The sequence below is a fragment of the Canis aureus genome, chromosome 14 (assembly GCF_053574225.1).
Source record: "Canis aureus isolate CA01 chromosome 14, VMU_Caureus_v.1.0, whole genome shotgun sequence".
NCBI classification, from domain to species: Eukaryota; Metazoa; Chordata; class Mammalia; order Carnivora; family Canidae; genus Canis; species Canis aureus.
Window position 1 is genome coordinate 23,695,389 of NC_135624.1, and position 72,089 is coordinate 23,767,477.

At 37.2% G+C, this 72,089-nt stretch overlaps 1 non-coding gene and 1 pseudogene across 1 annotated transcript; both read right to left on the bottom strand.

The window, feature by feature from the left end:
* Positions 1 to 263: 263 nt before the first annotated feature.
* LOC144283833 (metalloendopeptidase OMA1, mitochondrial-like) lies at positions 264 to 46,677 on the bottom strand (annotated as a pseudogene).
* A 14,012-nt stretch (positions 46,678 to 60,689) lies between these two features.
* On the bottom strand, positions 60,690 to 60,796 carry LOC144283887 (U6 spliceosomal RNA). Its single transcript, XR_013352392.1, has one exon. It is a non-coding gene; the product is annotated as a U6 spliceosomal RNA (small nuclear RNA).
* Between the last annotated feature and the right edge of the window lie 11,293 nt (positions 60,797 to 72,089).

The following is a 72,089-nucleotide window of genomic DNA, read 5'->3' on the forward strand; positions in this document are numbered from 1 at the left end:
GGCCCTGCATGGTTTTTTAAAAAATGTGTAATATAAACTTACTCAGTGATATTTTCCTCATTGAAGATATTTTAAAATAAATGAAAATAACCAGTGTTTCAAGAAAGATAAGTATCTAGTAGAGGAATTTAGATAATGGCAATATACATGATTTGATTCCCAAATATGCATTTTTGTTTTCATTTCAAACATCTTTTTTTAAGAAAGTAATATAAAAATGATAGATTGCTGCATTACATTTCCTGCATCTCAAAAATTTTAATTCAACTTCTAGGCATTTTCTTAACTATATACATTAACAGTATTTGCTCCTAATTTTGAATAGGAAGGGTATCTGTTTTCTGTTTCTTAACAGTGATATTTAGACCTTCTTTCTTTGATTCTTCAAGAAAATGGTTGACATTGAGTTTGAATAGTAATTGAGTCTGGTTCAGAAGGTATTGTGCAGTTATAGATCTCTCTAATTTTGAGAGCCTGAGATATTCAAGTATCCAAGTATTCAGCTTCATTTCCATGAGAAGGTGTGTGGATAACCATTCTGGCAACTTGAGATGACCCTGGAAGCTATTTGCAAATCCTGTCCACCACATAAGTGCTGAACTGGCTTTGGTGCCCACACAGGCTTTTGCAGCAAACTGGAGTTCAATATTATCAGCTTCAGCCTCCAGTGTTCTACTGCAATTTAGACTTGTCAAAGTGCCCCCAAAGTGCCAAAGTGCCAAACCATTTCCAGAACAAATGGCCCAAATCATTGTGAGAAAAATCAGACCTAGGATGTCCAGTAAAATCAACCAAGCTAGCCTTGATGCTGTGTGCCCAAATACTGCCTGCAGTTTCATGACCCAGAAGAAAAGCAAGTTGGTGAACATCAGTCCCACTATTTAAAAGCCCAGTGAAGATAAACCCTTATCCATTTGGAATCACAAAGGCAGTGCTCACTTGTGCAGCACATACACTAAAATTGGAATTACTGAGGCATTTGTGTCAGCCACTTGAGTAATCCAGTGGATTCAGACACCCCTGGGGCATCTTTATTGTGTTTAATGAGATGATAATCCACTTTTTTAACCATCAACTATGGGGCGTCTTTCTCAGCATATCACTTAAAAATTCTTCCATCCATGCTTCATATTCCAGTTCTGATAAATGTCTGAAATGTTCTTTTCTCAAGAAGAGTTAAGATAGCTCCTTCCTGGGAGTAGAATAAAACTCTACAAAAGCAATCCAAAACTATTCAACCCAGGGGCGCCTGGATGGCTCAGTGGGTTGAGCATCTGCCTTGGGCTCAGTTCCTAATCCCAGGGTCTTGGGATTGACCTCCAAGTTGGGCTCCCTGCTCAGTGGAGAGTGTGTTTCTCCCTCTCCTGTACCCCCTGCTTGCATTCTCTCTCTCTCTCTGTCAAATAAATAAAATCTTTACAAAACCAAGCAAACAAAAATACTCAACCCAAAGAATAACTTTTATTATTTTTTTTCTTCCCTACACTCTCATTAAATAGTCCCTTCCACTTAGGGGGAAGGGCTTGCCACCATTCCCTTAGGCCGCTGCACACTGACGTTGATCCGCCAGTAATTTCTGCACTGGTCTAAGAATTTCCATCAGGAGAGGAGCTACAGCTGTTGAAATGGCTAAGGACAGAAACTCTGCCCCCCACTGATCAAGCAGGAATGACCGAAACTTCTTTTATCAGTAGCTGCCTTGAGAAAGAGTCATTTCATGTGGTGCATTTTTTGGGTAAGGATCCAGATTTCCTTACTTTTGGTACTCCACAGGCATCCTGTTCTTCTGTAATTGAAAGCCCTATAAAAATGAAAGTATCCAGGCAGAAAAGCCAACCTATCACACTGATTCACTTCCAGGCCCTGACACTGATTACTCTGTGGTTAAATTTGTACTTGAGGGCAGTCCCTGAGGTTACAGGCAATGTGTTACATTTTCTCCAGTTGGTCTACAGAAAACAAACAAAAACAAAAACAAAAACACCACAGCTTAGTAGCAGACTGCAGGCCATAGATGAAGGTCGTCTTTGTTTGATTATCCTAGTAGTGGTAAAAGTCAAGATGATTCCTTCCAATCAGTGAATGTGTTTGTTGGCTTGCTTTTCTGAATTAGTAAGTATTGTAATTGCCTCTTTCTCTTCCCTGCTATAAACTCAATGAGGGAAAGGATCATGACCTGTCACTATTATAGCACCAAAACTAGGTACAATACCTGCGAAAAATAGATGCTCTGTAAGTATGCTGAAGGAAAGAATGCATGAGCCAGCAAAACTGTCTCTTAAATGCTCATTAGAGCACTGTGGTGAAATCAATTAGCCTTGACCTAGAAATCAAACATGTTCAAGGCATGATGCTCCCCGCATTTTCATTACCTATCCTTTCCTAAATCTTGAAAGTTCTAAGCCTCAATCTCCCTAGCTGAGGAATAAACAGAAATCAGTGTGCTCAGCCCTTGTAAGACTTTGGAGCTTCTCCTAAGATAATGCAGATGAAAGCACTATGAGTTATAAGCTACTTTATAAATGTACACTCAGACATGGCATGTCACCCTGACACTGATCAGGGAAATAATTTAGGAAAGGAGAGGGGAGTAGAAGGAGGTGGAGAAGGTTTAATTTGCCAGAATTCTTGGGGGGGGGGGCGGGGGCGGGGGTATGGTATGGTATACAGATGGAAGAAACATTTGATAAACTACTTGAGGTGTTGAGTGAGAGCCTTTACCACTCCTACACCAAGAGGCATGCTCCAATTTCAAATAATGCTGAATGAAGCTTCCTTCTAAGAAAGAGTTCTCCACTTCCTTGCACACTTTTGAATATAGAGTGGGACATAAGTATGGAGGCAGAGGTGCATTGCCTGTGGCACAGAGGATAATCCTCCCACGCTCCAGCAACTTTTCCTGAAGATTAAAGAGCAAAAATTTATTCCTTTAAATTAAGACTTTGAGAAATGCCTGGGTGGCTCAGTCAGTTGGGCATCTGTCTTTGGCTCAGGTCATGATCTCAGGATCCTGGGATCAAGCCCCGCATCAGGCTCCCTGATCAGCAGGCAGCCTGCTTCTCCCTGCCCTGCCCCCTCTGTCAAATAAATAAATGCATAAATCTCAAAAAAATAAATTAAGAGATGATGTCTGCCTATCAAAGATAACAAAGTAAAAACCTGCCTGGGATGAACACATATTGTATACCCAACTTCGTATATAATCATGTCGAGTCCTATTGGACTACACTGGACCTGAAGAAACTCCAGCCTGTGTATCAGAAAGTCAGAATATATTATATTCATGTAGGAGGGACCAAGCTCGATCTTATTAGCCAAAAAGTGAAGCTCACATAGCAATGTTTGGACAGACCTGGAGCCAGAAACTTCTGGGCTACCGAATGTTTGAAAGGTGATTATATTTTAGATATTGATTCAAACTCATTGAACACATTGCTTATTTGTACCACATTTTGCCATTCACTGTCTCCAAATGGATAGACCCCATCCAAACTAGGCAAATGAAAACCGGTAACGGCTTGCTAATGGATGTCAGAATCTTAGCTCATTTTATTTCAGTGTTCTTTCATTTATTCCTTAATTCATCAAACATGTATTAGATGCCTGAATGGTCCAAGCATCTGGAGCTGAATAGGGAATTATAGTAAATACAAACAAACATTGTGTGTATGTGTGATCTGAAATGTTTACTAGTTGTGGTATGAGAGAAGAAACATACCATTAAAATAAAACATTTGGCTCTTGGGCTAATTTCCAAGATGTTTGAAAAAAAATTGTCCATTTTGTGCATTCCCTCTTCATTACTGGGTTGAATCAGGAATACAAAACCACCAGAGATTTGACTGCAGTATTTCATTTCTCTTATACAAGTTAAATAGAATACTGTCATTCAAATTATGCCTAATCTCCCCTTGATATTTTTGCAAGATTACCTGAAAACTTCAAAACAGTGTGAAATAGACTCACCTATTCATGAGTTAATTCAGCAAACATTTATAATACTTATCATGTGCCAGGCACAGTGCACAAGTACTGGGGAGGAAAGACCCAAATAAAGAGTTCTAAAAGAACTCATCTTTTGAAAATAATTAGCAGTTGAATAAATAACTTATAATTCACTATGGTGGTACAGTTCTATCAATTCATGCAAGATATAGAGGAAGCATAGAGGCACACGGAGGAAGGTGAGGTTCATTGGACCCGGGTGTTCAGAGGCTTCCCAGAGACTGTTAAGCTTAAGTTATATTTGAAAGGAAGAATAGGGGGTGAAGGTAGAGATGGGCATGTCGATATGAAGGATCAACATTCATCAACAGACACCTGCAACAAAATGTGTGTCCTGGATCCTGGGAAATATAACCAATTCATGCCTGCCGGAGTAAACTATGGTAAACAGCACTTTTGTCAAAGTTGTTTTTTTTTGTGTGTGTGATATTACTAACTTGAGTATGGTGAATCCTTGTGATTCATTAGTTGAGATTTGCGCGGAGTCTTCTACATTCTCTGAGTCTTCCACATTCTCTGTCTCTCCTTCAGACTGTGTTGCCTTTGTGATCGTAGAGTTATGATATGGTTAAAACCAACAATGTCCTTGTAAAAATGGTCAAATGATTGTAGAATTGACCACATGATGGCAAAGATAACATTGGGAGATTTAAATGCCTGTCTATGGTCACAGAAAGATTTGTCTAAGATCTATATTCCTGTTTGCCATCTCCTCGGTAGCAGCTTTTATTTTCTATAGGCTTTTTCATCCCTCCCTTCCCCTTCCTCCTCTTCCTCTTCTTCCCCCTCCTCCTCCTCCTCCTTCTACTTGCCCTGCTCCCTGTCTTCCTACTCCTCCCCTTCTTCCTCCTCCTCCATTCTCTATGACCCTCTATGTCTATGACTACATACTAAACCTGGACTTTCATCTATAAAGTATGTGTCTTTTTTTTAAGATTTTACTTATTTATTTGAGAGACACAGGGAGAGAGAATATGAGCAAGGGGAGGGGCAGAGGGAGAGGGAGAAGCAGACTCCCCACAGAGCACAGAGCCCAGCCCGATGTGGGGCTTGAACCCCTCCCTGTAAAGTATTTATTATTTATTTATTATTTTTATTTATTTATTTATTTTTAAGATTTTGATTTATTTATGAGAGACACACACACACACACAGAGGCAGAGACACAGGCAGAGGCAGAAGCAGGCTCCTCGAAGGGAGCCTGATGTGGGACTTGATCCCGGGACAGGGATCATGCCCTGGACCGAAGGCAGACGCTTAACCACTGAGCCACGCAGGCTCTGTAAAGTGTAAAGTGGTTTTAAATCTGTTCCTAGAATTCTTTAGAACTTCCTGTGAAGAATCCTTGGGGATGACTGAGTCAACGGCATTGCAGGCTTACTTTCTTCACAGATCTTTGACAGATTCATATAGATCTGCTATTTAAATTGGGGCTTTGGGCAAGATTTTATTTGTAAAAAGAGGATAAACTGAAGCAATCAGAGGGGCAGTGACAGTATCAATACTATATAGCTACCTAGGCAGAACTACTTTCAAACATGGGTCTTTTATTCTCAGATGCTCATCCCATTCAGTTATTCCAGGCGAGCAGTCTCCACCACATTTCCCCTTGTAGCAAAAGAAATCCCTGTCTGTGAACTGTAATAACAAAGAGGGTCATCATGTGATCCCTGTTTCCCCTCAACTGTAGACTTAACTGTCTCCTAACCTCCTTATAGGTTTTTGTTTAGAGATTTTATTTATTTATTTATTCATTCATTCATTCATTCATTCATGAGAGACACACACACAGAGAGGCAGAGACATAGGCAGAGGGAGAAGTAGGCTCCATGAGGGGAGCCCGATGCGGAACTAGATCCAAGGACCCTGGGATCAAGACCTGAGCCAAAGGCAGACAATCACTGAGCCACCCAGGTGCCCCTCCTTCTACCTTTAATCAGAAAACCTCTGTCCATAACTTTCCAGATTTAATTCAGTTTGAAGATGCTAACCATGAATTTATTCCATTTATTATGCTCAGCCTTGGAAACACAAGGTTAAAAGTATATGTGTGGTCTTTGAAATGGAGTTTCTCATCACCTCCTCTGGGTATGGGGGACATCTACGTGCATACACCTGACTTCTTCAGTGAAACCAGTCTGCATTGGAGGCATGTTTTTATGGGTTGAATTTGTCCCTAAAATGATATATTGAAGTCCCAACCCCCAGTACCTCAGAAAAGTGACTTTTATTTGGAAATGAGGTAGTTCCTGATGTGACCTGTTAACCCAGGGTGATACTGGAGTAGGGTGGTGGTCCTAATTCCACATGACATGCCCTTATAAGAGGATGGCCACGTGAAGATACTGAGACACAGGGAGAGAGCGCGTCAGTGTGAAGATGGAGGAGAGACTAGAGTGATGCATTCTCAGCCCAAGGAACACTGAGAGTTGCGAGCCATTATTAGAACTTAGGAAAAATATACGGAACAGAGTCTCCCTCAGAATTCTACCTAGGAAAGAACTAAACCTGATTTCAACTCCCTGATTTTGGACTTCTGGCTTCCAGAACTATGAAACAATCAACTATTGTTTTAAGCCACCCAGTTGGTGGCACTTTGTTATAGCAGCCACAGGAAACAGATACAGAAACATAAAGTTCACAGGTAAAAAAGCCATTTTTAGCACTGCTGTGTGTCTGGCACACCACTGGGAGCAGGTGACATTTCAACTGGGGACTCAGAGTAAGTTGGGGTTGTCCAGAGGGAAAGGGGAGGATGGGCTTCCATAGGAGAAGAGAAAGCAGCAGCAAAGGACAGGGTTTGGAAAGATCTTTTGACGTTTGAGCAATGAATACTGGGTAGCCCTGTACAGCTCCCGCGTGGAACATGGGGTGCTTTGGGTAAAGGCTGTTGCAATGCCCTTTTGCAACAAGACAGTTTACTTAAATAATAATAATAAAAAAAAACCTTCAAGTTTTGAAATCACTGTGTGTGTGTGTGTGTGTGTGTACGCGCGCGTGCATGTGTTTAAATATGTATCTATCCCCAGATGGTTTTTCTTTCTTTCTTTTAATTTCTTTTTAATTATGGCAGCTATTCTCCAAACATGTTTTTGTTTATCTCAAACTAAGTATACAGTTTCAACATATGGAGCATATTTTGTTTTACTTCAGTTTATCTTAAGAAATCAGCTTTCCTAACTCTTGTTGGCAGTGGACCCAAATGATTTCTTACTTTTTTTCCTCCTCTTTACTTTCTCCTCTTCCTTCTTTTCTTTCAGTTACAATTGGTCTCTCTCTCTCTCCCCTTCTTTCTCCTTCCCTCTCTTCCTCCCTCCCTCCCTCCCTTCTTCCCTTCCTCCCTTCCATCCTTCTTTTCTTTTTCCTTCTGGAATGTTATAAAAGATTTCCCATGTTAATGAACTGGCTCATTTAGTGACAGGGAGCAATCATTCCTTGGCTTGTGACATTTAGTCAGCCTAGAAAATATACAAAGTGGAAATAAGGTGAATAAACGAGTCAGGAGTCATATTTGCTCTTCCAGTGATAACACCATGAACCTGGTATTCAAGTCTGTTCATCATCTGGACCCAAACTTTTTTTTATTAGCCTTGTGTTGCATGATGCTTTCCCAAACCTCAGTGTCATTGGCTCCCTTACTCTTCTTTCGTTAGAAAATGCATTTTCATCTTCTCAGCCGCCTGCACGCCACTTCCCCTTCAAGATCCAGTGCAGATGTCCCTCCCTTTAACACATTTTATGATGCTTCCTGGAAGAATTAATCATATTCTCCCCTGGATTCTCCTAGAGCTCTGTATATCCCTCCATCCTTGCTTTATTTTGGTTGGTATTTATTTTCCTATCTGTCTCTTCCACTAAACTGGGATCAGAAATGGTTTCTCATTGTTCCAAAATCTCCAGTCCAACAGAGCAGGGTCATAGAGTAAGCAGTCCATAAATTCTCACTGGAGTGAAAAGAGATGGCAATCCTTCTACAAGGATAAAAAGGTTGTCTTTAATATCCATGCAACTCCTCTTAAAATTATTTGCACACTTCCCAATTTGAAGAGTGCTTAGAAATGTCAGAAACTGGGCATCGGAGGCAGAGAGCCACCTGGAATGCTGAGTATAAGATTGTAGGGAAACTTATCCTCATAGCAGAAACTGGGCATCAAGCAGACTTTAAATGTAGCGTGGAAGTGCAGTGATACATTCGTGAATATTTCTGCAGTGACACTAGGAAAAGTGTTTACCACTTAAGCCAACTCTGAAAACTGGAATCAGTCGCATTATTTCTGAAATGGCTTCTGAGGGTAAGTGTGCTGTAAATGACTCATGAGGTCTGCCAGAAGCATGAAAGAAGGAGTAGTGTGGCACGTGTGATGCACTTAGCATGTCTGTACTCCCCTAAAACAATGCCAGTGTCTTTCGTTTTAAGACCCCCAGCACATTACTTGACACATTGAATACAATCGACATATGAATGAATGAATGAATGAATGAATGAAGATTGCCTAACCCGATAAAAAGCAACAATACAAAACTGCCAGCTTCAGAGGTACAGCTCTATAATTCTTGCACCCCTCTATGATTATTTAGCCTTTTCAATGACCATGTGATATCAGACACTTTAAATATTATATTTCATGATCCCTAATTCCAGCAACTGAATTCCAGTATCAATGACCTTATTGTGGCTTTGTTTGTCCTTTAAACTCTGCTCAGTGGACATCCGTGCAGTGAGGAGGGTTAGTGGCCCATGAACTAAGCATACGTTCAGGCCATGTTACTTACAATGACTGGGGTCCCCTCTCTCTTCTCTGACCACTTTTTTTTTTTTTTTTAAGAGAGAAAGACAGAGAGGGATGCCTCAGTGGCTCAGCGGTTGAGCGTCTGCCTTTGGCTCAGGGCCTGATACTGGGGTCCTGTGATCAAGTTCCGCATTGGGCTCCCTGCGAGGAACCTGCTTCTCCCTCTGCCTATGTTTGTGCCTCTCTCTCTCATGAATAAATAAATAAAATCTTTAAAAGAGAGAGAGAGAGAGAGAGAAAGTACATGCAATGGGGAGGGGCAGAGGGAGAGAGGGAATCTTAAGCAGACTCTTCCTGCAGCACAGAGCCAACAAAGCTCAATTCCATGACCCTGAGATCATGACTGAGCCCAAATCAAGAGGTGGGCCCTTAACTGATGATCCACCCATGCACCCCTGACCACTTCTTTTTTTAACAAGGGGCTTGGAAGTAGCAGTAATATAAGGTGGTAAGGAGAAAAATGCAGAGAGGATAAAATGGATGAGGGGGATGCAGGTAGGCATGGGTGCTGATGGGTGTGGTCAAGGAGGAGGAGCAGAGGAGGTGCAGTGCAGGGACCCAGTGGCACCAGGGTTCGGCCTCATCACACTGAGCCCTGGACTTAACTGTGTTCCTCCTTGATCTCTCCTTCACTTCTTATGGGCAAACCAAACAGCTTCCTGTCCTGTTGTACTCAGACTTCTACATCTGTCTGGCACTTTCCACGGCAGAGCTGTGTACTGAACACTGATTAGGGTATGTTTGTGCCACATCAGGACTATGGGACTTTGTAACCTGGGAGAAATCTTACTGGGTTGTGTCCATCTTCGTTGGAAAGGTGGTGTGTGAAGGAACTGAGATTGCAGAGGGGAATTACCGAATGTCAAATGCTACAGACATGGCTTTATCCTGTCCTTGTGGTAGGATATTACTTCTCAATTGAGGAAGCTCCATCTCAGGCCCAAACCTAGAGATTGATCTTTCAATCAATCTCTACACGGTGTATCAGTGGCAGAGTTCTAGAACCTAGCCTTGTGGCTTTCACTGCAGTCTATATTTGTTTTTGCTTCCCCGACCCTCCTCTTCAGAAGCCAGGTTGTCTCTGCTAGGAAGTGGTTGGGTTTTTGTTTGGTTTCTTCGTTTGTTTCATTACAAAAGTGTAACCTCACTTATTAAATTATTATAACTATTATCATTTAAACTTACAGTTAAACAATTAAATAAGGAGTTTATGTTTATTCTTGGGAGGGAATTTTCTAGTTAAACATCTCACAGATCTGGTCCCTGAAGTCCTGAGTGTTTGACAAATGGCCTACCTGATGACAAATGAACTATAGCGGCAGAGCGGGGGTGACAGCCCCTCGCTGATACAAGTCTCCTGGCCCACTGCTGCCTTTCTTTGAGAGCTGAGTAATCAAGAGATAATAATCTTTCTAAGCAACATTAAACATTTCAAATGGTAATATGACAGTGGACTCCTAAACCACCTGTGCCATTGAGTCGGGAGTCTTAAGAGCTTTTCCACACCGATGTGGCATCTGTATTTAGCAGGCAGTTGTTCTTGGTTCTGAGTGAAAGAAAATGGTTATGATCAGGAACGATCCTCATCCGCATCTCCATCCCCATCCTCATCCCCATCCCCATCCCCATGCCCATCTCCTGCTATGGAGAGAGGGTGTGGTCCAGTCCTCCTTAGGAAGCAAACCTGGAAGGAAGGTAGGCAGGACTCCTACATGGGAATTTGTTATATTTTGCCACAGGACCACCCAGCTACCTATCAGTCACCAGCTGACAGATTTCCCTCCCCTTCTTCCTTGGCTTTGCATTGGGGAAAAATCCCTCACTGTCCTCTGTCCTGGGAGACAGCTCTTCCTCTCTTCAGCCAAGAAGCACACACTTATGATTAATCAAACTATGAATACATATTGTGAGTCTGAGGGTGGCTTCTTTAGAAACAGCCCCGGGCTGTGCAGTTAATGCTCTGAAGCACATTTTCACCCCAGGAGTTAAGCTAACTTTGTTGAGAATTGTCTCCAGCTCTGTCAAAGATGAAACAGAAGCTTCTCTGTAAACCTCAATTTCATGCCATGAAAAGATTGCCCTCTATGCTAAAGACTTTAAGAATGGTTTGGGGAGAAATGTTATAGACTTTTCAAACAGGAAACCAGCTAAACTCCCACAAATCTTCACATTAACATAGTGATTTCTAATTTACAAAGCACTTTCGGCTGGCTGGCCTTGTCTGTCTTTGACTTCAAACCACAGAACAGCCGCACTGGTTAGGAGGAGTCTGTCACGGAAATCTACCCCCCTACATGCCATCCAGCCCCACTGACAACACTCGGGCCCTTGAAAAAGCCATGCTCCTTTTCTCTCCAGCATCTGTTGCCACTGTTTCCTTTTTCAGGACTTCCCAAAGGAGTCCTGCCCATTCTCTCCCTGCCTGTTTAATTAACTTCCTCTTATCCTTCAGTTATGAGCTCAATGCAAATTTTTTCAGGGAAGTCTTCTTTGATCATCCTAACATTCCTTTGTCATCCTATTACGCTACACATCATTCCTATGTTCAACTTACTATTATTAGCTTACAGTAAGTAGTGGGGAAGGAAGTGAATGATCACCCCCCACCTGACTTTTCAGCTGAGAAATTGGAGGCTAAAAGCAACATACCTAAGATCATGTTACTAATAAGAGTTTGAGGAGTCAGACTTGAGATTTCACATTTCAACATTTCACATTTCAACATTGCCATGTACTCACTTGGGCGATTTTTCTTTAAATCTCTGGTTCTCTTTTCCTTTATTTGTTAAATTCAGATAATAGAAACTAAGAGGATACTTGTTAAGTTCTAAAAGAGATAAAGTATATATATATATATATATGTATATATATATATACATATATATAGATATATAGTGCTTCTCTAGTCAATAAACTCATTCATGTGTTTTAAGTCTGTTAGCTGAACTACTGATTCTAGTCTATGAAATGATTTTTGTCTTGCTCAAAGACATCAGTATCTCTTCCTATACATGGAAAATGTAAAGCAAAAAGAAAGTCAGTGCTAAATGCAATTATTTTCCTCTTTTCTCCTTTAGCTCATAATATAGTAGCAGAAGAGATTGTGAATGAGACCTTTTGAGGCAATAGAAACAAGCAAAACTAATACTTATTTAGCTTATTTGTCATCCTCCCAAGTGCCTGGTATAGTGTTTATTGCCTTCTCATCTATTCCAATAGACAAAGACCCTTTAAAAGACAGGCTCAAGATGGAGATGCAAATGTTCTGGAGAGAATGAAAGGAAAGATTTCTCATGGGGAAATCAGATTGAACTCACTGTGCTTGTGCTGGTGGATTTGCTAAGAGATGGAGCTATGGAAACAGACAAGATGGTAGTTAAAGAAGTTGTCTAAGAGGGAAAAAAAAGAAATAAAAAGAAAAAGGAAAAAGAAAAAAAAAAAAGAAATGAAATAGAAGAGAGGATAATCACCAACCATCAAGAGGTATTTCATTCCAGATTCTTGACACTTGCTCTGTGTTTGATCCACCAGGCCACCTGGGGTGCTCTATAATATTATTAAGTCCGAAGTATAATTGATGTCCTCTGAATCATATTCCTAAGCTAGTAAAAGTAGAACACAGACAAAGGATATTTATAGAAATTATAGTACTTCAATAGCAAGGGAATATAAAAGTACTATTCTTTAAAGATTCTATTTTAAGCTAAAGATGAGAGATAGATAATTGGAAAACTCACATGTATATGACTTAATATAAATTATCTAATTCATTTAACCTCAAAACTAAAATAAGCCACATAAAAATAGCTACATTAGAGGCAGTAATTACACATATTTAAAACTAGTTAGAGAGAGCTGGTTGAGATCATTGATCTGTATAGCAAGATGTTTTTATGTACGAGAACAGGCAAGGGAATTGTAGTAAAACAGACCTGGGTTCAAATTCTAGCCATGCCATTCATTGTATTATCTCTGTGACATTAAGGCTAGCAAATTAAATGTAGGGGTCATAATGCCTACATTATAGGATGCATATGATTAATAGTATTGAAAATAGTATGAGTAATGTCCATATACTAACACCTATAATATAGTCTATTTCACAAATTCTGTTTTCCCCCTTAAGGCATTTGTTCTTTCTGACTCTGATTTTCTCAGTACATTCTTATTTTTTTAAACAGGAGAGAAAGGATAAAATATCTCTGAATACTAAATGGTATACAGTTGCCATGCTGCTGGAAACCAGAAAGTAAATGTGTTTTGTTTACCGGGATGATGCTACTCTCATCCACTGTCCGCCTGATTCCTTCCTCCTCCTCTACCTTTTCAACTCAATTTCTTTAATAAATACAGTGCTATTCAAGTTATCTACATCTTCTTTTATGAATGTTGGTATTTATTGACTTTCAAATAATTTTTCCATGTCATCTATTCACCAGTAGGTGAATTTATTGGTATGAGTTGTATATAATATTCCATCAATATTTTTATATACATAACATCTATATTGATGTCTCATCTGTCATTGTAATATTGGTAATATGTGTTTTCTTCATTATATGTACTTTAACTAGAGATTTATCACATTTATTGATATCCTTAAAGAACCCATTTTTTAATTTTTGATCTGGTTTTGGGTTTTTTTTCTGTCATTTTTTCCTACTGTTGTTTTTCTTTTCTTTTTTTTTTTTTTTTCTTTTTTTATTTATTTATGATAGTCACACAGAGAGAGAGGCAGAGACACAGGCAGAGGGAGAAGCAGGCTCCATGCACCGGGAGCCCAATGTGGGATTCGATCCCGGGTCTCCAGGATCACGCCCTGGGCCAAAGGCAGGCGCTGAACCACTGCGCCACCCAGGGATCCCTACTGTTGTTTTTCTGTTTTTTTATTCCACTTATAGCCACTGTAGCCTTTATTATTTCCTTTATTGCTAACTTTAAATTTTATTTCTCCTCATTTTAATTTCTTAAGATGGAAGCTGAGGTTATTTATTTGAGATTTTTTTCTTAATATTTATATTTTATTTACAAATCATATTACAAATAATAGATATTTATTTCATTACAAATTAACCTCTAATTCTGCTTTAGCAGTGTCCTGCACATTTTGAGATTTGGTGTTTTAATTTCATTGAGTTCCAAGTACTGAATTTTAAAAATTTCTTTTTTGATCTTTTTTTGGCCCAAAGTTATTTGGGAACGTATTATTTAATTTCTCATGTTTGAGGATTTTTCAGATATCTTTGTTACTGATTTCTAATTTTATTTCATTGTGATGAAATAACGTATTTTTTACTGGAATTACCTTACATTTTGGGGGAGAAGGGCCCAGAATATATTCTACCTTGGCAAATATTCTGTGTGCACATCAAAAGAAATATCATAATGTTATTGAGTATTGTGGTCTGTAAATGCCAATTAAGTTGGCTGATAGTGTTGTTTTAGTCTTACCTATCTTACTGATTTCTGTGTACATTTTCTGTCAATTAATGAGGAAGTAATCTTGAAATCTCTGATTTTAATAGTGGATTTGTCTATGTCATCTTGAAGTTTTACTAATTTTTCTTTCAGTATTTGGAATTTCTGTTGCTTGAGGCATAAACATTTAGGATTATTATGAATTTTTCCATTCTTTATTATGAAATACCTTTTCCTTATCATAGTAGGATTATTTGTTTTGAAATCTATTTTATTCAAAATTAATTAAGCTACTCTGCTTCCTTTGATTAGTGTTAATATATTGTTTTATTTTATTTTAATCTATTTTTATTTTAATCTTTTTGTCGTCTTTATATGTAAAGTTGTTTTATTACAGAGTATATAATTGAGTCTTGTATTTAATGCAAATGTGGCTTTACTGTCTTCTCCTTCACAATGTTTCAGTGAAAATCTGCTGTCCTCATTTTGTTCCTTTGTATATAATGTCTTTTTTTTTTCTTTAGCTATTTTAGGACTTCTTTTTATCACTGATTTTAAGCAATTTGATTGTAATGGGCCATATTATTTTCTTCGTGTTTTTGGCATTTGTGTTCATTAAGCTTCTTATGTATACAACTTATTATTTTCAACAAATTTGGAATATTTTCAGCCATTATTTCTTCAAAAATTATTTTTCTCTCCTCTCTTCTCTCATTTGAGAACTCTAATTACTCATATATTAGGCCTCTTGAAGTTCCACAGCTGATCGATCCTAACAATTTTTTTCAACCATTTCTTCTCTATGAGCTTCATTTTATAGTTTTTACTGTGGTGTCTTCAAATTCACTAATCTCTTCTTCTGCAGTGTCTACTATGACATCCATCCCATTCAGTGTATCCTTCATTTCAGACGTTGTCGTTTTAATCTATAAAAGTTCAATTTAGGTATTTTTAAAAATATCTTTTATGTCTCTCTCTATATTTTAAATATCCCTTCTGGATAGATGAACATACAGAACACTGTTATAATGTCTGATTTAATGTGTTTTCTACTAATTTTATTCTGTGTTCGTGTTGTATCCGTTTCAACTGATTGGCTTTTTCCCCTCAGTATTGATTGCATTTTCCTGCTGTTTTTATGAACTTTTAATCTTTTTTGGATGCCACAATTGTGAAGGTTTTTTGGGGGGAGTACTTTCCAAAAATATTCTGAAGCTTTGTACTGAGATGTGATTAGGTTATATGAAAATGTTTTGTTTCTTTGAGTCTTCCTTTTAAGGCCTGTTCGATCAGAATAGGCAGTTTTTAATACAGGTTGAATTTTCCCCACTATTGAAGCATAATTATTCTGAGTGTACTACCTAATGCCCAGTTCATGATGAGACTTTCTGCTCTGAGTAGTTGGAACAGACACTATTAGTGACATTATGTGACCTCTGGATGTTGTTCCTTTTCATTCTTTTAGTATATTTTTTTCCCCTCAGCTTTGGGTACTTTTCTTATGTGCTTATGCTTATCAGTATCCAGTGAGTATCTTGGATAGTATCTTAGATAATCTTCACCAAACTCTAAGATTTTCTCTCTGTTAAGCTTTCTCTTCTCTGGTATTTTGCCCTGTGGACTCTTGCTGTCTTGTCTTTCCTGGGCTTCCTGCTTCATTTCCTCAACTCTGGGAGACAGCCTGGATTCCCTCTTCTTGCACTACAGTCTGGAAACTCTCTCCAGGCAATAATCTGAGACAAGCATGAGATTCATCACATTTGTTTCCCATATCTTGATTGTCACTGTCCTTTAATATGTGATGTCCAATATACTGAGAACTGCAGTTTCACATATTTTGACAAGTTTTCTGTTTTTTTCCCCTGGTGTTAAGATAAATTATATCCCTTTAATTTCATTTCTCAAGAAGTAGAAGTCATAAATCAGATCTAGCTTTTGGTTCTAGGTCTATACTTTACTTACTTTGAAAAGTCAGTAACCACAGTAGATACTTTATTGGTCCACATGGAGATTAAATATCTACTTTATTTCCAAAACTTTTTTTTTTCTTTTTTCAAATCAGATATAACATTTATGTGAATGACTAGAACCAATTGGCAGGGAAATAATAATATTGTACTCTGTAATGATACAATATATTTATTCTTTCTTCCCTCCTTTAGAAAGTTCAACCACCTAGGAAAAATCATTTGAAAACTGAAAAAAAATTGCACTATGCAAATGATTTAATTTGAAATTAAATTTTAAATCTATACATATTTTGTTTTTTTGTCTTTATTTTCCTGGAGGGAACTCAGAACAGCCTACAGTGACAAGTAAGGACAATAGCAAACTCTTTTTGCCAAGTGATAAGTTTTATTTTCCATAGTTATTGCCCTTCATGTGAGAATTTTTAATTACCAAGCATAAAAAGTGATTATAAAAATCTAACTGAGCACCTGGCTGTCTCAGCTGGAGGAACATGCAACTTGATCTCAGGGCCATGAGTTCAAGCCCCACATTGGGTGTAGAGATTACTTAGATAAAAAAAATATTTTTAAAAAATCAAACTGAAAGATTTTGAAATTTTGCAAAAAAATATATTATGGCTCTTCATGCTTAAATCACACTAATACTTCCTGATGAACTTCAAATTCAAATTCCGTATGACTCATGTAATGCAGCCCTATTATCTTAAAATTTGAAGTCTGCATGGCCCACAGATCCTTCATGAAATTATCTTTCTTCCCTGGGCATTTGGACCTTCTGTTTGTTGTACCTACAAAGTTATCTCCTACAGTAAATCCTTCAGACACATTATTTCTGCTGCTCTAGTATTTTTTTCCATGATTATTATGTGGCTGGATTCCTTTCAACATTTAAGTTTCAACTCAAATATTACTTCCCTAAGAAGTCTTTTTTGGCTATGCTAGTTAATGTTGTGGGCTTATCTACTATGGTAGTGGTCAGAATTTTAAGATGACCGACAAGTACCTACAACTTTGTATAATCTACTGTCTCTGAATACGCAGGAGTCCTGTGAATATGTTGGGAGATCCCTGTCATCATTGTGCTATGTTATTTGGCACAAGGAAGTATACAGATGTAATTGTGTCCCAAATAACTTGACTATAAATTAATCCAAAGGGCAATTATCCTGGGTGGCCCTGAGCTAATCAGGCAAGCCTTTTGAAAGAGATATTCTTCTGTTTATGTGGAGGAAGCAATCATTTTGTGAGGGTCTATGGAGGGAGACGCATGGCATGGACCTAAGGGCAGCCTCAAGATGCTGATATTACCTCCGACCAACAGCCAACAAAGAAATAAGGACTTTAGTCCTACAATTAATTGCAAGGAACTGAATTCCGCCATCAACATGAATGAGCTTGGAAGAATAACCTGAGCTCCACATGAGAATGTAACTCCAGTCAACATTCTGATAGGGGCCTGATGAGACCTTCAGCAGATGGCTCAATTAACTGATGCCCAGACTCCTGACCTAGGAAAACTGTGAGTTGATAAATTGTGCTGCTTTAAATTGCTAAATTTCTGGAAATCTGTTATGCAGAAATAGAAAATGAATATGCTCCAAACCACTCTCTATCATGCTGCTTTGCTTTATTTTTCTTCGTAGCTGAAAACTCTTTGAAATTATCTTATATGTGTTTCTTGTTTATTTCCATTATCTACCCCTAGAATTTACATTCTACTAGAAAAGCAGTTTTGGTTGTCATTCAGCCAGGTTGATTCTGACTATTTTGGCTATTTGGGAGGTAGATTGGAGAGAACTATAAATCTGTTTCTGTTTTGCTGTTTTAAAAAAAGAGAAGCTAATATATACTGTATAATATTGACATTTTCTCAGTGGGACAAAATAATCTTTCTTTGGTATTCTTCAATTTACTAAATAATTAAATATGAAAGAAAGACTAAAAATTCTTGAAAATGAGAGAAGCACCAAGCCAAAATTTCACATAAATCAGCGGCATGCAGCTCTGTTATTTTTCAAATAATACAATTGTTTATGGAAGCCATGCAACATTTCAGCACAGAATTTTATTTTGCATAATGAATTTTTTTTTTTTTTTTTTGGATTTCACCCTCTGTAGTTATTGTGACCACATGTGGTACTGGTGCCAGAACATTCTTCCCTGGTGTGTTTCATGCCCAACATGATCCTCATATTCAGGGCTTCCAGCAGATTCTGTCTGTTTTGTGAATTATTGCTATTGTTATCCTGAAAAGGTAATCAGCAACTGCCTGTGCCAAAGAGGAGGGAGAGAGAGCTACAGGATTGTCCTTGTCCTCTTATGGGGAGAACTGAACTATGGGGCACTCTTTTCTTTTTACTGAACTAGCAAGCAAAAAAAAAATATATTGTTCATTGTTTTTAATCATCATATTTTCAGGTAATGTATTCCTTTGGGTAGAAATTCTTCAAGTCTAGAACTTTGTGGCCTGTTATATTCATGTTAAGTCTTAGAACTAAACAAAAAAATGTTGCATTTGTTATCACCTTGAATTCCAATGTATTGCAACATTCAGGGTGTGCTCTTCCCTACTGTCTAATGTTTGTGGCTGTTAGCAACTATAAACGTGTGTAATATGCAATCTCACCCTCAAATCCTAGGTCTTTAAAATGTCACCAATTATTTTGGATTAAGATGCCTGCCTTCAGCTGGTCAATCTGTTAATGAAAGCCCTAAATCCTACCCTCTCCATTTAAACCAGTTTCAATAATATCATCTGAATCCATCCCGAGATTTCAAACCTGGCAAACAGCTTCAGACATATGTGTGGAAGTATTAATCAGTATCTTTTTGCTATGAGTTAAAAGATTCTAGAAATCACCCTCTCCAAAAGAAATATCCTGATCCTCATTGGCATCTAAAATTTTACCATTGAATTAAAAAAAAATTGTGCTCAAGATTTACTGCTTACAAAGTGATGGAGGTAATATACAAAATCTCTCATATAATGCATTTTTGTTCCCTGAAACAGAAATCCAGTTTAACCTGGTAGGCAGAAAAGCATATTGAAAAAGGACCAGCCAGGGAGTCCTGGTTTAAATCTTGCCTCTATCTCTCATTAGCACAGTCTTGAAAACTTCTGGGCAAAACCTAATACAATAGCACTTACCTTACTAGATTATCATAAATATATCAGATAACATAAGACAAAGACTAAAATAAAACATGATTATTAGTAGCTATTATTATTATTCTTTTAGATGGTCACCTAAAATACTAAGGCATTTATTGAGTGTTTTCTATATGCAGTTCACTAGATCTACACAGAAATGGAATAGGTTTTGTTTTATGTGTCTTCCAGGACAAAGGAAGAATCAAATAAGGAAACTCTATGAAGAGACAAAGTTCACTCTATTCCAAAGAAAATAAAAGATAAATTACTATTTATCTGTGAAAATTAATACAGGGAAACTTCACTAAAATGGAGTTGAAAGGCCAGAAAGGGAAACTCTCATGGCCCTACCACTTGTTGTCAAGCAGCCCAGCCAATGAATGAGAGACAGTCACAACTCAGTTAAAGAAAAGCCACTAAAAAAAAAAGGAAAAAAAAAAAAAAAAAGAAAAGAAAAGCCACTACACTTCAAACTCGCACTTTACTTCCATGGTCTTTTTGTTTATAACAGCCCTTCCCAAATTCCCCCTTTCCTCTATAAAAGAGTGTTGCTCTCCTTTGTTCTCAGGCTTGCCTATGGTTTTGCCATAGCTTGCTTATCCCTGACTGCAATTCTCTGCTTTTCCTGAATAAACATTTTGCTGGTAAAATAACTGACAATTTTATTCTTAAGGTTAACAAATCATGTTAGTAATGTTGTTGCTACTATTAATTGACTGATGATTTCCTATAGGCAAGATAACCTTGCTAATTGCTTTCATGTATTGTTAAATCTTCACAACACAATAGTTACTACTATTTTATGGCAAAACATACTGACCACGGTCACAAAGAGCTATGGAGCTATGTATGATTTGACCTCAGGTATGTCAGATTACAGAGAGGATAACAAATGGGACCTATAGGACTGCTGACTTGTAAGTATGATGTAATTCTCAATTAGACTTTGTATAACTTCACTTAAATTACTAAAGATTTATTAAAGTACTTAAACTCTGGATTCGTTATCATGGAGGTCTTACCTGATACTGTGACATTTATTCCACATGGATATTTGGGGAACTTTGGGGATTTCAAATAACGTAATTGTAAATTTTGAAAGCATTTTGGAAAATTTGATTTGTAATAAGGAATATTTAGTCTTCCTCCCCTTTTCCTGCACAGAGCTCCCCAAACCCTTGTAATTTCTTAACTGGTGAGAGCAATGAAGTGCGTTTTGTTATGTTAACGAATGACTCTCAGAAAGCACCTGAGGATGGGAACTGGCTACCAGTGGATTTAACCTTGTCTTTAGAGAGTTGAAACGTTCAGTTCCACCCCACTGACCTCCAGAAATGGGAGATGGGTTAGAGATTGAATCAATTGTCACTGGCCAATGATAAAATCAATCATCCTGTATAATATAGCCTCCATGAAACCTCAAAAGAACCAGGTTCAGAGAGTTTGAGTTGATGAAAATATGGAGATGGGAGAAAGTAGTGTGCCTAGGAGAGGGCATGGTAGCTCTGTGCCTCCTCTCACATAGCTTGCTCTATGCATCTCTTCTATCTGGCTGTTCTGAGTTCCTTCCTTTTATAATAAACTGGTAGGATGACTGGGTGGCTCAGTGGTTGAGCATCTGTTTTCAGCTTGGGTCGTGATCCCAGTGTCCTAGGATGGAGCCCGGCATCAGGCTCCCCACAGGCAATCTGCTTCTCCCTCCACGTATGTCTCTGCCTCTCTCTGTGTCTCTCATGAATAAATAAATAAAATCTTAAGAAAAAAATAAAATGGTAATTCTCTGAGTTCTGTGAGCCATTCTAGCAAATTAATCCAACCTAAGAGGGGGTGGTCTTATAGGACTGAACCTTCTGTCTGTAGAATCTGATGCCGTTTGGATAGTGTCAGAATTGAGTTGAATTCATGTTGCTGGTATCTGAGAATTGCTTGTTGAAGGTATTGGAAAACCGCCTCCCCCATGTTGGAATTGGGTCTCAGACATCAAAACAATTTGCAAAAATAATTGAAGACATAAAGAGAAGGGCATAGTTGTGGATTAGAAAATGACCATAACATCACAAATAGTTACAAATACAGGTTCAATGACATCTAAAGCATCCCATGAAGTTAGTTAAAATGATGTAGAAACATATTAATGACTTTATAAGAATTATACCCATAAGAAACCTCTAATAGCTGCTGATGGTAGTGATAATGGCTAAGCGACTTAAACCAATATGACTCAATAAAATTAAATGCATGTATTTGCAAATTTATGTATCTGTGTATCACCTCAGGGTGTAGCAAGCAATCCTATATGAATGTCAAGGACTGGAGCTGATTCTGTTCAGCAAGTATTTTAGTGTATTTTCACTCAAACTGTATTCAAAGAGGATAAGAAATCATCCTGCAAGGCTCTTTTCATTTGCTATTCAAGTGTGATCTGCACAATTCTGGCTACAAAGGTTAAACTTGAGTGAGCCAGCTTGGGTACTTTTCTTGGTGGATCTTCTAAGGTTTTGCACACCTGGATAGATTGGACAACTGCCCAAGGTATATGGCTTTAAGGACACCAACATGAACTCATATCCTGCAGACAGCCATCCAGTCTTCTGAAATGGTGGCACTGGGATCATATCAATGGAACTTTAATTTTTAGGTCATGGTGCTAATTCTAGTAAAGACAGGCTGGATTGTTCTGGTTACAGAGATTTCATTGAGAGTTTTTGTTCCTTTTCTAAAAACAACCTTGATAAGAGGAAATTAAAAATCTTTAGTGGAGAGGAGAGAATTAGAAGAAGGAAATTAGGGCTTTCAGATTATGGGTATCTTTTGCAAAACAGGCTTTTAGTAGAAAAGAAGATACTTGAATCAGACAGCAATCCATTCAATGTAAGGATTCAGTAGAGCTTAAATCCCTGAATTTTAACATTGCTTTACGCTAGATAACAATCTACCAAGTGAAAATTTTCGTGACTTTAAAATAAGTAATAATAATACATGCTTCATTGGATTTGTGGAGATCAAATGAGATAATTTATGAAAATTGTCTTCTACACATCTTTACCCTACCTTAATCAAGATAATTTATTTTTTTCTCAAATTTACCAAAGTCCCAGAAATTATCTTTGTGGGTTTTATATTCTTTTAGACATGATTGATTTTAACTAGGTTATTGATTTTATTTCTATCATTATTATAAATATATTTATCATATTTTCCAATGTTAAAGTTATTTTTATTCCTATCATTTCATTACTAAGCATTTATTAGTTCTATCACCAGGTGTTATTGCAGTTGTATGTGAGTTTAGAATGTCAAAACAGGACATCAAACAATTGATGTTTTGGAAAAATGTGTTTTAGTTTGATGATCAAGTATTGATAATAACTGAGTATCCTCTGAAGGCTTACATTTGATACTTAACGAAAAATGAGTTTAACATTTATTCTCCTAGTATGACATTTTTTTTCCCAAGATCTGTGAAAATTTATGAAGTCATGCGGTTTTAGATTTTAAATCTGAACATTTGAGGAAATATTTAGTGCAACCCTTCAATTCATAGATGAAGAAACCCAGGCCCAATATTTATGATATTGTCTATTAAACAAGTTACAAGATAGGAGTATGTACTTATATACAAATAATTATATATAATAATGAGGAAAACAATACACAACCTGTCAATGGACCACAAGGCTGTCATCTGGAACACTCTTCCCCACTCCTTCTTTTCACTCTTAAACCTCTCCTTATTTAAAATTTCTGTTCAGTTGCTTTTCTTTAAAGAAGCTCTCCTTGTGTATCTCTTGTGTGTCGAATACACACTTCCTTACATTGTCAAATGAAATGAAATGTATAGAGAACTTTTTTGGTGTCCAGTTTCACACTTAAAAAAATACATTGTGGAAAGATCACTTAACTGGAAATCTACCGTCTCAGCAAATACTCAGCTATACAATATATTACTGTTTACTGTAGGTATAGTGTAGTGCAGCAGATCCCTAGAGCTTATTCCTTTTGCTCCACTGAAACACTATGCCCATTGATTATAATTTCCACCTTTGCATGTATTACTTTCTCATTAATGTGCATATCCCCACTAAACTCTGTGTTCCAATACAGCAAGGGCACTCCCTGCCAGATGTTTCTCACCATGGAGTTCCCAGTGTTGAATACAAATATTGGCACATTATATATGCTCAATAAATATTTATTGGATTAACAGTAAATAAGCAAAATGTAATCCAATGCTATTTTGAAAGTAATCTTTAAAAAATCTAGAATTTTAGGGGACATTTTTCTGACTACATTTGTCATCCTGGTGGTCTTTAGAATCATGTAAGTCCCCAGTTTATTCTTTTTTTTTAGATTTTATTTATTTATTCATGAGAGAGAGAGAGAGAGAGGCAGAGACATAGGCAAAGGGAGAAGCAGGCTCCATGCAGGGAGCCTGATGTGGGACTCGATCCTGGAACTCCAGGATCACACTCTGGGCCAAAGGCAGGCACTTAACTGCTGAGCCACCCAGGTGTTCCCCCAGTTTATTCCTAATCATAAATATTTCTGGAAGAATTCTTAGGTACCTCTTCTGCCTGTATTGCAGAGCAAATCTCTGTGTGTGTTTGTGTGTGTGTGTTGAGAGAGAAAGAAAGAAGGAGAGAGGGAAGGAGAGAGAGGGAAAGAGAGGAAATAGAGAAGTAAAACATTAAGAAGCAAAGATCAGTTTGTTGCAAAGAAAGGGACAGGTTCCATGAAAGACAAAATGAATAACACTTGTGGTGAAACCCTAATATTAAAGACATTAAAATATTAAGTATGGGGAATGTGTGGCTAATAGTCATTTTACCCTCACACCATATGAATGTATATCTTATACAATAGAGGATGTGATTATAATGTTTTTCTAAATATAAAGTAACAGTAACAACTGTATTACTTTTTGAAGTTCACTCAGTGATGTGTGTCCATTCTGTGATTCAAATCTCTATTCTTATTAACCCCATTTCGAAACAATAAAGTGAGGTTAATCATAATAACTCGTGTAGTACTTATTATATAGTCAGATACTCTTGCTGAAGCATATATGTGTACTAACTTATTCCCAAATCCTCATGATGTACATATACTTCTTTTCAAAATCCCGAAATTGGAACTGAATCTTAAGTACATTTATTGTAATGTCACAAAACAACGTGGTTGCTCATCATGAATTTCCTCTCTGCCTCCTTCCCACTAATGGGGAAATGTAGAATGTGATCAACATTGAACCAGCCTTCTTGAATCCAGAAAACAGGCCATATTTTGAGGATGGCAGAGCCACTGCACAAGCCTGGATCCTTGGATAACCTGGAGAATGGAACAGTTTACCTACAGTTGACCACCCACCTAGTTTGGGGCTATTACAGCTGAGGGAAAGAAATGCTTATCTTATTTAAGCCACTGCAATTGGTAGTGAATTTATTATCAGACATTACCCTGGTCTCTAATAGCAAACAAACAAACACGCTGTCTACCCCAGTATTTTGGGGATGGGTAGAAAGTTCTTGAACCAGGTAGAACTGAAATAAAGTTTCAAATAAAAGAAAACCCTCATGAACAATATCATGGCTTGTCAAATAGCAAAATCATAGCTTCTCATTTCTGCAAGGAAGAGATATATACTCTAGTAAATGCATCATATCTAGAATCTCAATGTCGCAGGCCAACATATCTAATATTGTCATCACATGAACATATCCATCTGCTGAGATAGATTAAAATGGACCAAGTTCTTGAGCCTGATGTATAAAAACAATGCCAGCTTTTGAATTTACAGTAAGAAATCATTGTCACACAATCAGAGATTGTCAAGTTCATGTAACCAATTTATTTTCCTCATGTAGTCAAGATGAACAGGATGCCAAATTATAATCAGAAGCTACTGCACAATTTTATGAGAACTGGATATACTCAAAGCCTATATAATCAGCCCCTTGAGTCCCTGTAGGCTGATATACACGGGAAGCCAAATTTTAATCAGAGGTTGCTTCATGACCGTGGAATCAGTTGTAAGGAGTTTGATGATTCAGATGTCACGTGGTGCATCTCACAACCGTGATTCTCTTGGCAATGGGAACAGATATGCTCTTGCACATCTTTAGCTAAGATCACTGTCGTAATGGTAAGCCTTTTCCATCTGCATTTCCAGATTTCGAGTGATATTATCATGAGAATCAGAAAAACTCAAAGTCAAAACAAAGGCTAAGGGTTATCCACTTCTGCCCTATTTGTTTCCACTTCATGTGTTTGCCTCATTTTCCTATGATTCCTCTTCTGAACCACTTATTCTGTTTTTAGCTCTGTGGCTACATTAGTTTGAACTGACTTGCCATACTTTTGCTGCAGTTTCCTTAGTTGATTTATTGCTTAGTTTTCAGAGGGGAACTTTGTTTCAAACACTTCTGCATTTTGAGGGCCCATAATTATAGCTCTCAGCTACTAACAATAAAATAAACTTTTTCCAAAGTTACTTTTTTTTTTTATTGGTGTTGAATTTACCAACTTACAGAATAACCCCCAGTGCCCGTCACCCAATCACTCCCACCCCCCGCCCTCCTCCCCTTCTACCACCCCTAGTTCGTTTCCCAGAGTTAGCAGTCTTTACGTTCTGTCTCCCTTTCTGATATTTCCCACACATTTCTTCTCCCTTCCCTTCTATTCCCTTTCACTATTATTTATATTCCCCACATGAATGAGAACATATAATGTTTGTCCTTCTCCAACTGACTTACTTCACTCAGCATAATACCCTCCAGTTCCATCCACGTTGAAGCAAATGGTGGGTATTTGTCATTTCTAATGGCTGAGGAATATTCCATTGTATACATAAACCACATCTTCTTTATCCATTATCTTTCGATGGACACCGAGGCTCCTTCCACAGTTTGGCTATTGTGGCCATTGCTGCTAGAAACATCAGGGTGCAGGTGTCCCGGCGTTTCATTGCATCTGTATCTTTGGGGTAAATCCCCAGCAGTGCAATTGCTGGGTCGTAGGGCAGGTCTATTTTTAACTCTTTGAGGAACCTCCACACAGTTTTCCAGAGTGGCTGCACCAGTTCACTTTCCCACCAACAGTGTAAGAGGGTTCCCTTTTCTCCGCATTCTTTCCAACATTTGTGGTTTCCTGCCTTGTTAATTTGTCCCATTCTCACTGGTGTGAGGTGGTATCTCATTGTGGTTTTGATTTGTATTTCCCTGATGGCAAGTGATGCAGAGCATTTTCTCATATGCATGTTGGCAAAGTTACTTTTTATTTTTTTATTTTTTTTTAAATTTTTATTTATTTATGATAGTCACAGAGAGAGAGAGGCGCAGAGACACAGGCAGAGGGAGAAGCAGGCTCCATGCACCGGGAGCCTGATGTGGGATTCGATCCTGGGTCTCCAGGATCGCGCCCTGGGCCAAAGGCAGGCACCAAACCGCTGCGCCACCCAGGGATCCCTACTTTTTAAAAGAGAAATATTAAGATCAAGTAATATTATGTTACTTATATTTTAAAATTAACAAAATTTTATCACTCCTTTATTCTGAGATTTAACTTTGTTCTTAGCTTCTTTATGACATTTGACCCATGTATGCTTTAAAATTTGATAATTTTCCCAGGAAGGTCTTTTGGACCCCTTCTTGCCAAATGATCTCTCAGCATTTTCTTTTTCACAGCACTTATTTCAATGTAGTTAATATAAGGTAACTATTTATTTGCTTGTTTACAGATAAAAGAGATGCCAGTTCCCTGGCAGTACACAAGTCCTCTAGAATAATGGCATCATAATTTTCTGTAATTTCTACAGAAATACAAATGGGTTGAACTTGCACTCCACACACATGGAAGTCCAGATTATTCCAAATGTTTTAGGAATTAATAGGGAACTTAAATTTCTCTTGATCATTTCTGTGTACGAATTCCTATGATAGTACCACGCAAGCTATCTACATTTTGCTACCTGTATCTTTGCACATGTTTTTTTTTTTTAATTTTTTTAAATTTATTTATGATAGTCACAGAGAGAGAGAGAGAGAGAGAGGCAGAGACACAGGCAGAGGGAGAAGCAGGCTCCATGCACCGGGAGCCCGACGTGGTATTCGATCCCGGATCTCCAGGATCGCGCCCTGGGCCAAAGGCAGGCGCTAAACCGCTGCGCCACCCAGGGATCCCATGTTTTTTTTTTTTAATTTATTTTTTATTAGTGTTCAATTTACCAACATACAGAATAACCCCCAGTGCCCGTCACCCATTCACTCCCACCCCCCCGCCCTCCTCCCCTTCCACCATCCCTAGTTCGTTTCCCAGAGTTAGCAGTCTTTACGTTCTGTCTCCCTTTCTGATATTTCCCACACATTTCTTCCCCCTTCCCTTCTATTCCCTTTCACTATTATTTATATTCCCCACATGAATGAGAACATATAATGTTTGTCCTTCTACTGGCTTACTTCACTCAGCATAATACCCTCCAGTTTGCACATGTTTTTAACACCTCCTTGCTCCTTATAGGATATGACCCCTCTTCTTTTATTGAACAGAGTAAAAGTATTTCAAACTTGCCTGAAATGTTGGGGGTGGTGATAATGGTGGTGGTAGAAGGTGGAGTGGTTTCACATTCTAGCACAGCAAATTAAATATGCTCTTGGAATTACCTATTAGAAACACTTAGTGAGAATTACAAAAATCCTGTTTGGATCTCACCCAACCAATGAAATCAGAAGTCCCTGTGGGGGAGCATTGCCTTTTGGTTTTGTTTGTTTTAATTTACCTAAGTTATTTTAAATGCAACCAGGTTTGAGAAACACTGACTAAGTCCATTAAATCACTCTAAGGGCCTGATTTTTCATACTAAGAAAGTTCATCAATGTATTTTTACAAATAAACAGTCTCTCTACAAGAGAAATACCTTCCCCTGGCTTCCTGACTTTAATAAAAAGCATTCTTTCCACCAGATGAAGTTGATTTGCTGTTTCATTTCTATTTCTCTTGTTAGATTCTAAGCTCCATGAGGACAGGTTTAAGATAATTGTCTTGTTCATTAATGTTTCCCAGGAAGGAAAAATCCCACAGTGCCTGAGACTTATTAATCACTAAATAAATGTTTGTTGAATGAGTCAATGAATTTACAGTTTCAGAAAATTTGTAACAAATAAACAATATTTATCCATTTGAAAATTGATGCGGAAAGAATTAAAAAAAGATTTTAGTAGTGAATATTTTTATTAGAAAATGCTTCCGTAGGAGTTTATTAATATAAATTTGCGTTATGAGTAACTTTGATTTCTCATAAAATTATCATACTAGATTATTAAATTTGATTGCAGGCGAGGAATCAGAGAGGAAATAAACTCCTTTTAAACCTCTAGTTTTTCAAACACTGACTCTAAGAATTACTGAAATAAGAAAAAGAATTTCAGATAGTAGGAGATATTATTAAGTATGTATTCCCAACAGGAAACAGGGTGAACAGATTTGGGAACTTCAGCAGGAAACTTCTAGCAAAGATTTGCTGCCGTATGAGAACAGAGAAAGAGGACGGGGGCTAGCCCTTGCTGATACTTGTGTGGGTATCCTTAAAGGGGAGAAGAGGGGAATGGACTTTTTCCACAGCTGAATTCCAGATTTATCCAAAGGAACACATTTTACGCTCCCTGATGTCAACTGTCTCCTGACTCCCTCACTAATTATTACAGATTGGGCATTGTAAACCCATGTCAATCCAGGCACCAATTCTCAATGCTTCTGGTGTATGGTGCCAGTCTGATCTCTGCTTCATTGCTTAATAATAGCAACAATAAAAAATAGTGCCATGTAATGAGCACCAACTGTTTGGCATATCTTTGCATATATTATCTATTGTAATAGCACAGCTAAACCCGGCAATTACCACCGACATTTTACAGATGAAGAAACCAAGGACCAGAAGGTATAAAGAGGTTGTTGGTATTCAGAGTTAGTAAACAGCTCAGTAGCCTCTCAAACTGAGCATTTCTTTGTAGCAGTGTTTCCTGCTAAACCTAAGAAAGAAATCCTTAAAGAATGGAGGTCAAGATTAGATGTGAACATTTAATTTCAGGTCTTCCTTCCAGTCTCTGGGTCAACATAAGGTCCAAACAACAGCTCTGTTCAGATCACCCTTTTTGGATAGCTGAACTCTTTAGTTAACTGAGTAGCCCACAAATAAATGAATTGTCAGTTTGATCTTTTAGAGTCACAACATATGATGTCTTAAAAACAAATCCATGGTTTTGTTGGTCTCAGTCTCGCAGTTGGATACAATTATTAAATAAATTAGGGATTTATGGCTTTTGTGACTTCTATATCTTATTTGGTCCACTTTATGGTACTTCAGAGATTTAATGGTTAAAAAAATATATTTATCTTGTCCAGCCAAAACCGTGTTTCTTAACCTACCATCAAAAAGGTTTCAGACATAAGAGGCAGGGAGATGGCCAATTCAAACCTTCTTCCAGATGTTTGGGTTTTGAGACAGCCAGTGCTATTTGCCAGCTGGAATGTAATTGGATTTGGGAAAGGATAATTTCCACCATGAAACTTGAATAACTCATTACTTTAGCCTTCAAGACAAGATCCCTGATAGATCTAATCTCAAAACTCTAGAAGGAAAAGGAAAAAAATCGTCTCTTAAAAAGAAGCTATAGAAGCTTAGGACATGAGGTCTGATTTCTCAAAGACGGTGATTCTGAAGGATTAATCAGTGAGGCACAGAAAATGCTTTATGCTATGAGGGACACTTGTTATTTTCATACCGTAGTATCCACAATACAAGTCTCTGCTTGGCTGCTAGTCTTTGCTCGCACTGTTTCTCCAAACCAGAGCAAGTTCAGTCTAACTTTGAGGATTGATCTGGGCTGAGTCCTTCGGGATCTTTTAACTCAAGACAGAACAATTATAACTAGTATTCTAGTACTCAGCCTCAAGCACTAATTGTGTACCCAGTTCAGCTCTATTTCTGAGATGTGGACCTCTTTGGTATTTCCTATTTGGTAACCAGATCCCTATTTTCTTCCTTGTACTTAACTTTTTAAATTTGTGGTTCCGTACCTCTAAAACTGGGATCCAAAATTATTCTTTTCAAGCCAGTTGCAAGAAACTAAAGTTCTGGCCTTGGCTCTTTGCCTTTACGCTTGTGACATTTTTACTCAGTTGCAGAGTTGTGCTAATACCTACCCTCTACCTCAATGCCTATTACTTGCTCTGAATTCCCATCCCTATAGTAAACTTCGTTATCTACTTTTTCCCTATCTCATAATAAATGCTTCTAGAAAATCATTTGTCATTAATTTTTTTTTTTTTTTTTGCGTTGGGATTATATGGATGGACTAGACTTCCTTCTATACTTGTGGTTGCTGGCTCACTCATCTTTCCCAGGGCATTTCTGTTTGCCCCATTTCATTGCATCACTAAACTTTGTGCAGACCTATGACACACAGGATCCCATAAATCCTAGCTGCTGAATACGCACACAAATATCCCATTCTGGTCAGTGTGTGGGATTGCATAACTCTACATGCCATATAGCACTGCTGGCACATTTTCTTGCAGGAACAATCTTCTTCCTGGAAATAATCACAACCAGAAGTATTAAATTTTGCAACACCCTGGGAAACCACTTGAATTATTCCATGAAAGTGAGGAAGATATCAAGTGCCAGTTCTGGAATCAACTTTTGTTAGAACAAGAAAACTGTATTTGTGCTATCTCAATCCCAGAAATTTCTTCCCAAATACTTTGAAAAAAATACATGTGCTTACACTGCTTTATATATTCAGGTATACAGTACCTAAATTTCCCACTTCAAATTGTGAGGATATCTGAGCAATGGAGGTGCTTTTCCAGAGGTCTTTAAAACCAAGATAGGTTCTCATTATTTGGGATGCAGCTCAAAAGCAAAATTCTACCCAAATTTCTGGCTCCATATCAAACCCTAAATATCTAGGCTGCATTTTGTGGTGTTCATTTTGGCTCCTAAAGACCTATTTTATATAAAGCATTTATCATTAAAATTATAAGAATTATAAACATGTAAATATATGCATATATTTGTATATATGTAAATATATGTATATTTAGAGAAAGACACATGTATGCATGCACACATATGTGACTACTACATGGTATTTTACAAAATTCATTTGTGTGTTATGTTTCATTAAACGTTTTAATATACATTGGAAATTAAATACTATCTCCATTTTATAGATACAGAAGCAGAAACCTTTTTTAAAAGATTTTATTTATTTATATGAGAGAGAGAAAGCATAAGCTGGGGGAGGGAGGAAGAGAGAGAGGCAGACTCTGTGCTGAGCAGAGCCCAACGTGGCACTCAATCTCACGACCCTGAGATCATGACCTGACCAGAAACCAAGAGGCTCTCCCAGAAGCAGAAATCTCAAGTAGGTTGATTAAAATCTCTAGCAAAACCATGAGCTGAATTTAGGTCCTGTGGTTCCAAAAGTCCCTCTGTTTCACCAAGTCTCACTCACCAAGCTCATTGCCTTAGTCATCACCCCTCTCTGTGTTGGGTATCAGTATGGAGTATGTTATTCTGATACATACACTATAAAAGGAAGACACAATCAATTTCAGCAACGTATCCAGTCTGGTAAGTTGTAATATTTTATATGTCACTTATCTTTGAGAAAATATTATTGACTCCATAGATAACCTAGGATAGAAAATTGTATCATTTCCTAGAATTGGAAAGGAGAGTAGCAAAGTCATCAAAACCTGCCCTTGAAAATCAAACATGGATATTTCATTTTTTTATTCATTTAGCCAAACAACACACTTTGATTAAGCATCTACTAAATATCAGCCACTGTGATAGAAATTGAGAATACAATGATAAGAAAAAAATAATGTCTATTCTGAAGCTACTCATAGTTTTGTGGTGAAGGCTGTAAATGGTTTTAATAGAGGTATCTGCAAAAGGTTATGCTGATGTAGAGAGGGAGACTCCACCCTATTTTTGAAATCATAAAAAGCCTTACTAAGTAAAGAGTCACTTAAAGAAGGCAAAGGAGAAAAATATACACCAGCTAAGTGAGAAATTCAGATTGAAGTAAGCCTATATATTAAGACTTAAAAAAATGAAATCATAAACAGCATTCTGGAATTAATGTGTTTTCGATACATAGTATCTTTCTGAGATGAATCACAGATATCCCTGTGAGATTTTTCTACCTATTCCATAGACAGTGGGGTGCCTCTAGGTTTATAAATGGAAGCATGGAAGGAAATCTAAAATCTCTTGGCCAACTCCCTGAATTTGATTTCCCTCAAAAGCAGAGCCTGAGACAAGTGCAAATAAGAATTGGGATGCACACTCAGGAATCGAGGTGAGAGAATGGTTAGGGGAGATAGGGAAAGGAGAAAAGCCAGTCATGGATGTCAAAATATCACAGTGGTGATATCTAGGGCTCAGTTTGGCTTTGGATTCACCAGGAGATACAGAATACACCAGAGTGTTGCCCTACTGCCTATGAGGAATCTGGGACATTCATTGACACACTCTACTCTTCATCCATTGAGGATAAATCCTGGGGCCTTAGCTCCCCAGAACTTCTCACCTGACCTACACTAGAGCACTCCCATGTGAAAAAGCCTTTAGGTGGAGAGATGAACGCTAGCTCTTAGGGAAGCCATGTGTAGGTAATCACATAGGTGGGCCTAGTTTGGTAGGACTAGAAAGAAAATCGTGTGTGTGTGTGTGTGTGTGTGTGTGTGTGTGTGCATGTTTCTCTACAAAGTGTGAAACTAGCCTATTCTATCTGGGAGGCATCAGTGGAGACCCCCCTTGAGGGGGCTGTGAATTTTAAGTCATTAGGGTTTTCTTTCTCGTCATCTCCTTCCATGAGTCTGCCTCCATGCTAAATCTGAAACATGCCCAGGCTGTATGGCCCATGATAGAATCTCACTGCCTGCTGGGAAGGTTGACTTTTAAGAGCTGGGGTATCCTAATTGCAGTCAACAGGCTTCTTTTGAATGCCTGTGGGGCTTGGGAAAGCAAACTGTGTGGTTGTTATTTGTCCTCCCTGGGATATACAGTATCAAGAAACAAGGCCTACCTTCCATCTCTTTTGTTGCTCCAGATTGCAAATGACATCCTTGTGTGGGATGCATTAAGATCCTTTGTATCCTGGTATCAGCCGGAGGCCTGCTCAGTGTACTCCCTGGCAGCTCTCATTATGAGGAATAATAAGCAACATGTTTCCTTAAGATTTGTTATCTTTTCTCACTCAGCCCCAGCCAATGTGTCTGCTGGGCATTTTCAGGGCCCTGCTTTGCTGCAGGAACATAGAAAGCGAGATAGCAGAGCAGCATTTGTTATGGGATCCCAGCTGTAAGCCTGACATCTGCTGAGTATTCTCTAACTTTCTTTGAACATAATTAAATACAATCACTAGCCTCCCCCTTGGCCTCCCACCATAGACCCCATTAGAAAAGAAGAAGAATCTGACATCAAACCTATGTGGAAAATGCTGAACAATGAGGCTAATTCATCCTCAGTGCATCCATCCGTTTTTGCTGAAGAAGCATTTGAATCGTTATTGTCCTAAAAATTGCTTTTCTTTTCTCTCTTTTTTTCTTTCTTTCTTTCTTTCTTTCTTTCTTTCTTTCTTTCTTTCTTCCTTCCTTCCTTCCTTCCTTCCTTCCTTCCTTCTTCCTTCCTTTCTCCTTCCCTCTCTCCCTACTGCCCTCCCCTTGTTTTCTTTTCCTTCCTTCATTTTTTGGGGGGTGGAGGGGAGCCTACACAGTTCAGAAATCCTTACAGTGTTCTTTTTTTCTCTCTTTCTTACATCCTTTCCTTAAACAAATATTTATCCAGTACATTCTGATACCCATGCAAGATAGACATCTACCCTTAGGAATTTCAAGTCATCATTTAAAATGAGTTCAGAAACACAGAAGTATAGTTAGTGGGAAAGTCACTGTCTGTGGAGTCAGATGTATGTGGGTGTAAATTTCTCCTCAACTATGTGCTGTTATTTTATTCCATGGGGCCTCCTTTCCTTATGTATAAAGTGGTTACTAGTTTGTAACCTCACTGGGTTGTTGGGATGCAGAAACTAGTTAATAAACTCCAGCACATAATGCAACACGTTATAGTTTTCCTTTGTTCTACTTGGCTCAGATGGTCCTTTGAAAAAGGGTGAGACACTCCCTGTGTTCTGAATAAATAAATATTGAAAGAGAATACAGGATGGTGTGTGGCCGGATTAATATATTCCCATACTCAAAAAACAAAACAAAACAAAACAAAAACAAAAACAAAATGTTTCAGAGTCAGGGGGCACTTCTACTCCCTATAGACAAGGAAGCAACTTGAAGCAATATGCCTCAAGTCATACAGCTAGTTGAAGACAGAATTGGCCGAAACCAAGTCTTATGGTTTCTTTTCCAGGCCTCCTTCACTTTCATTGCTCTAGAGTCAAGTTGAAAATAGGAGCAACCAGTCCAAAGTGGAATGGAGTCTATGCTACTCTGTTCCAATCTCTCACACACCAGGACCTATCTGCTACTATTTATTTTCTTTCTAAAAAGTGTTTGTAACACTGTCATAGACATTTTTGTGGTCGAGAAGGTGGATTGCTCACACAGCTGTCACCCTCTTCCTCTTCTGAGGAGGACTTTGTACCACATAGATCTTCATGCTGACAATGATCACTGCTTCTTTTTCTACCGTGTTCTGAAGCTAAAATATTGGTATGGGATTAATACAAGCTGATGGTATGGAAGGGGATGGGTTCTGTTACTTACAACTTACAAACTGTTTGTTAAAAAAGGTAATTGAAAATAAGAAAAATAATCCATAACATATTTGTTTGCATGTCTTTGTATATATACACATCTATGTGAACTCACACATAGACAACACACAGATAGATGGCCACGTATGACTAATATTTTGAAAACTTTTCCATATAGTATTACTAATTTCCCAAACAATTGAAGATTCTCCTATCCCATTACTTTGACTCCATAATAGTCTAATTTGTGACTAAATGAATGTTTATTCAAACAACTCTCTATTGTTGATCATGTAGCTGATTTCCAACATTTTATTATATAAATAACATTTTCATGACCATCCGTAAAACTAGAGTTGTCTTTCTTTCCCCACAGCATGAGTTTTCTCAAAACACTGCATCTATAATGCATTACTTTATAAAGAGCCTGCAAGTAACAAGTCACTCATGTAGTATTACATTTTCTGAAGTATTCTTATTATATTCAATACCTCTCTCACCCTCTCAGGGATCTTTTGAAGAGATAGCTGTTATTAATTCTATTATTTTCAGATGAAGAAACTGAGGATTAAGTTTGACTGGTTTTCTTTTCTTTTTTTTTTAAGATTATTTATTTATTTATTCACGAGAGACACACACAGAGAGAGAGGCAGAGACACAGGCAGAGGGAGAAGCAGGCTCCATGCAGGGAGCTCAACGTGGGACTCGATCCCGGGTCTCCAGGATCACACACTGGGCTGAAGGTGATACTAAACCACTGAGCCACCCAGGCTGCCCTTGACTGGTTTTCTTAAGAGCTAAGCTAGTATATGGCATGTCATTAGAGGTTCTTTTTACCTTAAGGTCTAATACCTTACATCTTTTTTTTCTTCCTCTCTCCCTGCCCATATCCTTGTCCTACCCACCACCATTTTTTTGAGAAAAGAAGTCATTACTCCAGTCCTTGAGAACACTGGAAGAGAAAAGCAAGTAAATTGTTATTTACATTATCTTGTGAAAAATGCAGTTATGATACAATGAAGGAGTGGCTCTTAAATCAAACAGGACTGCTATGCAGAGTTTTCTCGGAAAGGTAAAATTTAAGGTAGAGATACTTGAATCAAACTTCTAATTCTCACTAAAGAGTTTAAAGTACCCTCTAGTCAATTATAACCTCACTTTATCCCCATTTCTTTGAAATTACAGTATTACATTCCAATAAGGCAGAGTTCCTCCCTGTCTTTGGCCATCAACACTTATCCTCAACTTGGCCATACCCATCTTCTTCCATCTGTATGCAATGTGTAGTCTTTTTTCTTTTTTAAGATTTTATTTATTTATTCATGAGAGACACACACAGAGAGAGAGGCAGAACCACAGGCAGAGACAGAAGCAGGCTCCATGCAGGGAGTCCAACATGGGACTCAATCCCAGGTTTCCAGGATCATGCCCTGGACTGAAGGCAGCGCTAAACTGCTGAGCCACCCGGGCTGCCCAATGTGTAGTCTTATGAGCACTTATCCCACTTAATTTAATCTTCCAAAATTTCTATCTCTCTAAATCCTATTCATTACATGGAACCCGCTTCAAGGTTTATGTCTTGCATGAAACCAGAGTCAATTCCTATGGCCATGCTGAGAAATACCAAATTCTCAGAGCATCCTCGAGAAGACTTCATCATGTAAAATTTTCCATTCTCTTACCAGAATTAGACACTAGATTGCACACTAGAATCAGTTATTGTGACTTGGACGAGGGCTACAGAAATATTTGGGTATGGTCACTATCATGCAAAAGTCATTGCAATAGTCCAGGGATAGTACAAGATCCCTGAAATGACCTCTAGATGTGTCCTTTTTATTTTTACATATTTCTGTCCTTGCAGCTTTCTGAGAATGGTGGCTATCAAACTATAATGGTCTTGCACATTAATTTCTTAATCTCCTCAGAGGTTAGAATAGCTTCACAACTGAGACAAAATATCAGAAGGCTGAAGAGATGCCACTCAGAGAGGAGATTGAACAAAGCTAGAGAATGGAAGAATGCCCTTCAAATATACAACAAAGAGGCAGCCTGAGAAGGTGTTGATTGACAAAGAAATCCCCTCAATGGGCTTTGCCTTTGGAAGCCACTTCCCCTGATTCTCAGAGATTTCTGATAATGCTTGGCAACACTGTTGCTGTTGGAAATGGCATTTAGCTTTATGTCAATAGACTTCACTGTAATTAAAATCAATCAAAGCATTCAGGGGATTTGGAGAACTTTACCATCTTGGCACGAGATCAGTGCACTAGAGAAAAGGCATTTTGGTTGATAGCTAAGCCATACTCCTAGAAATATCACTCAAGAACCCAGAATTTTTGGCACTGAAAACAAAAGTACTTAAATATATTGCTGAGGGCAATTTCCATAAACTGAATCTGAGTTACCAGACCATTATGGAGAGCTCAAAGACAGGCAAGTTATGCAGGCCATTAAAGCTAAGTTGGCAGATATAAATAAAAAAATCAGCTCCAGAATGATTTTGTATTCTGGGGAACCTGTCCACACAGAGAAATACATTTAACATTATAATAAATACTTGTATTAGTTATGTCTTACTGCATAACAACCACATTTTTTTTAATTAGGACAATGCACATTTATTATCCCAATGTTTCTGTGGATCAGGAAGCTTACCTGGGTTTTCTGAACGGCTATAATCAGTCAGCTGGGCTGCATTCTCATCAGAAGGAATGGCTGCTGAAAGTCTCCTTCTTACCCCTATGTGAAGATGTTCACATAGGTTTTTAGCAGAATTTATCTTTGTGTTGAAGGACTGATGGCCACATCTTCTGGCTGGCTATGCATTCAAACCTGTTCTCAGCTTCTAGAAGTTACCACAATTCCTTGACATGTGGATTTTTCCAACATGGCCCTTTAATTTGTCAAGATAGCAAGAAGAATCTCTAGTGTTAGTTAATTAGCAAAGTAGAGTCTCATATATTTTAACCCAATCATGAGGGTGATATCAGAGTCATCCCCTTTGCCATATTTTATTGATTAGAAGTAAATCACAAGTCCTTCCCACACTCAAGGAGAGGAGATTGCAAAAAGCTATAAGGAGGCAGGGATCTTGGTTATTCTTTAGATGTGTCTGCCACTATAAGGAATAAAAAACTCATAGCTGTAGGGCTACCAGGTGGCTCAGTTGGTTAAGTGTCTGACTCTTGACTTCAGCTCAGGTCATGATCTCAGGGTCATGAGATTGAGCCCAGTGTTGGGTTTGTACTGGCTGTGGAGCCTGCTTGAGATTCTCTCTCACCCCCTTCTCTTTGACCCTCCCCGCCTGCTCTCTCTCTCTCTAAATGAAACAAAACAAACAAACAAAAAACAAAATAAAAACCTTACAGTTGCATATGGATACACTGAGCTCTAAACCGAGGAGTGGTCTTTAACCCTACACCTTTCTCCGCTGGACTACTACTTCAGTTTCCTAATCTGTCTCTTAGCTCCTAATTTTATCACTGTAAATCATCCTCCAGAGAACAATGTTTTTTAAAGTCCAATTTTGGATTTAATTTCTAATTGGATTTATTTATTTATTTATTTATTTTTTTGGTTTTTTTTAAGATTTTATTTATTTATTTATTTATTTATTTTTAATTTATTTTTTTTTATTGGTGTTCAATTTACTAACATACAGAATAACACCCAGTGCCCGTCACCCATTCACTCCCACCCCCCGCCCTCCTCCCCTTCTACCACCCCTAGTTCGTTTCCCAGAGTTAGCAGTCTTTACGTTCTGTCTCCCTTTCTGATATTTCCCACACATTTCTTCTCCCTTCCCTTATTTTCCCTTTCACTATTATTTATATTCCCCAAATGAATGAGAACATATAATGTTTGTCCTTCTCCGACTGACTTACTTCACTCTAATTGGATTTAAAATCCAATTTTAACATGTTACAGACCTGCTGGGTCCTCCTCCCTCCCCTCTTCCAGCTGCCTCAGGTTAAATCTAGAATGGGTGGAACTACTGAATAGGTACATCTCTCCAGTTTTATTTCTAGCATTTTCAGCTCTGCCTCTTATCACACTTCTTGTAGTTCCTTGCATACAGTATGCTACTTCTCTGAGCATTTGCCTATGGTTACCACTTTCCCTCAAATAATTTCCTCCCTTCCTCTGGTACTTCCTTCATTTGGAAAATTCTAACTTGTTCTTTAAGAAATTTCTGGCTTCACCTCCTGTAAGAAGGATTCTCTATGATTTCCTTGTAGAATATCTCAAATCATTCAATGCTCTGTATCTCTCAACAACTTAGAACTAACCCATTATTTTTTTTTAAGATTTTATTTTTATTTATTCATGAGAGACATAGAGAGAGAGGCAGAGACACAGGCAGAGGGAGAAGCAGGCTCCCTGCAGAGAGCCTGATGTGGGACTCGATGCCAGGACCCCAGGATTACAACCTGAGCAGAAGGCAGATGCTCAACGGCTGAGCCACCTAGTCTTTCCTAATCCACTTTATTATACTGATCATTTTGTTATCCCATCTCTTCCACTTGGCTCCGCACTAATTCAGGGAAAAATCATGTGTTTTTTTCCCCCTTTCAAAGTTCCTGATATTTAGCAATGTCATTTGAATAAATGGATAAATTAACAAAATTGCTCTGGTCAGTAAATATATAATATCAGTTTTGCTCCAAGACTTTTGTGGATTACATTCTTAGATGCAAGTGTTTCATAACTTTAGTAACTGTATCTGTTTCTATTTTATTGTTTGAATTTCACCTATTTTAGAAAAATTTCTAAAAGCTTATGAACATTAGCTTTTTGAAATATAAGTTGCAAATATTCCCCCTTAATTTATTATTTATTTTTGCCTATTACCCATTTGACCCTAGTTTTTAATATTTTATAATGGCAAATATTTTCTGTGATGTTATCTTCTCTGACTGACATAGAAAATTAAATTGTCCATTGAAAGATGAATGGATAAAGAAGCTGTGGTCTATGTATACAATGGAATATTACTCAGCCATTAGAAATGACAAATACCCACCATTTGCCTCGACGTGGATGGAACTGGAGGGTATTATGCTGAGTGAAGTAAGTCAATCGGAGAAGGACAAATGTTATATGGTCTCATTCATTTGGGGAATATAAAAAATAGTGAAAGGGCATAAAGGGGAAAGGAGAGAAAATGAGTGGGAAATATCAGAAAGGGAGACAGAACATGAGAGACTCCTAACTCTGGGAAACGAACAAGGGGTAGTGGAAGGGGAGGTGGGTAGGGGGGTGGGGGTTACTGGGTGATGGGCACTGAAGGGGGCACTTGATGGGATGAGCACTGGGTGATATGCTATATGTTGGCAAATTGAACTCCAATAAAAAAATAATTAATAAAAAAAAGAAAATTAAATTGTTCATGTGCCAAAGTGGAAGAGGGGTATTACTTGTTCTTTGGCTAACACTCATACATACCATATCAGAATAGCCCCAGAAGATGTCGCTTGAATAAATGTACAGCTCACACTCACACTGTCTCACACACATCAGGTATCTAATAAATAGATCAGTAGTTCTGATCCACTATTATTTGCATTGCCATCTATGCCTATAAACATGAACAAATAGAGAAATACAAACTCACCCATGCATATATTCCTATTTCAGAAGCTGAACATCTTTAGGGTTTTTCTGAAACTATTTCTGAAATATATAAAATATATAAAATACATAAATATATGTATATTATGTTATATATATATATTTGTTTTAAGCCATATATACATATACAAAAGTTACAAATACAAAAATTATTTATCATGTCTCACCAGTCAATGATTTATTCAGTTTTCTGGGTTGTTCCCTTGCTAGGGCCACTTGAGGTCACACACATGACCACAGTCATCTGGTTGTCTACCTGGGGCTAGAGGCTCCCACAGGCTTCACTCTCATGTCTGGTGATGAGTGTGGACTGTTGACTTGCCCCTCTGTCCACATGGTGGACAGTGTTTCCTAAGAAGACAAGTACAGATGCTACAAGGCCTCTGGAGACCTTTCTCAGATGCCATACAAAATCACCTCCACTGTAGTCCACTGGTTAAAAGCATATCATGAGGCCAGCCGAAAGTCAAGGGGTAGGAGAACAGACCTCTTATTGGGGTCTGCAAAGAACTGAGGCCTATTTTAACCCACCAAATGTTTACAACTGGGAGGGGCTGCAAAGAACTGAGGCCTATTTTAACCCACCAAATGTTTACAACTGGACAAGAGGCCAAGTCCTATTGGGGTTCCATTCTGTCATTTGAGCAAATATCAGAATATCAGAGGAACTTAAATATAGCCCTGAGTGAGCCAAGGAAATTTTAAGAATATTCTTCTCCTGTTCATTAATCATTATGAAAATATTACATTGTGTTAGGTGCTCCCCACATATAACAGGGAGCACTTGCAAATTTCCTTAGCCTTTACATCCACCAACCTGGTTTCCTTTTAAACCTAACTTCACTTTACGTATAGCTATGTGTACGTTCATATACATAGGAATACATAAACATATATATCATTTACATATAAGCGTGTTGTTATTCACAAACTGTATATAAATATATTTCCATAGTAAAAAATATGTTAAAGTTTCAATCCAACTTCTTTATTGTGATTACATAAGAGAGGAAAGTAATTTATGTAAATATCGCCTGAAAGCCTTTCAAAAATTCCCTATAGCACATTTTTGGCTTCTCCCATCATTTGTTGATATACTGTGTGTGATAAAGACCACACAAGATTTCTAATTGTATATATTTTTTAAAATCACGCATACAAAAAATAAGATAAAAGGCAAGGTTGGAAGCATTTTCTCAAAGTGTCACTTTCAGTAATTTTTCACTCTGGGTTAGATTATAGCAAAAGCATGAAGGGCATCTTTGGGTAAAAATGGCACAGATCGGTATAGGAAGGCTTTGAAATTTGTGACTCTTTTTCTGGAAACTTCAGCATGTGTCTTGCTAACCCTTTATAGTTTAAATTGACCCAGGTCCTGTATCTGGCTTATTTCAACTTCCTGTATTCCTAAACCTAACCTCAAAATACTTTGATCTGCCTATACCTTCTTTCTTAGGAGGCAGGTAAGCAATTCTATTAGGCCAGAGATAATCATAAATTACAATAAGATACAGAATGATGCTAACAGGAGATTAACAAAGAACAGAGACGACTTTTGTGATATAATCATAAGACTTAAAAAGACATTGACAGAGAGTCTGAAAGAATAATGGTGTAAGCAGATCAATGGGTTTTGAGTTGTATACATCACAAACTATATACATATCAGTATATCCAAGATCTTTGTCTAGATTTATCCAGTGCCTAGGACTACAGCTGGTAAACTGGCCTGTGCTACAAGTCCAGCTCACCCTTCTGCTTTTGTAAATCATGTTTTATCGGCACACGCTCACTTGTTAATGTATTCTCTGCTGCAGCTTTCACTCTAAATAGCAGAATTGAGGACATGGACAGAGACCATGTAGTCTGCACAACCTCAAAAATTCCTGTCTCTCTACAGAAAAGTTTGCTGATCCCTGCTCTAGGGTCTTGATTTCCCTGTGGCTAAGTCAATGAGAACAAAAAGTAGAGAATGAAGGCAGGAAATATTTGGGGCTTACTGAGAATAATATTTTTTATCAGAGTATTGTCAAAAGTTTTGGGTTTGAATTTTGGACTCGACGCAAGCTATTTAGCCTTGGATTCTTCCCTTTCCAAAGTCCCTGCTACCCAGAATGAAAGTTCGTTAACATTCTCCAACAGCTTTGTGAATCGCAAATCTGCAGCGCATATGTGAATTATTATTCATCAGAGTAATCATTTAGTATTGTTGACCAATGTACTTCTATTTCTTTAGCCTTCCATAAGCTTTGTAAAATTGCACTTCCCTGTCTTCTGGGAATAAGGTATGACTGCAGAGCTTGCTTAGGCCTATGAAATAGGAATCAAAATGATCTGTGTCATTTTGCAAGAAGAGTCACTTAGTGGGATCTGGGAACATATTAACTAAAAATGAAAAAAATCCAAACTAAGTGTTAAGTCAATAATACCATATTAATAGTGGTTCATTAGTTGTTCCAAATGTACCATAGTTATGGTCAATGTTAATAATAGAGAAAACAGGGTGTAAGGTTTACGTGAACTCTGTCCCATCTTCACAGCTTTTCTGTAAATCACAAACTTCTAAAACAAAAAGTGTTTCTTTTTTTTTTTAAAAGATTATCTTGACAAGAATCCCTAGGGAGTCATATTTTCTCAATAATCAAGCCTTCAATATCAACCAGAGTTTTCAGGGTCATGTCAAAGCTTGGAACAAAATGTTTCATTTGCTGTTCACATATGTATCCATTTTATTAATTCAGGAACGCATCAATTCATTCAAATGAATATTGCTGAATAGCCGCCTTATAACAGACCACATTTCAAACACCAATCTAGACACAGGAGATACGTCGATGAACAGCTCATCAAGTTTCATCAGATTTTATCCTTTCTCATTAATTGAAAAAAAAAATCCTTGGGTCATTCTGAATTATACTTGTTTATCTTCCACTATCATTATTATAGAATATTTCAAGAGTAAAACCCTCAGTTTTTAAAGGGTGTAACAATTGAGTTCAGGGTATTTCTTATATTTCCTTCTTGCCAAAAAGAATGGATATAAATCTCAGCTTGGCCATCTTGGCTCAAAAAGCAGAACACAGAGATCATTGTTTAGAGGTGAAGATGTAATACAGAAGGAGAGAGAGAGAGAGAGAGAGCAGAACAGTGCAACAGGCACAACTCAGTACAATTCCCTGGTGCTAAGTCATTGCCAGCAAACGTCGTTGTTGAATGTATTGAAGACAGAGAGAACCTTCTTAAATTCAGCGAATTTTAAACAAAGACCCAACATAGTTAAAGATAATGAAGACTGAACTTTATTTGATTGCAAACTAGGAGTTGTGCATTTTCCTCAATCCCTGATACGTGCTTGGATGCATAAAAACACCCATGGCAATGCAAAAACAACCAAGGCATAAAGAAATGCAGTAGAATGTGCAAAGTGGTTAAGGGTGTTTCAATTCTCAGGGCTGAGATATTTGCAATTGGTATTCCTCTATATCATTTAGAGTTTGTTTTGGGAACAAACAAGAACACATGTAAGATTAACTTTCTGGTAGGCTTTATAAAAATTCTCAGACCATAGTGGGAAGTTCAGTCAGTCTAAAGGAGGAAAGTCTCTCCATGAAATATTGTGTACATATACAGGCTCGTTGGAACTGATCTGACAGTTTCTTTCAGGGCTGTCATTTAGGTGTGCCGGAGAATCTTCTCTGTGGTTTTGTGTGCATTCTCACAATGGCACAGTCTGGAATTGCTATTTCCATTTAAATGAGGAAATGAGCCCATATGAGTAAATTAAACTGCCAAATATTAGCAAATTAGCATTGGATCCAGATTCAAACCCATCTTCCTAACAAGTATGACCGAAGTTCTGATTATCAAGGTAGGCAAAATTAATTATGATCCCCTATCCCCCTAGAGAAGGCTGTTTTTGCTAGAACTGTATGTGTGTGGTACACCGAACATAAAATACATATATTCTCACCGGTGAAACTGCTCATGATGAGCTGGTTAGGAGCAGGAGAATAGGAGTCTCATTATTTGCTATGGTTTCTCATGAAACACACTAATATTTTTAAGCTGGGATACATGGGGTAGATTTGAGTAGAATGACTAGGTGGCTGGACCAAGAAAAAAACAAAACAAAACAAAACAAACTTTCTTGAGAGATAGCAGCCACAACTGAGTTAGCGGAATGGTGTTGGGGTTATCCAGAGGATATATATTACATATATATTCTTTTTTTTAAGATTTTATTTATTTATGACAGACACACAGAGAGAGAGAGAGAGAGGCAGGGACACAGACAGAGGGAGAAGCAGGCTCCATGCAGGGAGCCTGACATGGGACTCGATCCTGGGTCTCCAGGATCATACCCCGGGCTGAAGGCGGCACTAAACCGCTGAGCCACCTGGGCTGCTCATTACATATATATTCAATCTCATTTCCCCATCTACTACTCATGTTATTCTTTTTCTCCTCCACCTTACTGATTTGGGGGGCATTTTTAATTTATATTGACATATTAAGCATTATGAAGCAGATAGGACACATTTGAATGGCTAAATAATAATGATAAAACAAATACCTGTGTAGCCAATACCCAATCAACAATTTTATGGCCCTCAATCTATCTTCTCTCATCTTTTCCTCCCTGCAAGGGGTAACTCTAATCCTCAATTTTGTCTCAATTATTCCCTTGTGTTTCTCTGTACTTTTACCACCTACTTACATATCTGCACTTAATAAATTATTTAGTTTTGGTTGATTCTGATCCTTTATGTAAGTAGGATAATCATATATGTTTATTTGCCATCGTTATGTGTTTGAGATTCACCCCTGTTGATAATGGAATGAATTCTTGTCTCCTGAGGCTACTACTTCAGCTCATGAGTACTGCAGTTTATTTAGTCATTTAGCTGGGCTGAGCATTTAGTCTTTTCCAGGAGTTTGCTGACAGCGTTGACAATATCTTGGTGCCTGTTGCCCAGGTGCAAGTTTACCTAGGATAAACACCAAAGACAGGAACTGTCGTGTATTATGCCATGAACATGTTCAAATTTACTAGGTAATTTCATTACTCACTCCTCAAACTGTTGTGCTAATTTATGCCCCACTAGCAAGGGATAATAGTCTCATTGCTCCACATCTTCATCAACATTTTATATAATCCAGCTGCATAATTTTATCAAACTGCTCTATGTGAAATATCAGCTTAGTGGTTTTATTTGTGTTTCTCTGATTATACAATTGAGCAACATTCTATAGGTTTATAGTCATATGCATTTCTATTTCCTGAGAAATGCCTTGTTTGTGTCTCTTCTCATTTTATTTTCATTTCTTTCATTTTAATAAATAGGAATTCTTTTTGTATTCTGGACATGAGCTCTTTGTCCATTACATGTGTTAAAAAACATCTTCTTCCTGTGTGTGGCTTATCTTTTTCACTCTCTCCATGGTATCTTTTAATGATTAAGCATTTGTGTTTTTAATTTTAATGTGGTTACGTTTATCAAGTTTCCCCCTTATGTTTTATATTTCTAATGTTCATTATAATTTATTTAAATATCACTTTAGGGGGCTGTTTCTGGCTTGCTGGACTGCGTTCCTCTATCGTATAGGTCATATTTATACCACTGGAGCCTCCTTTAGCTAAGCCTTCAAGTTTTTTCAGTTCATTGCTTCTCAAAAGTTGTCTGGACTTCTCCACTCTCCTGTCTGAACCTCCTTTGTGGGGTATTGACGTCACTAATTGAAAATTACTCTAAATACCCCCAATGTCTAAAGAATCACTGCATGTTGGCTTAAATATCAGCTTCTTTCCAACTCTACCTCATATCCGGTACACTTCCTGAAAGGTCAGGAACATCAGAGTTCTCTTTGCTTGTCAACTGATTGTAGTCTGAAATCACAGCAATCAGGCTCTGTGAGTACCTTCCTCTCATCTGGGCAGGAATACTGTATTTTAAAAAAAAGACAGGTTTTCTTTCTAATCCCACCCAGAGATACATTCTTTTTTGTAGCCAGATACACATCAAGATGAATCATTTGCTCTGATTTTTAAACACACTTGAAGGAATTGTTTACCTTAAAAATGGTACAATTAAAGATCTTTTTAGGTTTCTCTTCAGCCATGCAATATGGCTCTTGGCCCAGGCTTGTTCCTAACCACAAGATCTCCTACCAAACAATAGATGCACAGATATATTTGCAAGCCTTACAAAAGATACGGATAATCTTCTAAATACTTTTTCCTTTGTGATGAAGTGAAAAGCAATAGTCTGGAAAAATTTTTGGATTGTAATTCAGAAGATGTGTATCATAACCATAACTCTCATAGTAAGAACACTCCCTGTGCCTTAGTTTCCACATCTGTCAAATGAGGGTATTGAACTAACAGTTTCAAAATTTTTCTTTATTTTTCAAAAAAGATTATTTATTTATTCATGAGAGACACACAGAGAGAGGCAGAGACATAGGCAGAGGGAGAAGCAGGCTCCCTATAGGGAGCCCGATGTGGGACTCGATCCTAGGACCCCGGGAACACACCCTGAGCCCAAGGCAGATGCTCAACTGCTGAGCCACCCAGGCATCCCACTTTCAAAATCTTTCATTGTTGGTTTTGTTTAAAATATATATTCATTGTTTTAACACTGCTTCTAGAAGTAAAGACCCCACATTTTCAAATAGTCAGGATTTGTCCTCTTTATTGGTTAAGCAGATTAATTGCTGGATGAGGTAGTAAAGCCCTTCAAACCTTGATACTTTGGGGTAGGGCTGGAGGCAGTTCACCAGATTGGCTAAACATAACTGGACATAGTATCTTATTCCAGACACTGACCTCATTTGCCACTGTGGAAGGAAACAACCTTAATTCTGTCCAGCTGTATTTTCCAGCCATATTTTCATTGTCAGTGAACTCAGACAAAACTCAGTATTACTTTCAATATAAGTTGGTCTTGATTATACATTGGTATGCCAAATTTCAGATTCACTCCCAAAGAGGAAAGAATTTCCATTAAAACGTGTTTGATTTTAGACATTTTCAAGAGATCTTTTCTTCCTCCCCTCCCCCACAGGTTTATAAAAGAAATTCTGAAATACAAGATAAAAAGATAATCCTAAAGTCCTCTTTGAATGTGCAAAATATAGTGTGAATTCACATGTGAATGCTTACTACAATGGAGTAAGAATGTCAATAGTTGTTCTGGTCATTCATCTAAATGTTTTATTGAAGATCAGTTTATGAGAAATGTGTCAGGCTAACTCTTGTCCCAGTTCTCATGAAACTAATGGGAGAGAAAGACTATGGAATAGTTTTAGTAGGCATTATTGCTCAATCTAGAGATATATGAGAAATATAACTTCATTGTGTATCTATAGCTTAATATACTTTTCTAAGTTCCCACTCTGCTGAAGGAAAATGGCCTCAGTTCTCCTGAGGGTTTTATGTCTTTAGAGTTATGTCAGTGATTGTGGGTCATTGTGGGGTCACCATTATGGTCCTCAGCCCTGGTCTAGGATCACCATTGTCTGAGCTTTGTGGTCCCTTTGGTTCTTATAGTTTTCTCTGTTGCTTCTGTGCTGTTTGGGGCAGAGTCAAATTTTATTAGAATTTATATTTGTCTAGTCATCCCGTACAACCATCTTTTCCATTGGGTCTTTCTTGTTCCCCAGCAGATCTGCCAGGAAGTGGTGTTCTGACATCTCTTCCTCCCATTGCTCTCTTTCCCTCACACAAGGCCTGTGTGGTAGGTAGGGTGGCTGGAATTTCTTTCTAGTCTTGGACAAACTTTCCTCACTTCCTGCTTCCAGTAAGACACCTGTCCTCTGAAGAGATTACATTTAAAACAGATCTCAAGATAAGAATCTAGTCATTCAGAATGAGAGGAAACCATTTTTCAAGTAGATCCAGCAAGGTTTGTTTGTATTTGGAGAACTATTCTAAATATATTACTTCCACTATTCTCTGTATTAACTCCATGAAATAAGCACTTCTGACTTAATCAATAAAAATTAAAGTCTGTATTGTGAAGTAATGTCCCAAAGTCCTCAGCTTATAATTACAAAATAACTATTATTTTAACTGTGATACTTCCTAGGACTGAAAAGAAAATATGTGAGATGGGATAAATTGGGGTACCTGTCTTTGGAGAAGAAGAAGAGATTCCCTGAGAATAGATGTATAAGTGAATCGCAAAGAATGAAGAAGAAGCAGTTGAGTGAAAAGTTAAAAGAAAAGCTTCAGGTTATGAGGACATTGTATGTGAAAACCCCTATATGATAAAAAGGTGAACTGTTTGATGAATCAAATGAAGACTAGAGTTCTAATACCGAATATGAGGGTGGCAGTGCCCCAACAGGAGCCTAAAGAAAGAAGGAACAGAGATGTTGCCTAACCTCAAGAATCAGAATCAGGATTTGCAACTTCAGATTGTCTTATGGTTACTTTATTATACGATACTAACTTCACCATAGAGAAAAAAAAAAAAAGAGGAAGAAAGATAAAAAGGCCCATGTTAGTTTCTGCTTGCTTCTGTGACAAATTCCCACAAACTTAGTGGCTTAAAACAACACATATTTATCTTATAGTTTTTGAGGTCAGAAGTCCAAAATTGTGTCTTATGGGATTAAAATCAGAGTGTCAGCAAGACTGCCTTCCTTTGGGAGGCTCCAGCAGAGAATCCATTCTTTGCTCTTTCCTGCCTATAAAGGCTGCCTGCACTCCCTGGTTCATGGACCCCTTCCAGTAATGACACTATTCTCTGATTCCATCCTTTTTTCATCTCCTTCTCTGACTCTGAGCCTCCTGTTCTCTCTTTTATAAGAGCTCTTGTGATTGCATTTGGCTCACCCAAATAATCCAGAATAACTTCTCCATTTTAAGATCTTTAGCCTCATCACATCCACAAAGTCCCTTTAACCATGTAAGGTAACATTCACAGATCCAGGATTATTAGCCTACAGATATCTCTGAAGGACCATTAAAATGATTTAAATAGGTACAAAGATTTTAGAAAGATTAGTAAGGGTTGTTTTGTACTTTTTATAGAACCAAATAGATTACACCGTATTGGCATAATATTAAATAGTAAACAAATGGAGTACCAGAACAGTATTTAGTGGTAAAATAAAAAAATGGACTAGAATAGATAACAATGAACTAGATCCTATTTTACATAACAAGTAACTAAAATATAAAGAAAATATAAAAATTGAAATGGGCTAAATAATTTGAAGTCTGATGAGGGACATTCATTTTTTTTTCTCCTACAAGTGAAACTATTCAGAGGGATGAGATGGTATCAGATGAGAATTATCTACTCTTTTATGAAAGAAAGAATCCATATAGAAGAGTGACAGCTGATTTAGAGATGTGTTAGTTATCTTCTCTTTGCCCTTGCAGATCTACTTTCTACCTTTTCCCACTCTGATCTCTATCCCAGAAATCTGACCTTCATGGGCTACATTGGAGAATGCCCTTGCCCCCTGACTTCTGGTTGGGCTAATACAATAAAAGCAATTTCAGAGAGCAATTTTTAGGGTTGGTGAATCTATTCTCCCTGGCCCCTTCTCTGTGAAGTGAGGTTGCTGCAGACTAACTCATCCCTGCATCAAAGGCAGCTCTTCCTAAAAACCTCTCTCCTATTGGTTTCTCCTCATTATTCTCTTCCTCCATTCCATTGGGGCAGCCCTGTTTGTTGTGGCTCCCTACACTCTACTCACAGCTTTGTTAATTTTGTTAAAGCTTCTTCAGATAATCTTATTTTGTAAAAGTCCATCTGTTTCTTGCTGGGGCTCTCACTGATGCAGTATGTCAGAAAGAACCATGCAACCAAACACATATGTAAAGAAAAGAAAACTGTGAGAAGAATAGGTGATACATGGTAGAGTGCAGGAAGCGCTTGCAACTTGGAAGCAGATAAAATAGAAAGGGGAAATAAACATGAGCAGAAACAGGAGTGTCAGGTAAAAGTTCATACCTGAGAAGAGTCAAACCCATTTCTCACCTCCTCACACAGGATGCTAGCAGGCAGTCTATTCTTACCCATTCATCAGGAGACTTACATGTAAGAAAATATATGAAAGCAAAATTTACATAATTTTTTTCCAGATATTTGAGTACCCATAAGATTAATTTCATGTGTACCTGTTCTAAGTAAGGTACTGTAGGATGTGCTTTAGCAAAAGGGGGGAAGAAGAAATAAACAAAAGTAATCAAAGAAGACAGGGGATCTGTAGGAGAGTAAGAAGAGTAAAAAGATGTCCCAAGATGACATCTATATCACTACATCAGAAAGCATCTGGTTCTTGGTGGAGCAGAATGGAAGTCTCCAAGAAATGAAAGATAATTGTTTATGTGCTCTCTTAGCCTTACTTGGAAGGTTCACATTTGTTCTTACTTTAACATAAATAAGAATAGACAACTATATATTAAGATATTGATTTTCCATGTTTGTGACAAATTATTTTCCAGTGTGTTGTGGACAACTAATGCTTCATTATTATCTTGTTGTGGTATAGAAGTTTGAAGTTTATATTTAGTTAAACACTTGAAATACTTCTTTTATGATTTCTTCTATCACATTTCTTTTTTTTTTTTTAAGATTTTACTTATTCATTTGAGAGGGAGAGTACACAAGTGGTGGGGGTAGAGGGAGAAGCAGACTCCCGGCTGAGAAGGGAGCCCAATGCGGGGCTCAATCCCAGGACCCTGAGATCATGACCTGAGCTGAAGGCAGATGCTTAACCAGCTGAGCCACCCAGCGCCTCTCTTCTATCACATTTCTACACAGAAATTTGTACTGCTATAAGGTCTAATCAAATATGTAACTAGTATTTTTTTTCTCTAAGTTGGACTTAACTCTTTGATTTTATAGATATTATTTTGGTTTACAATAGAAAGGGGATAATTTACTTGAGTAGTTTTCAAAAATAATTTCCATTATTAACTATTCCCCTTTTTAATTGCTCTTATTGTTTATGAACTTACATATTGGAATTCAGCACATATATAGTAAGTGCCTAAATCATAAATGTTGAATTTTCATACTATGTGCACATCTAGAATAAGGAATATATCGTGACCAATAGCCCCAGAGCCTCCGCATGCTTCTTCCCTGTTACCATCTCCCTGATATCCACAAACTGTTATATTGAATTCTAACACTCTACACTAGTTTTACCTGTTTTTGAACTTTATGTAAATGAAATAAGAAAATATCACAAATTACATCGAGTTCTGTTTACTCAACATTTTATATATTCTTTAATATCCAAACATTTGGGGATTTTCTAGTGATCTTTTTGTTGTTGCTTTCTAAGCTTAATTCCTCAAAACTCAGAAAATCTTTCCAAAAAAAGGGAACATACTGTTATTCAAATTCTTCCTTTCCCATCTGACAAGCAGTACAATTGCTGAGGCAGGGAACTCATCCTTTGGCACCATATTTGATTGACCATGATGAAATGTCTTAGGCCATAGAAGAAAAGAGCATTATCCTTTTATATCCAATGGCAACTATATTTGCTGAATTTGGCCAGCAAAATAGGAATCCCTAGTCCTCCAAGGTATACTCTAAAGACAAACTCTAGGTTGGGAGAAGAAAGTAGCAGCAGCTTTCTGTGAATCTGTGTCCAGCATAGCTTGTCCCCTTAGATGAGCAAAACAGTCACAGGGCATCTGCAACACCAGAAAGTGCTTGAAGTGTCTGTGTCTGCCTGCCACGGGCAGGATGATGAAGTGTAAGTTTAAAGCCAGATTAATTTTGTCATTTTAAAATGCGCCCTTAAATGTATGGTAAGACATTTAGTTACTCCCGATAAGTTGTGATTCTTCTTGTGAAATTCTCAGAAGCTCTAAATAATGCATTTTTAATGGATTCATAAAAAGTCATCCTTCAAAAGTGAGTGTCGGTTTTGGAAGTAGATTTGAAGTGCCTCATATAAAGATAGGTGAATGGCGTGAATAATATCATTTGGCATCAAAAATGATGTGAGATTACAGACAGGGTTGTGTCGATGATAACTGTCTCAGTCCGTCTGACTGCTATGAACAAAATGCAATAGATTGCATAGCTCACATAACAGACATTTATTGCTCACAGTTCTAGAAGCTGGGAAGTCTGTGATCAACGCGCCAGCTGATTTGATTCCTGATGAGAGCCCTCTTCGTGGTGTGTAGATAGACTCCTTGTTGTGTCCTCACTGGGCAGAGAAATCACCTCTCTCATGACTCTTCTTATGAGGGCACTAATCCCCAACATGAGGTCTCCATCCTCATGACTGAATTGCCCCCCAAAGCCCCATCTCCAATGCCATCACTTTAGGTTCAGTTTTCAACACATGAATGTTGGAGAGATATAAACATTTACCTCATGGCAATAACCGACTCTGAAGGCAGTTCATGAAACAAGAGCTCAGCTATCTTTGGAGAAATGATGTGACACTTCTGCCCAAATCTGGTCTTATTCTAATTTTCACCATCTTAAATAAAGGCATACTATTACTTGGCAATAAGTCACAAACTACAATTATTATTAAAAATTTATGTACTTGGCTACTGGTATATTTTCAAGCTTCCTAACATATGTTCTCCATGAGGAATGAGATCTAGTTTCTTATGTTCCCAGGTGGCATATAATAAGTATTAATAACTCTTCACTGTGTAGAAAAGTAAATAAAGTGTTTTTAGTCACATGAGTACCTAGTGTTTCTCTTTTTTCCATCTTCTCTCTAGTGTTATGGGTGTCAGGGCAGCCTTGATCCACACAGCACTCTGGTGATGCTAATAGGCTCTTTCTCAAAAGCTTCTCTCAACACATTGCTAAGGCTGTGTTCTTGCTTCTGATCTGTCAGATGAACACAATGGCACTTCCATGAAAGCTTCGGGGAGCTTTCAACTGATACCAATGTTGAAATGTGAAGAATCGATTGAAACCAAGCGTTTTAGCTCTCAGACATAGAACAACTATTCTGGTTGTCTATTACTATTTAACTACAACCACAGAACTCTGTGGCTTAATATAGCCACTTAGCATTGTCTCTCATGGCTCTGGAGGTTTGGACACTTAGCCACGCATTTCTCATTTGGTATTTCTCATACAATTACAGTGAGGTTGCAGATGGGGCTGGAGTCATATGGAGGCTTTTTCACACACATGTCTGGAGTTTGAACTAGCATTGCTAGCACAGCTGGGGCCTGGTACATCTCTATACATAGTCCCTCCACATTTCTAGCACAATGGTCTCAGGGCACCAAAAAGAATGTTCCAAGGAAATGGAAGCTGTCAATATTTAAGGAGTTGGCCTGGAAACTGGCCTACTGCCATGTTTTAAATATCCTATTGGTCATAGCAGTCTCACCCAGATTCAGAGTGGGAGGGGTTTTATTACACTTGGGTTTTCATTGGTTCTGTAAAAACCAAGCTGCAAGTGAATGGTTACTCATGTCGAGCATGTGTTGGGAAAGGGGAAGAGGCTGACAGCTTCTGATGAGGTTAAGTATTTGTGTTTTAATTGGAAAATAACACCTAAGAAATCAGTGTTTTGGTACATAAATTCTCAAAATCTGAAGGAATTATATTTGAGCCTTTGAATTATAAACACAATACACATTTATATCAGTCTTTATACAAGCCTTAATTCAAAATCTGACTTCCAGAGTCAGTTTGCTTTTAACAAGTTTAATTTAAGGTTAATTTAACAAGGTTAATTTTCAGAAATCCAACCTTGGCTGATGAATGCTGGAAGAAATAAAATATAGTGCTTGATTGGAACAGGGTCATTTATCAAATAATACCCACTCACCCCCAGAAAAAAAAAAATCAACCTGTGTTCTTGAATTATATTCCAACCAATTTAAGGAAACGTTCTACAGTCACAACCAAATAGACATTGTCCATATGGGAAAACTGAGGAATGGCTAAAATGCTGTCACATAGCAGTCAATCTCTCCAACAGACACAAAAAATGTGAAGTTATGAAATAAACTAGAGGAGATCTTTTGAGCCATTGGCAGCAGTTGAAACAATTTGTTGATTGCCAATTATAGCAGGAAAGGTCCAGCCTCCTCACTGCCAAGCAGATCATGTAATCTAAGAATCAGTGTGGCACTTGCAAAACAACCTTACCACTGAGAAGGGGATGGCTTGCATTGGACCTTGACATCAGACCTGGAAGATCTCCCCAGTGCCAGTGCTCTAATCCAAATTTCACTGTGTGTCTAAATTATTTCGAGATCCTGATAAAACATAGGCTCTTATTTAGTAGATCTGGGCTAAGTACAGAGATTCTGCATTTCTTTCTTTTTTTTTTTTTTTTTTTGAGATTCTGCATTTCTAACAAGCTCCCAGGTAATGCTGATAGTGGACCATACTTTGAGTAGCAGGATTCCAGCCAACATACCATTTTAGTGGATTGTTACGACTGTAACTAAACTTGAGATGGGAGTTTTTATGACTCAAAAGTCCCGTGAGGTGCGACAGCAAGTCTCATTATGGAAATTAAACAAATTACATGTAATGTTCAAGAATTCCAAACCTGATGGAGACCTCGCAAACTGTTTAATAAATTACCTGAAATTAAGGAAGATGACCCAGCCAATCAGGACCAAGTCACAGCAGTGCAATGTATTTGTGTTCTAGACTATTTCTGGGGACCCAAGATGGCTATACGTACCTTAAGATTATCAAATTGTACGAGAAACTCAAAGAACTGATGACATCCATAACAGTTTTCTACAGAGCTCATCATAAATGCAGTGACAAAAATGTAGAATTACTACAATGATAGGTTTATAACATTCTGGCATATTCCACCCTGATTACAAAGAGCTCGCTTGTGTCATTATTATGATAAGGATCTCGCTTAAGAAAAGAAATATCACATACCCACTTACTTGTTTTGGCAAGCCACCCATACTGCTATTAGAGAAGAAAATTTAGCATGAGATAACAAGTCTCCACCCAGCCATGCACATCTGTCAGATTCTTTTTCATACACACCCTTTCTGGTGGGTTGAGTATAACATAACCTCAAGCTATATCACTCCGTTCTTAATTAGGTGGGAAAATTGACTAACACATAAGAGATAGTGTAGGATTTAATATTAAGTTGTGTAAGTATGTGTGCTTATACTCCTATCTTTGTATTTATTTGTATCTTTCTAAATGTCTGTCTATAGATAAGCAAAATCTTTCTTTAAGAAGGCTCTGAATTTTGAATTGGATCACAATAAATCAGAAGTGAACGAGATCTTTTCAGGATCGACTTAGGGGAAAGGGGATTTTTTCCAAAGGAATTTTATAGGAGAATTGGTCATGTGGTTGAGTCTGTTTTTCCCAGAAAGAGTCTGGAGAAATAAAGTTCTAGCAACTCAAGTCTCTCCAGAATGATCCTCAGCTTTAGTTACCTGAAAAGGATCTGATCTTAGGACTGTGATTTCAAAGTGCAAAAAAGGGGATTTGCTTCCAGATACTTCCATTCCTATTACTAATGCCACCCTTTCATGTCACATTAAGAAACAAATTGCAGGGCACCTGGGTGGTTCAGTGGTTGAGAGTCTGCCTTTGGCTCAGGTTGTGATCCCAGGGTCCTGGGATCTAGTCCTGCATCAGGCTCCCCTCTGCCTATGTCTGCCTCTCTCTCTGTGTATCTCTCATGAATAAATAAATAAAATGAAAGAAAGAAAGAAAGAAAGAAAGAAAGAAAGAAAGAAAGAAAGAAAAAAAGAAAGAAAGAAAGAAAGAAAGATTGCAAATGCCAACACCCCTGTTGGTTGTTGACTTATTTGGCTTCAAACATTCAGTTTAACTTAGTATTTCTGAATTTATGGAGGAGTATGATGTGCCCATCACTGTACTGGCTACCATGCAATCAGAATAAGTAAGACATCCCCTTGGCCTAGGTTCTCTAAAAGCAAAGCTCAGGGCTTCAGGGCTTCACTGCATCATGTCTCATGCCTTCCAGAATATCTGGCTACTCTACTACATTATGAGGCATCCATTCTATTTATGTTTTTTCTTTCTTGAGAAAATGAAGACATCTTTTCTTCTTCCCAAAAAGGATAATTATAAGTCAAATCAGATATAGAAGCTCTTTCAATATGTTACTTAGCTAGTTCTCACATCCTGGAAGCCTAAGGTGACAAGACACTAAAAAAAAAGCTCTTGTCTGCAGGTTATCTATAGGGATAAATCGATCTAGAAATCAAAATGTGGTTTAAGAAAGTGTCTAGAATCCAGTGACAGATGCTGTGTGAACACTGTGGCAATGAAATAACACTGAAACACAATGAAGCTCGCATTGTTCGTTATTCATGTAAAATGGGGATACATGACCAATTGGCCATGTGGCAGGGTTCACATTGATCATGAAATAAGTCTTTGAATACTTAAAATCATAACAGATATCTAAGAGACTTACATGGTTACTAAATCAGCTGTGCTGGATTTTCCTCTCACTGGCTCTCAGCTGTATCAGCATCTGAGAAAAACCTTTGACTTGTTCTGTGAGAGCGTTGCTTGAGATAAGAGGGATTAATGTGAGGTTATTGCTTATGTTCAGAAATTTCCATACTATGAAGGCCATACCACTTCAACTCCACAGGTGACTTACTCTTCTGAATGATGAAGTCATTTGTGCCATCACTGTTCTGGATGAAAGCAGTGTCCTCAAATGTGAAACTGGCTTTAAGATGTCAAGCTATTCAATAGGCCACAGGCAGGAAAATGGGAAAACACGAGGTAGTTAAGTGTTCTGGAAAGTATCCCTTTCCTAAGGAATTGGCCTCTGCCATGTGGAAAATGACCAGGACTTACAAGGTAGCAATAGATTTAGACAGAAGATGATATGCGAGTGATTAAAGTCAATGTAGTTATGTTTGTAGCACTCTTTGGCTTATCTTGACTATGGTTATCTTCTCTTCCAATGCTTTCCTAACAAAAATAAGGAAGTTCAGTTACAGAAATTGGTCCACGAAGATAGAAGTTAAACTACATAGTAGGATAGACAAGTTATGGAGATACACACATCCTTCCTGCTTCTTTCCACTAAGGACAAGCTGATCTCTTCAATATGGGGTAAAATTTACTCTAATAAGGGGGTAAGTAGCTCTCAATATGGTATCTGGAAGATAGTAGGAATCAGAAGCCCAATGCAAGTTCTTTCTTTTCCCTTCTGAATAGAAAGACAACCCTCACAGCACCAACACTAGCTTTTTACAAAAATTTATCTCACAAAGGCAATGGAGATATTTATTTTGGGCCCTAGCCATTGACTAAAACATAATTACCTCACCAGATAAACCATTGTAAACTTGCCAGGAAGTCATATAAAGGATAGCAGTCAAAGAATAATGAAAGATGAGTCTTGTGTTTTCCTCTACGTATAGCAGAGTTGGAAAGATAGCTATTGATGGAGGTCCAGAGGTTGGGAAGTTCTGGTCAGGGCAGCCTGATGTAAAATTGTGAAATCATTATTCCACTTTATATGCCTGTTATATTTTTGAAATCCATGGAATACTCATGCAATCTCATCCAAAGTTCAGCACAACCTGTCATTACTCCCATTTTTCGGATGAATGAACTCAGGATGGACAACTGACTTACCAAGGTCATATAAACTCTTATAGATAGAACCAGAACAAGAGCCTAAGCCTTCTGATTCTTTCTATGACTTTCAAATATGTAACAGCTACTTCTATAATAGTAGCTAGGTGAAGGATAAGAGATGAGACAAAAATCTGGACAGTAACTTAGTACATACTTGTCCCTAATATACCTTTGAAGTCTCGCAAGGGGCACACACCCCAAGCACTCTTTCCTCAGTAAGTAGACATATGTAAAGAGAATAACAGAACACAAAGGACCTATAGAAGTTCAACACTGACATCACACGTAGTAGGAAACCTCATCACCTACAGTGTTTAGAGACACCAGTTCATCACACTGCCCTCTGGTCCTATCCCTCATTCATAAGGCAAGGAGTGAGAGAGTTGGAATAGTGGGTTGCCTTCAGATTCCCTTTTCAATGTAGAGTGAACACTCTACAAGTTTGTACTGGATGAGCTGTGAGGGATTAGGGTAGTGAAGTGAGAAAGGGATTATGTCCATGTTCTGCCTAAGCAAGTCCAGTTGTCTGCCTTCTATTGGATCTCTGCTCAAATCCAAGCTGTGCTGATGTGTTGACGTCTTGGATGCCCATGAAGCTTTTCCTAACACCTAGATGAGGCTATTGAAAGCATAGCAGAGGAACAAGAATCTGTTGGTGAATTAGGTTTGATCCAGTGCTTGATCATAGCAGTATTTCATGGAAAGACCTCAATGTCATGCAGAAGAAGTGTGAAGTGCCCTTGGCTATGCTTCAAACCCAACAGCAATGAATGCAAATGTTTTGTGAGTAGTTGGAGTAGATAATATCCCGCTGGTAGGGAAAAAAAAAAAAGCATTTGGTAGATCTAGCACCCACAGAGACTCAGAAGACAATGTGCTGTTGACCAGATTATTCCAAAACAGATCCTAGCTCTGGCAGGGACTAAGCCAATGATATCTTGTTCCTCCTATTCAGGTTTCTCACCTGTTTCTGGGAAGTGAGTTCACTAAGTATACCTACCTTGTTGAGTTGGGGTTAATTAATTTCCATTTTTATTTTGATTTAATTTTAAGGAAAATCATACCTGGAACCTAGTGTTAGAAATATAGAAAGTAATAGCTGTAAAAAGCCACCAACTAGTTTTTCAGATAAGGAATTAGGGGTTCATAGGTGTCAAAGACTATTCCCAAGGTCTAGGCCATTAGTGACAGATCTAATGTGGTAAAAGTTGTATGTGCAGAGTATTTATTGTGTACTACACACTGCAAAGCACTTCACACAATGTTCTCTTAAAATTTCATCACAATCCATTTACTTCTACAAATAAAGAATATGAGAATTTGAGAAGTGAAATAATTTGCCTAAATTATAATAAGTTACAGTAATGAATCTCAACCCCAAGACATGATATGAGAGCCAGCCATGTTTGGCTCAGCCTATGCTCTAGTTTAAAATTCCAGAGCACTTAATTTGCTGACTACTATAAGGTAGCAGAGCTGGAGAGCTTTGGTCCTATAAACCACTGGTCATGGAGTGATATGCAATGTAGCTCACCTCTTTGTATTATTCTTATATTCTTTTTTTCTCTCATACATCCCTGGCTCTTTTTTCCACCTTGCAACCATCTTCAAGCCAGCTGGTCTGGATAATTAAGTTAAAAAAACAAAAAAGGCATATTCCAGGTATTGTAATTATATATTTTCAAACTGCTTCAATACCTTCCTTATCTTCATTTCATTTGGAACTCTTATTTTTTATATCACCTAAAATTATTAAGCATCATAAAATATCTTCCATTTTATAACCCTTCATTATGCTTGCTTCTGGATCGTTCTCTGAAAGCATAGACTATTTTGCATAACTCCTCCTCTAAATAAACCTCCCATGCCTTTTCCTTTGCTCTGATTTAGTTTGTTACTTAAGCCTGGATTCTAGGACTCTTCATTACAGATACTAATCTTCCTTCTCATCTTGACCTCTTAGTGCCCTATGAATGGAGCATAAAGCCAAGCTCTCTGAACTTTACTTTTCAGGGTTGTATACCCCAGATCTCTGAACCTTTGATTATTCTATTTTCTCTCAGTATAGTAATAAACATTTCTTTCGCTACCCCTTCCTCAACCTCTCCCAGTGAAAGTCCCTTGTATCTGTCAAACCACATCACAAAAACCATCTCCCACATGCAGCTTTTCCTGTCTCATCTTCCCAAAACAGGATTTGCCTTCTTCCTTCTATGAATTCCCATAGCATTTTTTTTCTTGGTTAATTACCATAAGCCAGGTTCCCCAGAAGCAGACTCTTAGAGATTTGCAAGAAGGAATTTTTTCTTTTATAATTAAGATTTAATTGGTTGGAAAATGTGGGATGAAATCTCATGCCATTTGTGAAATCTCATGCCATTCTCTTGCAGCGGCCATACTAATCTTCTCTGTATAGTTCCAATTTTAGTATATGTACTGCCCAAGGGAGTACTGTGTGGAGGCATTTTATTGGGGAAGCAAGATTGTGCAAGCAGTTAGGCTACAGAACTGCCTCTACCATGGCCACAGCCAATCCCTTGGGGGAGCTCAGGAGCTGTGAACAAGGGAGTCAGCGCCTTTGCCTCTCTCTGTCCACTGCCCTTGGCTCTGAGGACCTTGGGCAAGGAGCACCTAAGGAGTATTTAGCTATGAACTGTCAGCTGCCAGTATTCCTGGGGGAATGAATACTTGCATCTGAAAAGGACCAAAGACTGGAGTAGAAATGTGAGGGATACACCTCAGTAGCCACTGCATCATGCTAGAAGGACTCTAGCATACTCTGCTTTGTAGGTCGTATCTTTGTCTTCTGGAAACTAGAAATAAGTATTTCCTAAATATTTTCTGAATTTCTTGTAGCTGTTAGTACAATGTATAAGAGATGCTAGGTAAATAATTTGCTGAGATCATTTATCTTGTGTTCTTTCACAGAACTTTCACTTTAAAGATATATTAATGAGGTATGTCAGACACATACTATCTCTATTTTATAGAAAAGAAAAGTAAGGCATATACTGATAATGGGAATTGGTCAATAGCACAATTTGTTTAAAAGTTTTCAATGAGAAAACCTGGTGTCAGGACTCTCAAGCCAATTGCCTTGCAAAAAAAAAAAAGAAAGAAGAAAGAAGAAAGAAGAAAGAAAGAAAGAAAGAAAGAAAGAAAGAAAGAAAGAAAGAAAGAAAGAAAAGCATTCAATTAACCAAATACAAATAGTAGCTCAAAAAAGGGCTATAGTTGGGTCAAGAGTTAATAACCTTGCTCCCTAAACCCCTTCTCAAAAATTCTTGCTTCTGGGCCTCCCTGAGGTGCCTCAACTTGATAAGCTATTAGACTTCCTTTTGGCACATATTCACGTACAAAGAGCCAAAGCTTTCAACTGAGATTTAAAACAACTTTGGCTCCTTGCCCAGGGTTCATACTGTGGAAAGAGCAGAGAGCATCCTCCAAGAATCTTTAAAACAATCACTATGGGGAAGATGACCTGAAGTATAATCCCTGAAATCATTTTTCAGGAGACTTGCCACAGTCATAAAAACAGGTGAAGTCATAAGCAGCCTTTTTAAAAGATAGCAATGTCCCCTTCTCTCTCCCATCCTTGTCCCTTGCGCCACCTCCCATAACTACTCTATTATCCTCACCCACCCCAAATCATAGCTTTAGCAGAGAATATCATCTATGATGTAGCCTATTTCTAGGGAAAATAGAACCTCAGCCATGTGCATGAATCTGTTTATGTTACACAGATGTGGGCTGGTACTTAGCAGGATTTCTTGTTTACGGCTAAGAACTCCAGGAGATTGGGGCAAGAGTAGGCCTGCTTCTATTACCTGCAAAATCAAGTTCTGGGCATCATCACCTTGACTAGTTACCTCCTTTTCTCTGGATTCTTGACATATAGAAAGAGACACATGCATAGAGATGATATATAAGTATTTGTGCCCTGGCTATATATACTGAGTTGTTCAAGCAGTGCTAGCTTTCAATTCTTTGTCAAATCAATTGTCCTTAAATATGGCTTTTTTTTTTTTTTGTCCTGCCCAAGGACCAGCAAACACCCTTGATCACAACACCAAATCCTTAGCCTAAATCTGCTGACCCTCCACAAAGTAATTTCAAGCTCCTTTTTAAGTTCTATTGCCCACTTCTCCTTGGCACAAGTCCTACATTTCAGCAAAATCCTCCTATCTATTCTTCTATCAAAAGCATTTCCCAAGATTGCCAGGAAAGGTGCCCTCAAACACTCTGGCTACTGACAGGTACTTTAGGATTCCCCAAATTCTGGAAATGTGGTTACAGAAACCAAAGTTTGCATTCTGCTAAGAGAAACTGTCCAACAGATTTCCAACTCTTGAATTTCAATTTATAAACATGTTTCAGGGACAACAAATTCACCTGCTGGACTGGAGATGCCACTCACAAATTTCACATAGAAATAGGCATACTTTATATTTTCACACATGCACACACACACACACACACACCTTACATTTTCACACTTGCAAGTTTTTTGGTGCTTTTTTTCCCCTGCTGAGAAGCCATTTCTTGTTACACTGGTTTTAATCTTACTGAGGCTTCAACGTTTTATTCAGTTGCCATCTCTTCTTCGAAGAGGTCTGGTGGCCCACTGCCTAGCCCACAGGTGGTTCACATCATTTTACGCTTTGTATTATTTGTGTTCACAACTCATCCTGTCTCTATTAATTAGTAAAATGAGGCAAGGGCAGAAGCCAGAGGTCAACCATTCTTCTCTTCCAACCATTATTGGCATGATACACTGGGACAAAGTCAATATTCAGTGAAGAATTTAAAAAGCAGGAGGCATATCTTCCAATAGTCACTGAAATATATATAAAACAAATTTGGAAAATACTTTGAAACATTTTTGTTACCATATGTAATATGTAAATAACTACTAAATATACAGGCTGAAAATTTGTAAAAAGTGGTTAAAGGCATGTAATCATCTCCAAGAATACAGAACATTATTTATACTCCAGAAACAACCACATCCCCCTGCCTTACAGTCAACTCCCAAAAGTAATTGCTATCCTGATATCTATCATCTTAAAATGCTTTCAGCTCTTTTTATGGATGGAATAGTATGGTCTGAACTCCTGTGTGTTTATTTTTTATTTTGTTTTGGTTTGATTTTTTGCTCATTATTATGATTATAGATTTATCCATTTGATTGTTCCATAGCCTTTATTCATTCTTTTCATTGCTAAATGATATTCCATTATGCGAATATGTAACAATTTATTAATGATAACGGACATTTGGACTATTTCTAGGGTTTGGAAATTATTAATAAAGTTCTCTGAACATTTGTGTATGGCTTTTGGTGCAATGTGCATTCATTATGTTTCATATTTAGCAAGACCTCCTCCACACTAAATTCCATTGGATATTTATTTAAAACTGTAGTCATTCTGGTGGGTTTATTTGCATTTCCCTGATAATAAATAATGACAAGAAACGCATTTTCTTATACTTTCTGGTCATCTATGAAATGTCCACTTAAGTCCTTTGACATGTTTAAATTGTACTGTTGTATTTGTCTTATAAATTTGTGATGTTTTTAGGCTACAATTTTTTTTGGTTCAATTTCTTTGTCAGATCTATGATTACAAATCTCCTCCATGCTGCAATTTGCATGATAGCTCTCTCAATGGTGTTTTGATAAGTAAAAATTATCAATTTTCATTAAATCTAATGCATCAATCTTTTACTTTATGGTTAGTGATTGTTCATGATTATGTTCTTGTTTAAGAAATCTTTGCCAAATTTAAGATCATGAAGGTTTTCCTTCATATTTTCCTGAGGAGCTTTGTTACTTCACTATTCAATATTGAGTCCCAGGTACATATGGGATAAATTTTGGTGCATGGTAGGGGAAAGGTGTCAAATTAATTTTTACAGAATATACAATTAATCTTGAGTCATTTATCTAAAAGGTCACTTTTTCCCCCACTGCACTGCCATAATACTATAAATCAGCGACAGTTTATGGTTGGGTGTAAAGCTGGGTATTCTATTATGTTCCATTTGTCTATATTTCTATCTTTGTGCCAAAATCATAGTTTTTAATTACCACTTTATTGTTTTATTTTTAAATGTTAGTTCATGTCTTTCAACATTGTTTATTTTTTTTTATTTTCTTTGATACTTGAGTCGTTTGGATTTCTATATATATTTTAGTATTTAGCTTGCCAATTTCCACAAAAAAATAACCATATGTGATTTATAATTAGAATTTTATTGATTCTATAAATCAGTTTAGGAAGAATTGACATCTTTAAAATATTAAATCTTCAAACATATAAATCTGGTATATACTTCCATCTATTTAGAACTTTAAAAAAACTTACTCTATAATACAGTTAGTTCTTAGTGTAGAAGCATCAAATGACTTTTGTTAAGTTTATTCTGAGGCATTGATATTTTTGGTACTATCATAAATTAAATGTTTTCTAATGTTCAATTTTGATTTGTTCCTAATAATTTGAAGTAATAATTGAATTTTACATATCACTTCTCATCCAACAATGCTATTTTTGATTATTACATGTGCTTTATCTATAGAATTATTTTACATGTTTAATATACACAATTGCATTGTGCATGAGTAATGACAGCTATTTTTTTTTTAATTCTTATACCTTTCACCTATTCTTCTTGCTCTGCTGTATTTGAAGTGCTATAAAAATACTGAGTAGATGTTATATTACTGGGTATCCATAGCTCTTACCAGACTTCAATGTGTATCTTTACTATTTGATAATCAAATAAAATTTAGAGGCTTCTTTGGGTAGCTATATTTTGTCAGACAATTAAGGAAATTTCTTTCTACGTTTATTTCATCATGGATTAATCATTGGTGAAGAATTTTGCTAAAGATTTTTTATGTATCTTTTGAGGTTTTCACATGGTTTTTATCTTTTATTCTGTTATATTTGATTTATTTTCAAATATTAAACCAACATTTCATTCCTGAAATAAACTCAGTGTGATTGTAATAAAGTATTATTTTTCTATATTTCTGGATTTAATTTTCTAATATATTCCTAATATATTCCTTAGATTTTCTTGTGTGCATGCTCATGAGAGATGTTGGCCTCTACTTGCTTTTCTCTTTTTTGCATGGTTCTTGTCAAGTTTTGTGTTAAGGTCATGCTGGACCCATAAAATAAGTTTGCAAGTGTTTCTTATTTTTCTGTTCTCTGGAAGAGTTTGTTTAAGATTGTTTTCTTTTCTTTAAATGTTTAGGAGAATTCACCAATGAAGACATTTGATCCTTTAAACTTATTTGTGGAAATGTTTTCAATTAAGAATTCAACAATTTTGTGCATATTTCCTATTTCTTCCTGTGTTCACTTTGAATAAATTGAGTTTTCATTTAAATTGTCAAATGTTTTACAGTGAAATTTTCTTAGTATCTTCTTCTTTTGTTCATGTGTGATATATGTAGTGACATGTTCTCTTTCACTTTTTAAGTGAATAAATTTTATTTTTATAGTAGTTTTAGGTTTACAACAAAATTGAGCAGAAAGGACATGGAGTTCCATATACTTCCTGTTCCCACATATATATTACCTCCTCCACCGATGTCCTGTGCCAGAGCAGTACATTTGTTACAGTAAATTTACACTGAACATCATTATTATTCAAAGCATATAAATTACATAAGGGTCATCCTAGGTATAATACATTTTTGGGGTTACCACAGCTCTATAATGACATGTATCCACCATTGTAGTGAGATGCAGGAGAGCTTCACTGCCCTAAAAGTCATTTGTCCTCTATTCATTCTTCTCTCCCCTCAAACTCTTGACAACCACTGATCTTTTGTTTCGTTTTTTGTTTAATTGAATTGTTTAAATTCAATTTAGTTAACATAGAGTATATCATTAGTTTCAGGGGCCTAGAATTTAGTGATTCATCAGTTGCATATCACATCCAGTGCTCATTACATCATGTGCCCTCCTTAATGCCCATCACTCAGTTACCCCCATAAAAACAGAGAGCGGGGCAAATCATAGGAAACAAATTGAGGGTTGCTGGAGGGGAGGTGGGTGTTTGTTTGTTTTAAATATTTTATTTATTTATTTGAGAGAGGGAGAGAGCACACAGAGGGAAAAGGAGAAGCAGATTCCCCACTGAGTAGGGAGCCCAACATGGGGCTTGCTCAATCCTACGTCCCTGGGATAGATGCTTAACCGACTGAGCCACCCAGGGACCTCTGTTTGTTTGTTTTTGACAACTGATCTTTCTTACTGTTTCTGTAATAATTACCTTTTTCAGAATGTCATGTAATTGGAATCATATAGTATGTAGCCTTTTCAAATAGACTTCTTTTACTCCATGTGTTTTCATGACTTGATAGCTCATTTCTTTTTAGTGCTGAACAAAACTGCACTATTTAGTGTACCACACTTCATTTATATATTCACCTACTGACTAAGGACTAAGGACTTCTTGGTTGCTTCCAAATTTTGGTAATTATAAATACAGCTGCTATAAACATCTGTGTGCAGGTTTTTGTGTGGACATGTTTTCGATTCATGTGGGGATAAATAGCAAGGAATGTGATTGCTGGATTTTATGGTAAGAGCTTATTGAGTTTCATTAGAAGCTGTCAACTATTTCCCAAAGTGGCTGTACCATTTCGAATTCCTACTAGCAATGATGTCCTCCCCCTTAACTGCATTTAGTGTTGTTAGTATTCTGGATTTTAGCCATTCTGATAGGTATGTGGCAGTGTTTCATTGTTGTTTGAACTTGCATTTCTCTGATGACATATGATGCAGAGTATCTTTTCATATGCATATTTATCATCTGGGTATCTTTTTTAAATGAGATTTCCATTAAGAACTTTGGCCCATTTCAAAATCAGGTTGTTTGTGTTCTTCTTGTTGAGTTTTAAGAGTTCTTCATAAATTTTTAGTTAACAGTACTTTATCAGATGTATTTTCTGCAAATGTTTTCTTCCAGTCTGTGGCTTTTCTTCCTTCTCTATTGACAATATCTTTTATAGAACAGAAATTTTTATTTATTTTTTTAAAGATTTTATTTATTTATTCATGAGAGACACAGATTGAGAGAGAGAGAGGCAGAGACACAGGCAGAAGGAGAAGCAGGATCCACACAGAGAGCCCAGTGCAGGACTCGATCCTAGGACTCCAGGATCACACCCTGGGCCAAAGGCAGGCGCTAAACCACTGAGCCACCCAGGCGTCCCTAGAACAGAAGTTTTTAAATTTTAATTAAGTCAAGCTAACCAATCCTCCCCGCCCCATGCCTTTATCATTTTGTTGAATAAGACCAAAAGCAATCCAAGTTAAATAAGTCAATTGGAGAAGGACAATCATCATATGGTCTCACTCATATGTAGAATATAAGAATTAGTGAAAGGGATTTTAAGGGAGAGGAGGGAAACTGAGTGGGGAAAAATTAGAGAGGGATACAAACCATGAGAGACTCCTAACTCTGGGAAACAAAGGTTGCAGAAGGGGAGGTGGGTTGAACTGAATTATTGTCAGTGTAGCTGAGAAAAGTCAATGCCTTTGGGATATGGAATTAAGAGAGCTTGATACCAAATTTTAAAAAGTAAAATAGGTGGGTGAATCTGGACATTCTTTGCCAAAAAAACAAAAACAAAAACAAAAACAAAATCTGGTCCTCCTATTCTGAATTATTTTCTTTCAAAAACACTGGGGGGATGGGCTAACAGCAATGGGCACTGAAGAGGGCACTTGATAAGATGAATGCTGGGTGTTATACTATATGTTGGCAAATTGAATTTAATTTAAAAATTTTTTTAAGAAGACCAAAAGAAATCCTTTTTTTTTCTTTTTTTTTTTTCCAAAAGAAATCCAATTCACTGATTGAGTAGTTGTTATTTAAAGAAATTACTTTTCTTTTTTTTTCCCCAATGAATATACTGTTACTCGGTGCCAACTTCTTTTCTGGACACTTAGTCCTAAAGGCACAACAATGAATAAATACAGCTCCTACTATCAAATAATTAAATATCTAATTGTGGTAGCATGAGGGGAGACAGGCATGTAACTAATCAACTAAAATAATAAAATAAGAATACATAACTAAAATATTTGGAACACAGAGAAATTATTGTTATAATTATGATCAAAATAAACATTGTCATCATTATCCCCTTTTATATTTGTATTATGTTTTTCGATGATGTTTATGGAAAAAAAAGTAGCATGTCCCTGGCTAAGTGATGGATATATGTATGCAATTTTCAGTAGAGGCAGGCACATTCCCTCATGTGGCTTCCAAGTTAATAGCTGCATTATTAGAACTTTTGGTAAACAATATCTTGGATGTGTAAATAGTGCCACATAAAGAACAAACACTGAGAAAATCACCACCACCACTACCAACAACAGCAAAAACAAAAAACCCATGGATCAGTATGAGGATACAGTGAAATAACATATGTAAAGAAGCATCAAAATTATGAAAAGTGTCATCCAATCCTTAGCTAATTTTATAATAGTTATCATATACCTCAGCCTTGCCTAGATTTTCAAACTTTTAAAAAGAGTTATTTCTCATTTCTATAAAATAGATTCCTACATATTATAAGAAGCTTGGTTTTATGTATCACACTTTATGTCTTTTTGTTTATTCTCAGTATTGAGTGAGTACATGTGTCCACAGGTCACAGATTGTTAGGGTAATGAATCTGGTGCCTGAAGAATTATGATTTCAGGTGGGGAGCGTGAAGCAAATGTATGGACATAAGTCTATGCTCCCCCAAACATCTTAAGTCGTAAATACTGTGGTGCTGAAAAGTCAGCAGAGAAATTACATACAGTCTGTACCATGTTATGGTGCAAAACTCATTTCTCTCTAGAATTATTGGAAGTTTGCAATAGAATGGGCTACAGTATTCTACTGCTATTACTGTTAAAATGTAATAGTAATAGTGCTAATGCTCATATAATGAATTTGCAATGGAAACCTAAATTAATAAAAAAAATTCTTCATTATTTTCTACTTTATGGAGTAGAAAAACTGGAAGGAAAGAAGAAAAGAGGGAGACCCAAAAATGAGGAAAGAAGGAAAAAAGAAAATATTACCTTCTTTGGAGAGTCCATGATGATAATCTGAGAGTGGATGGACTCAATGGTTTGGCATGACGGAAGCAATAATACAAACTGCAAGTACATTCCTTTGATTTATTCAATGCCTGTTGAGTAACAATGATAATTTACAGAACCTTTACAGAATGTCAGGATTGAACAGAAAGAAGGAGGATGCTATGGTTGGGCACACACATTTTAAAAAGTACTTTCTATTTATTAGATCATTTAAACCCAATAAATACCCATTATGAAAGCTATTATTAAACCCATTGTGAAAATGAGGAATTGGGACTCTAGGAAATTAAATTGTCCAAGTATAAGGAGGAAGGATTCAATACACTCAGTTCTCCTTGAATTTAAGTCCTTGCTTGTTCGTTGATACCATACTGAAACACATAAAACACATAAAGTTGAAATGGAAAGGATTTTGTGTTTTTTTTCACTTTAAGTGTAATATGAAGCTATTGGGGGACCTCAAATAAAAGAGTGAAATGCTTCAATTACTAATATTAGCCAGAATGGAACTCAGGATTAGGTCTTTCATTCTATGGAAAATAATATACTTATTAATATGTGTAATGTAGCTAAATGATGAAAGACATGATATATGTTATAAAATAATCACCTCTTTTTTCTGTTTGCAGAATTGATTACAGAGGACATGAGCAGAAGCAGGAAGATCACTGCCAAGTAGGAGGTGATAGTGACTTAAACTGAATTATTGTCAGTGTAGCTGAGAGAATTCAATGCCTTTGGGATATGGAATTGAGAGAGCTTGATAATAAATTTTAAAAAAGTAAAACAGGTAGGTAGGTGGATATTCTTTGCAAAAAAATAAAACAAAATCTGGTCCTCCTATACTGAATTATTTACTTTCAAAAGCACTGGGCTGTTTTTCTTGTTTGGATTTAGCAAGCATTTTTCTCTATTCATTTTATATATTGTCCTGCCATTGAGCTAGCATTAAAATGCAAGCACACATGTACACACACACACACACACACACACACACACATACTCACACATACCCACTTACACATTTTGGGGCATGTCTGAATGCAGGACATTTAACAATCACAGGTCTTTCTGAAATATACATTGGAGAAAACTATCAACAAAATGACAAATGGATTCAAGAGAAAGAAAAATGAAAGACTTAAGATGATATCATCAGCAAATAAATTATTACTACATTTAAATATAAATTATAAAAAATTCTAAATTATATTGGATATATAATGTCAAAAGACAAATAGATCTCTGTAAATTAAATTCTGATATAGTCTTGAAATGGATGTAGCAGTGGCAGAGGGATTTGAAATAATGTCATTTCTTGTCTTATTAGTAAATAAGATACAATTGAAAAATGTCAGTTGAAAATTTGTTACTTCTCCAAGGGTAATCCCTAAAGAAAAAAAACAAGACTATATATTTTGTGTAATTGTAGGAAAATAGAATAAAGAAAAACTTTATGATCCAAACAAGGTGAAAAATACAATATCCCATATGAAAAATGCTAAGAAGCATGTCAAATAAAAACCATTAGATAACATGGCAGGAACAATTCCAACTATATCAATAATTGCATTAAATGTAAATGGATTAAATTCATTTTATAAAAATAAGATAATATTCTGTTAATTAAAGAAACAATATTCAACTATATCCTATACACAAGAGATAGAACTAGAGCTCTTTGAAGTCCCCACCATTATCTGTATTTTTACCATCATTTCCATGTTTCCTGTCCTCTAGTACATACTGAAAGATAGGCCTCCAAGTAAGTCAACTGTGAGGTCACCAAGCAAACAAAGTCCCAGGTCACATGCTTAGCTTTCTACTTTTAAGTAGTATCTTATTTATGGTTTCTAGCAATTTTTTTTCTTATAAACACAACCATTTGTCTTATGTTTTGTTACTTCCCACCATACAGTTTCTTGCTTCTAGTAGGAGATACCTTAATCTCTCTTGTGTGAGCTATACATTCTCTACTTTATTATATTTATAAAACAAGATGATGAGGAGTCCTGACATTCTGCTCAAGTCATACATTTTACCTTGGACAAGTTAGTTACCATTTCAGGGACCCAAGTATGTACAAATGGAAATAGGAAAATGATTCTTGTCCCCTTTACTCACAGGGTTACTGTCAATATCAAATGATAAAATATATGTGAAAGTGCTTTGGACAGAACAAGGTGTTACACAAATATAAAGAACTGCTATAACTCTGAATATTTGGTATTCAAAACCTATTGGAAATCTTTATTTCTTCCAATATAGTATAGTGCTTAAGAGTGAGAACTCTGGATTTTGGGTTCATAGTCTCTCTAAAATTTATAAGACACTTGATTTTGAACTGGGCTAGAAGATCTCTGTGGTTCTTTCCAGCCACAATATTTTGTAATTTTGTGGAGCTCATAAGGGACTCATAAGCTGTTGTTCTCCCACCCATTGACCTGTCTATAATATGACCATTAAGCCCTGACCCTTCCAAATAGATACAATCAAAACTGGTCTAGAAGAAAGAAGAGATATGGTATAAGATGTTCTTACACCTTTGCAAGAAAGAGTCCATGACTCAAGACATCTCCTATTTGAATAGAGAAATCCAAAAAACCTCTTTTTCTC